This window comes from Pinus tabuliformis, chromosome 3_2, assembly GCF_031772625.1.
Source record: "Pinus tabuliformis cultivar Carrire ecotype Pingquan chromosome 3_2, CPIR1, whole genome shotgun sequence".
Taxonomy (NCBI): domain Eukaryota; kingdom Viridiplantae; phylum Streptophyta; class Pinopsida; order Pinales; family Pinaceae; genus Pinus; species Pinus tabuliformis.
In genome coordinates, this window is record NC_142302.1 from 383,822,050 (window position 1) to 383,894,138 (window position 72,089).

Here is a 72,089-nt window from a genome sequence, read left to right on the forward strand (position 1 = left end):
TATACACAATCTCTGCAACCAAATTGCATCCTTTCTTGCATGAGTGGTTGCCGTGTATTCAACCTCTGTAGTTGAAAATTCCACAATAGACTATCTCTTGCTCATCCAACTGATTTCTCCCCCAAATAGGTTAAACACATACCCACTTGTATATCTTCTTCAATCCATATCTCTAGCCTAGTCTGCATCAACAAAGCTATCAATGTCCAAAACTCTGTCTGATCCTAGTCTTCCCTGGTGGCACAAACTATAATTTCTAGTGCTATGCAAATACTTGAAAACCCGCTTCACTGTTATCCAATGATCCTTCCCTCATTTGGACATAAACCTACTCAAAACTCCCACTACATGTGCAATGTCAAGTCTAGTGCTAACCATTGCATACATCAGGATACCAACTGCACCCACATATGGAACACAAGACATGTCATCTTTCTCTTCATGTGGCTTGGGACATTGTTCATAGATAACTTTATACCTATAGGAATAGGAACCTTCACTAATTTACTATCCTGGATATTAAAACTCTATAATATTATCTTCACATACTTCCTCTATTTTAACAAGATATTCTTCTTTAGTTGATCTTGTTTACTTTCCATTCCCAGAATGTAGTTTGCAGCACCACGATCCTTCATGTTGAATTTAGAGGACAATTGGGTCTTCAAATCCTGGATAATTTCTTTTTCATTTACAATCAAAAACATATCATCCACGTATAAGACCAAATAAATAACATGGTCACCAATTAATTTAAAATACACATAATGATCTACTTTGCTCCTAGTGAAGCCAAGTCCCCATATATATATGTATCAAATTTCTGATACCACAACCATGATGATTTTGTTAACCCATACAAAGACTTTTTTAACTTGCATATCAATTATTTCTGATCCTTCACTGCAAATCCTTCAAGTTGCTTCATGTACATCTCTTCTTCTAGATCCCCATGAAGAAATGCTATCTTCGCATCCATATGTTCTACTTCAAAATCAAAAGAAACAAAAATAGATAAAATTAAACTATAGAAGCTAGCTTGGCAATAGGAGAAAAGATATCACAAAAATCAATTCTTGACACTTGGGAATAACCATTTGCTACCAATCAAGCTTTGTATTTCTCCACCTTTCCTTCTACATTCATCTTGTACTTAAACACCCATTTACTTCCAATGGGCTTCCTTCCAGCTAACAACTCCACCAGATTCCAAGTCTCATTTTTATCCAAAGATTCCATTTCTTCGACCATGGCCTCTTTCCATAGTTTTCCATCCTCTAAATCCAATGCCTCCCTAACACTTCTAGGATCATCATCAGTAATAGATAAAGCAAAATTTGGATAGAAATCAGATGGACTATACCTCTTTGGTTGCCTACTCTCTCGAATTGATCTTCTCAAAATTAGAGTTTGTGGCTCTTCCTCTTCTGATTCTTATTCTACTATAGAGTTAGATTCTTCCTCAGTTCAAACTCTATCTTCTCATGTTCCTTTGACAACAATTAGTGTTTAATATCATCCTTCATCTCTCTAAACACCATGTCTTAGTTGTACACAACCTTCCTTTTTTTTGGGTTCCAAATATAATAACCTTTTAAACCATCCTGATGCCCAATAAAGATGCACCTTTCATATTTACTATCTAAATTGGTGATTTTCTCTTTTGGAACATCTACATTTGCATCACATATGAATACCTTGAGATGTGTGAGAGATGGTTTCTTACTAGTCCATGCCTCATGTGGAAATTTAACCTCCAAACTTGATGAAGGTGATATATTAAATAGGTAACATGCAGTAGTCATTGCCTTTGCCCAAATTTCTTGTCCCAACTCGATACCACTGAGCATGCTTCATTCCTTTTATATCAATGTCCTATTCATTCTTTCTACAAATAAATTTTTATGAGGTGTGTATGGAGTATTAATTTATCATTCTATACTAGAATTCTTACATAAATATTCAAATTTCTTCTTGTAGAACTCTCCACCATTATCTATCCTCAACACCTTGATCTTCTTCTCTGTCTGATTTTCCACTAGAGCCTTAAATTATTTAAACCTATCAAATACTTCATATTTCTTTTTGAGGAAATATATCCATGTATCTCTTGAGAAGTCATATATAAATGAGACACAGTACATAGAATTAGCCAGTGATGGAACTAACACAGGTCCAAACACATCACTTTGTGCAACCTCTAATATCCCTTTCACCCTCCTAGCACCTCAGGGGAAACTCACCTGATTATGCTTTCCATATGCACAATGTTCATTGAAATCAAAATACAAAGAGAAATTGGGCATACCTTTTACCATACCATTACCATGCAGGATTCGAAAGTACTTCTCTCCAATATGTCCAAGCCTTTGATGCCACAGTATGGTGTTTTCTGCATAGACCACTAGATTTTCTACCCCACTTTCAAGAACCACATAAATATTGAACCCCTCAATAATAGTGCTACCCATAAGCCTTATAGAGTTACATTCAAAAATCCCTGCATCAATACCAGTGCTCCTCGAACCATCTTGCAGGTGTCTTTCTCGAACACTATTTTTACACCTACATCATCCATCTTTCTTACAAAAATCATATTTATGGATAATGCAAGAATATGCAGAACATTAAGAAGTGGTCTAATCCTTCCACCTTGCAACTTCATCTTGAATTTTCCTTATTCTATGATTTTTGCCTTCCTGTCATCCCCTAAGAATACATCACCACCATCATATTTCTCATACTTGCAAAACCACTCCCTATGGGGAGTGAAGTGAAAGGATGCACTTGAGTCAATCAACCATGCCTCATGATCTACATGTGTACTTGAAGAAGAAGAAAAGTACACATCCCCACCTTCATCTGAGGATGTTTTTGCCGCTGTAGAAGGAGCATCATCAAAGCCCTTTCCTTTCCAGGAAGTTTTAGATTTATAATCCTTTTTGTAGTGTCCTTATTTTTCTGCATTTCCAATATACCTTCACAAGTTTTCCTAGTGATTTAGATCTCCCTCTAGATTTAGATCTCCCACGTAAGGGATTTATTTATTTATTTTTGTTTTGGGACTGTCCTCTTACATACAAGGCATCTCCATTCTGGCTCTCCATATTTTTTCATCTCATCTCCTCTGATAACAAGGATGAGACTATTTCGTCAAACTTCAAGGTAGTTGTATTGCTGCCTATAGGAAAAACCAGATTATACCACAAATCTGGTAGAGAACACAAAAAATTGGTGCACTTATCTTCATCTGAAATTTTTATTTCAATAGATAGCAACTGGCTTACCATAGTATTAAAGGGATTCATATGCTTTGTCACCAAGTCTCCATCCATCATCCTTAGGTTACAACTTTTTCTACAGGAACAATTTGTTCACCAAAGACTTAGATTGGTACAAAGTTTCTAATTTGTCACACAAAGCCTTCACCATAGCTTCCCTTGATACATTTAATAATACTAAATCTAAGAGACACAATCATATTGTTCCCTTCACCTTCTATCTAACTTTGCCCAATCTTCTACAAACATTCTTGTTGATGCCATGCCTGGTCTACAACAATCCACTATTCTTCATCTACCAACAAATCCTCCATCTTGAGCTTCCACAACTCAATAATATGACCATTAAATTTCTTCATTCCTATCTTTCCATTATTATCCATCTTCTTTCACCATAAGAATCGACCCCGTAAATCTCCCATTAAACAAGGTCTATCATAGGCCCCAACAGAATCCATCGGCAACAAAGGAATCCCCTTGAAGTCGAAACTACTATGATACCAAATGTAGGTTTTAACCTTGAACAAAAAGTACCTGCAAATGAATTCTTAAAACATAAAAATAATGGTGAGAACATAAAACAAACATACACAAATATTTTCCCCTTGATCCCAAAACAAGGACTGCCAGAGTGATTTTCATTAGATTCCTTTCAATGTTACAATACATATATATACATGTCGAAGCATTCATAAACCCCAATCCACTAACCCTATATTAGAACATAATTTTATTTCCCTTGACTGGATCTACAAAATACCATGGGAAAAAAACCATAATGCCAAAAACCATGCGCGAAAACCATCCACAAAACTACTTAGAAAAATTTTCCTGGGGCACTACCCTAGACCCCAAATTTTTTATTCCGAGGTCAATTATGGAAAGAATATAAGACATACCCAAATCCCATTGAGTGCAATTTCCCCACCTTTCACTCAACCATCGAACTCCTTCTTGGCTTGTAGGGGCCTTGTTGGGCATGGAATCCCCACAAGGCATGTTTTGGGACTTAAAGCCCAAGTTTTGACCGAATCATTTTGTAGAAGCTCTGCAAATTGTGGGAGCTGGGCACAAAAGTATAATAGAGTCACAGGGTTGTCCACCTTAGTTTTTGTAATGCAATGTTAGCTAGATAGACCTACTCATGGTTCGCGGACCATGGGATTGTATAAATAGACTGAGGCTCTAAGTGTAAAAGATAACTAATAGAAGGGAAGCATGAGAAGTCTAAGTGATTGAGTCGAAGTGTAAAGTGTGTTTGTGGGTCGTAGAGTAGAATAAGGCTCTATAGCTGAGTGCACAAAGGCCTAGTAGTCCGCAGCTGAGTGTGTGGACCCCTACAAAAAGTGCATAGGGCAGGTCGAGTCTGTAACCATTGGGAGAATCAAAAAAGAGAAGTTTTGCTATAATTCTTTGTATATTTTCCTTGTTTAATGCATGATTGGATATAATTTACAAGTATACTATTTATTTACTGCTTGATCGAGTATGAGTGTTTCGTATTGCTAATTATAACTTAATACAGTCAAGTAGGCGAAGGTAATTAATTAACACTGAAATATAAGTAAGATCTTGGGTAATATCGCAGAGCGTGGCATAGCCCCTGGTTAGGGCTGTGCGAAGGTAGTGTATCAGGTTGCGAGGAATGGGAAGTGTGCGAAGCGACCTATGCGTAGGAACAAACAGAGAACCAGTTGTAGCTCTCAGACATCTCAAGGGTGTGGAATCCTAGTTCTAGCACCCTCCCATACTACTTTTGGTGATACCTTAGTTCATGCTCCACGGAATGTTACCAAAAGGGCCAATAGTACAGGGATTTGTTTGGCTAATTAACTCTAAACCTAGGTCAGGCCCCAACAAGCCAACAAATGGTTCTGTTGTGGGGACTGGGATCTGCATAGAGATGTCTGATGTCATATCACTGGAATCTGACAAAGAAAGGAATTGAAGATTGGTTGGATAGAAAGATTCACGAGTTTGCAGTGCAAGAAAACATGAATCCATGACTATCAAAGGAAGAATGGTTAGATTGCTACTTGTATACGAAGATCCATGAAATTTTCTTTGCATCCTTCCCCGCTGAGTTGTACGAGTGGATCACAAAGCTAGTAGATAGCCAAGGAAGGTGTAAAATCAACAAACCTATTGTGTGGACTCCAGAATTGGTGTGCAGACTGGAAGCATCGAAAGATAAGATCACGCACGTTGTCAAACACTGGCTCGATCGAATCATATGAGGATTCATCACCGAATTCACAGTAGATACTTTGGTCAGCTATAACAAGGCAGAACAATGCTTACTCAAGGGAATGCGAGGTAAGTACGTTAAATCTTTGAACAATTGGATTAAAATGCTATTGTGTGAAAAGTGGTTTATGAAAATAAATTGGTGTTTGGGGCTATGCAGAGTGGGAGAATCTACAGAAACGAAGGTAGCACAGAACTAGAAACAAGCCCCTTGATTTCACCTTCACGAAGGGGTGAAGAAGAGCTCATGAAGGTCTCACCAAGAAATGTGATAAATCAGATAAGACAGAGAATTCTGTGCACACAACCCCCACCCACACCACCACAAGTTTCACCGTCTTCACCCCTGCCTTCGCCCATACCACCTCCTCCACCACCATGAAGCAATATGGCAAGCACGATAAAGCTACCAGTGTTCAAGGGAGTAGAGAATGAAGATCCAGACCATTTTTGGTTCGTAATAAAAGCTGTATGGGAAGCATAGGGTGTCATGGACGACAATATAAATAAGGAAACGTTGGTTAGCGCTTTGCAGGATCACGCACTGACCTAGTACATTAAGAATTCCAATGACAATATGAATGTGGGGATCGTAGATATCTAAGCTGTGCTAAACAAAGAATTTAGTAGGCCAAATTTTGATGCACAGTCGATCATTAGATTCAAGTAGATCACAATGCTACTAGGTGAAACCTCATGGTAGTTGGATCAAATATTGGAGTGCACAATTCGCGAAGCGAACATGACATTAATAGATGGGCAACACAGCGAATGGTTTGTGGCATTGTTAATGCCACATCTACAAAACACGTTGTCACAAAAAAGGTTAACCACTCACACCGAGGCTTTGGAGGTCGCGATGAGATTGCATGAGACTCAAATACAAGATCCTAACTTGGGAGTTTAGTAGATTCACGCGCAATTGAAAAACTTGTGCCTGGAGATGTAGAGTTCGAAACAAGACAGGATAACCCACCCAGAGATGCACGATGACGTATGGTGTGTAAAATACAAGAGCCAGGGGTATGACAAGGACCATTTCCTGGTATTTTCGAATTACCTTACGGGAGGAGGGCCAATGCCACTAAGACTGGAGGCACAAGCTGGACCAAGTGCGGCGCCTGCACTATGGTGCGCAATTTGTTAGATAGGAGGAAAGCATGCTACAGATAACTACCATCTATTACAGAAGTATGTGCAGAATTCACAGCAGTTGTTCTGTAGGTCGGTAGGACATGAGGAGAACACCTATTGAAGTTATGAACTGATGATGGATCGAACTCCTACCTATAGAGTTCAGGCTAAAACACAGGCCCTCGATCAAAACACAAGAATGGAAAGACCAGATTTCAGGGAAGCAGATGAGGCCGAGGTGGAGGGGGACCAAGAAGAGGTCGCAGACAACTGATATGTTACAATTGTGGGAGGCCAGGGCATTATGCCCGCAATTGTACGAATCCAATGCGACCATCATGCTTGTATTGTATGCTGATTGACCATGAGATGGAGGATTATCCCATGTTGATAGTGAGTTTGTGTGATAAAGGAGCACTCCAACCTCCCTCGACTCAAAACCTACAAATGATGAGGTCTGAGTAGTGCGAGGAAGACCCTAATGTAAATATCGTGCTCAAAAGTGCAATTACGACAAGAGATGACAAAGGCAAGCAACCTAAAGAAAGTACCTGGGTTCGTAAGGCTCCAACAAAGGAACAAGATTTTGATTTGGAGCGCACTAAGGAGACCTTCATGGGAGCTAAGAGGAGCTTCGCTGATGCCTCCACTTCAGGAAGTAAAGACAATCTGGAGGTAGAAATTGACCCATTGATGCTCACTACATTCTTGGAGACATGCATGAAGCTACTGCACGACAGCAAGGCTATAAAGGGGTTGCAAGAACTCATAACTAGATGTGCTGGGACCACACCAGGAGAACCGCGCATAGTCTAGAAGCTCGGGAAGCACACGACATGAACAGGAAGGGAAATGAGATTGACTGCGCAGATCAAGGAATATGAGATGGACCAAGTGATTCTGGATCTAGGATCGGACGTGAACGTCCTACCAAAGAAGACATGGGAGCACATGGGCAAGCCTACACTGCAATGGTCTCTTATCCAATTGCGGATGGAGAGCCAACAAAAGATCCTACCTATGGGGTGACTGCAGGGAATCACAGTAGATATCGAAGGAGCAAGCATGCTAGCAGATTTCAAAGTGATATAGATTGTTGATGACAACAATCCCTACCTTGCGCTATTGGGAATAGATTGGGCCATTGACATGAACAGAGTGATAAATCTGAAGAAGCACAAGATGGTTTTTGAGAAAAAGTATCTACGCATAGGGGTACCTTTAGACCCTACAGAAGGATCATGCTACATGGAGCTAGTGTGCAACTACAATAGCGATGACGATTTGGACTGCATCTACAAGATAACCGCATGCGAGAGAGATTGTGTAAATACAATCGCAGATGGTTGAATCTCATGGAAGCGTGAAAGCTCTTGCACCTTAGATTCTGACAAAGAGATAGAGTGATGGTAGAACTAGTTACACGAGATAACCACGCTCAACTATAACATGATGACGAGATCGCTGAGTTGCATAGCGACAGAGGTAAGAGATCTACCTACGTATGATGGGTTAAGCGAGGTGGATGACTTCCTGAACAAATTTGAAAGAGAAGTACCAGAACAACAACGTTTCAACACTCTGAAATGGGTACTGCGAGCTACACCTGCAAGATGGTCGAGTACGCACCAACAAAGTTTTGAGGACTGGCACAAATGCGGAAGGATGATGAGCATGCAGTTTGGGAAGCCTCAGATGCGATTGAAAGACAAGTATGATAGACGAACCAGCCTGCACACCCACCTATCCAGGTGGATACAGGAATATGGTGCGAAACTGGCCCAAATGCACATTGTCCTTGCAGTAGGAGACATGATGAGTAAGCAAGTTTGGGTAAGGAAATGGCACGAACAACCCCTCTGGTTGGGACGACGAAGTATGGAAAGACCAAGCGCGCAGAAGAATATCCACGCAGAAGCCTTTAACAAAGTACACGAAGTGTTGAACAAGGTCCACAACGTGAAGTAGACTGACTAGGACCTGTGCGTACCAGTGGTTCTCTTGGCTTATAAGACGCGTGAAAAAACCTGACTGTGTAGGCACCACCAAGGTTAGAGTATGAAGAAACCGCAGTGAGATCTATAGTACCTGGAGAAATTAGACCGCGCATGATAGCACTAGTAGATACGACAGTTCGCGGGACCTCAGAAGTAGAAATCCAACAAGGAAATTTTAGACTCCAAGAAATTGAAAAGGAAAGGGTACGATTAAGGAAGAAAAGTTCTTTGGTGGATGTGGAAGTCAAGAAGCTGGAGGATGAGATAAATAAATATTTTCTTGGCAAAAGTATTAGGGTGATAAGGTAGGGTGCCTACGATCGAAATCACTGGTTTAAGGCTTATCATCATGAATTGATCAGCTTGACGCCTTGGCTTGGTGCACATTGCTAAGCGTATTGACTAGGGTAATGCATTGCAGAGGGTAAAGTGCGACCGTAATAATAAAATGTGGGTATTCTCCAGGAAACATGATGGATGACAGGATGAAACTTCACACAGGTGGTGCGACCACCTAACTAGCCACAGGAAGTACAGTCTTAGCACTCCAGGTAGTTGAGAGGAAGCGCGGGACTATAAATTATTCTACACAGAAGCTGCGTGATGTTGGAGCTGCACGCAAAAGCAAAGAGTCACGAGTTCCATGACTGCGCAAAGGGGGCTACGCTGTGGCATGGGTTGGCCAAAAAGTGACTGTTGAAGTCACTATTCATGATGGGATGCTCGACTTGAGACCAAATGGAGTGGGTGGAAGTCATTTAAGACGTGATATATGGGCAAGATTTGGGAAAATCTATTGCCAAGGGAGCATTAATGAACCATATTTGGGGGAAACAGTCGAATTCAAATTCAAAAGGTGATATAAATTAAAAAGGACTGCCTAGTAAACAACACTTGGTCATTTTCAAATTGAGCTATTGAGCAAATCCTTGATTGTTGTGTGCCGAGCATTGATTGAGCCCCCGAGTTCATGAGTGCTATATTTTTGGACAGACATGATGGCAACAACAGAGGATGTTATGGAAATAACAGAATTGACCACCAAAGAAGCCGCGTAGGTCCTAACTAAGGGGGATGCTCCAGAAAATGCTGGGATTGTGGTAAATCCCAAAATCATCGAGACCCAAGAAGAAAAAATAAGTAATGGTTCCCATAAGTGTGTCCCCACGGAACCCGCTGTGCACCAAGAGATCAATGGAGGAGAAAGGGAAAGCCATCACCATAGAGACCGATGAAGAAGAGGAAGACCTGGAGGACCTAATCATCACAGAAGATGAGGATGAAGGCATGGAGGAGGAAATTAAGCCTGCACACCCCCCGACAAAGATACTCGCCTATGTCCCCACATAGAAAGGAAAGGCTAGAGTGCCCAAGGACCTTGATGAGACCAAGAGCTCGCTCCAGACCCCGCTCCTCCCAGACAATATTAATTTTGAGGGCACGCACTTGGGATGGGTACCGAGCCTAAAATTCAAAGATTGGGACCTCGCTGGCCACGAGAAGTTCCCTTACCTCGAGACCTCACACCTCATGAAGCCCAAGCAGAAAACCACGGCGGGGTTATAGAATAAGTGCCAAAAAAGTGGTTGTGCAGAGTGGAAAATGATGGGCTACAGAACTTGCTTTCAGTGTCACATTTCCACCGCACCCAAATAACCATTTTCATCATCAGGCAACTGATCTGCCTAGCACATGATGGGTGTTTGTGGCTGGAGGAGCCCATCCTCATCACGACAGACTTGATTCACCACATTTCCCAGCTTCCATGCAAAGGAGAGGACCCCACAGATATCTTGGAGGGGAAGAATAGTGACTTGGCCATTGCAGAGGCCATGAAGAAAAAATACATGGTGGTGAAGAAGAAAAGGGGATACATCATATCCAACATCATTAACAAAGTAGTGAATGTGGCAACCCAAATACTGACCAGTAAGGTTACACACAAGTGCCACGCAAACGACGTACCCACACTAGTGGTAGCACTAGCTGAGCAGTGTGCAGAGGGGGACCAATTTAATTGGTCCGAGTTCCTCTGCAAGGAGGTTTTAGAGAATTGCTGTGAAGCTCATGAATAGGGCAAAACATTCCACTATGCATGGCTTTTGCTGTCCATAGTGCTTGTGGCAGGGGAATTATCGGAGGATAATCAATTCCCCATAGCTAGAGGCCATGAAGTATGCTTCACTCTGGGCCACAAAGGATGCTACTACAATCCGTGACAACAAAATATTCTAGGTGTTCATGGAGATGAACCTCATAATGGGGATCAACTTCAAGCCACGGTTGTCACCCACTGTGTACAATAGCCTTTAGAGTTTTCCAGAATTTAAAGTAGACATCCATATCATTTACATTAAAGCGTGCAAGGACTTGACCAAACAATGGAGGAAGCTACTCTTTGTAGCCACAGACGATGTCATCTTTAATGTCCTAGAGACATGGCTGCTGGAGTGGTGCGCTCCAGACATCGCGGAGATAGAGAAGTCGGTGGCATAAAGGAAGAAAGATGAGGCCAAGCTGTGCATCGCACAATTGGCAAAAAAGAGAAGGAAGGAGGTAGTGGCTGTAGAAGTGTGGGTGGCGTGGGACGCTGCATGGATAGCAGCTGAGTAGGAAAAGGTAGTACCAGTAGTAGTAATAGCACAAGAGGTAGTCACAAAGGCATGCGAGGGCCAAACGTCGCCTTCACATGGGCATGAAGCAGACGAAGAAGAGGGAGGCACAGACCCACAAACCGCATCAACACAGTTAAAGTGCCAGCACCCAACCGAGCAAACAAGGTCGCGCAAGAAGGTCAAGGGATTGAATTTGTCTATTGACCCGATCACCCTAACTGAGGGTGATCTGCATGACATCGGCGAGACAGTGTGCGATGTCACCTCTAAAACCCTCCAAAATTTCATTTAAGAGAACCAAATTGTGTTGGGGTCCCTCAGAGTGCAGTTGTAGGAATTACAGGTGCGCCCTCCTCAGGCTGGTACCCTTTTGACCAGCGTCATAGTCGGAGCAACGAAATTAGAACAGATTTTGTATGAACGGATGATGAATACCATAGTGCTACGGAAGGGACACTAGTGACAACAAATGAGGCCAACAGGCCTATGGCTAGCGCACTGAAGGGTCTCAGTATCAATATGCCTGCACTTGTGTGAGAGACCTTATATTTTTTGTAGGATGGGATAACTACAAGAACTGCGAGCTAGGGAGAGTCGCGCACTACAATTCCTTAGCGAGTAGAAAATCAATATGGAAAAATTGAGCTTGTAGCACGATGAAGTGGTGTCACAAAATCAACAGCTGGTACAGGTAATAGATGAAGCTTACCAAAGCGTCCTGGAGTTGGCCATCACAATAGACATACCAACAGAGGTGCACATCCACAGGTTAGCAACAGGGGTGCGTGACAAGTGGGAGGAAATGAAAAAGGTTCAGTTGGAGTTGAACCTTCAGATCAACGAGTTGCGATTAAAGACGCAGCTGTCCACCCCCCTGGAATTCAAAGAATAGCGCGCTAACGCTATGACGAAATTGGCAGTGTAGTGTGAGACTGCACCAACATGTTGGAAGAATCATTTGAGGTCCTCATAAATCTGTAGGAGGACCCCAACATCCAACGCTTAGAGACAGAGGTGCGAGAACTCCAAGAGTAGTATGATACCGTCAAAGGAACTGTACAGACATTGGGCCTCACTCAGAGGCTCATGCAGATGCAACAGGCTAAAGCGCTGAAAGAGCAGGTGGACGTGACACAACACAAGGAAATAGTGTTGAAGGCACGTGTTCAGCCTTGGATCAACAAGGCCTTCATCATCATAGCAGAAATTGAAGGCAAGCTCGCACACATTAGGGGATGCACGCATTGATGTAGAGAAGCAGTTCTGACACAGAGGTCTCAGAACAACGTATGCAGTAGATCCGGCAAGCAGCAGCTCAGTGCACTGTGGACCTTGCCACAGTTCGAGAACAGTTGAAGGGACTCCGTGCAAAGATCTATACACAGACAGAATGAGTCAAGGGCGAGTCACAATGTTTGTGTTAGGGGCATGTTGGGCATGGAATCCCCCCAAGGCATGTTTTGGGGCTTAAAGCCCAAGTTTTGACCAAATCTTTTTCTAAAAGCTCCGCGAATTGTGGGTGGGGTGGGGGGGGCCAAAAGTATAATAGAGTCATAGGGCTTTCCACCCTATTTTTCGTAATGCAATGTCAGCTGGATAAACCTACCCATGGTTTGTGGACCATGGGATTGTATAAATAGAGTGAGGCTCTAAGTGTAAAAGACTAATAAAAGGGAAGCATGAGAAGTCTGAGTGATTGAGTCGAAGTGTAAAATGTGTCTGTGGGTAGTAGAGTAGGAGAAGGCTCTGCAACTGAGTGCGCAGAGGCCTAGTAGTCTGTATCTAAGTGCGCGGACCCCTACAACTGAGTGTACAGGGAAGGTCAAGTCTGTAACCATTGGGAGAATCAATAAAGAGAAGTTTTTCTATAATTTTGTGTATATTTTCCTGGTTTAATGCATGATTGGATATAATTTGCAAGTATACTATTTATTTACTACGCGATCATGTATGAATGTTTCATATTGGTAATTATAAATTAAGATAGTGAAGTGGGTGACGGTAATTAATTAACACTAGAAGATAAGTAAGATCTCAGGGAATAGTGCAGAGCATGGCACAACCCCTGGTTAGGGCTATGCAAAGGCAGTGTATTAGGCTGCGAGGAATGGGAAGTGTGTGAAGCGACCTACGCGTAGGAACAAATAGAGAACCAATCATACCTCTCAGACATCTCAAGGGCACAAAAACCTGGTTCTAGCACCCTCCCATACTACTTCGAGTGAGACCTCATTCTGCTCTCCACAGACTGTTGTTGAAAGGGCCAGTAGTACATGGATTTGTTTGGCTAATTAACTCTGAACCTGGGTCAGGCCCCAACAAGCCAACATGCCTGACCTAGGTTAGGAGTTAATTAGCCAAAAAAATCTTGGTACTACTGGCCCTTTAGGAGACAGTTCGCGGAGCGTGGACTGAGGTCTCACCTGAAATAGTATGGGGGGATGCTGAAACCAATTTTTCGCACCCTTGAGATGTTTGAAGGGTTGATTCGGTCCAACTGTTAGTCCCTGCACACAGGTTACTTGGCACACTTCCTTGGCCTTCACACCCTGATATATTCACCTTCGCGTAGCCCTAACTAGGGGCTGTGGGGCTTCCACACTATTGGAGCAGCACTCTACACTATTCCCCTAAGTCACGCCTGAGCTCTTACTTATCTTCTTACACCAGTTAGTTATCTTTGTGTAAATGGATGCCTTATGTTATATTTATTTATATAGCACATTCAAATGAGTTTGCGTAACAAATAAACTTAAAAATTGCAATTCATACCCAATAATGCATGAAACAGGAAAAGATACATAGAAATATGAAAAAACTTCTCTTTATTAATACTTCCCATAGTTACAAACTCGACCTGCCCTACGCACTTAGCTACATGGGTCCATGCACTTAGCTGTGGACTACTAGGCCTCTGCGCACTCAGCTGTAGAGCATTCTCCTACTCTACGACCCAAAGGCACAACTTAAACTTTGACTCAATCACTTCCTTAGACTCATCATTCTTTGATTCCCTGTTTTCTACACTTATAGCCTCACTCTATTTATACAATCCCATGGTCCGCGGACCATGGGTAGATCTTTCAAGTCAACAATACATTACAAAAACAAGGGCAGACAACCCTGTGACTATACTATGACTTTGCGCTCTGTGCCCCTAAATCGTGGAGCCTTTACACTGGACTTGGTCAAAACTTGGGATTTAAGCCCCAAAACATGCCTTGCGGGGGATTCCATGCCCAACAGGGCCCCAACAAAAGCATCGTGACTCACCCTCGAGTCACTCTGTCGGTGCGGAGATCTTCACATGGAGTCCCTCCAACTCTGATCGAACAGCTGCAAGGTCGGTAACGCAATGAGCAGCTGCCTGTTAAATCTTCTGTACCTATTGTTCCAAGACCGCGGTGTCAGAACTGCTTCCCTGCATCTGTTCCTATGTTCCTTGCATTTGTGCAAGCTTGCCTTCAATTGTTGTTGTAATGATGAAGGCCTTATTGATCCAAGGCTAAATGCACGCCTACCTGCTCTTTTAGTGCTTTGGCCTGTTGCATTCGCGAGAGTCTCCAAGCGAGGGCCACCATCTGTATGGTCCCTTTGATGAAGTAGTACTGCTACTAGAGCTCACATGCCTCTATCTATAAGCGCTGGATGTTAGGGTCCTCCTACAGATTAGTGATGACCTCCAATGACTCCTCCAACATTCTGGTGCAACCCCTTCCTGCACTACTGATGTCTTCCATCCTCGATGTAATAGCACTGGCGCACTATTCTCTTACTTATGGAGAGGTGGATGGCTGCACCTTCAACTATAGCTCTGCTATCTGAAGGTTCAACTCTAGCTGAACCTTGGTCATTTCTTCTCATGCCTTGTGCACCCCTCTTGATAGTCTGTGGATGCGCGCCTCTACTGGGATGGCCAGCTCAGGGACAATCTAACAGGGTTCTTCCAGTACCTATACCATCTGCCTGTTCTGTGACACCACTTCATTGCACTGCAAGCTCAACTGCTCCATGTTGATCTTTTTCTCGCTTAGCACCTGCAATGTGTAGCTCTCCCTAGCTCGCAGTTCTGCAGTAATCCCATCACATAGCACATAGAGCATCTCCCGCAGGAGAACAGCCATGTTGATCCCTATCCCTTTTAGTGCCCTAATTGTAGGGCTGTCAGCCTCCTTCATTGTAACTAGTGCCCCCTCTAGCAACACTATGGTGTTGGTCATTCAAGTGCATAGATTTTGCTTGGCTGCAGCTATCCCTACTGCGAGGCTGGTCAAAAGGGTACTAGCCTGAGGAGTGAACACCTGCAACTCCTGAACCTGTGCTCTGAGGCCCCCAACACAATATGATTCTCCTCCGCAAAATTCTGGAGCTCCTCTGTGGTGACGCCACGCACTGTTTCACCTATGTCGTGCAGATCACCCTCAGTAAGGGTTATTGGGTCAATTGATAGCTTGGATGCTTTCACCTTTTTGTGCACCCCGTTCACTTTCACAGGCACTGGCACTTCAGTAATGTTGACGCTGTTTGTGGGTCTACACTGCCCTCTTCTTCCTCTGTCACCATATCTTCTGTTGTCCATGCAAAGGAGACTTCTAGCCCTCACACGCCTTCTCGGTTGCCTCTTGTGCGGCTGTTGTTGCAGCCTTTTTCTGTTCTATTGTTGTTTGCAAAGTGTCTTATGCCTCCTATGCTTTTGCTACCATGGATTCCTGCCTTCTCTTCTATGCTAACTGAGCCATGCGCAGTTTGGCCTCCTCTTTCTTCTTCTATGTAGCAGACTTCTCTACCATCGCGATGTCTGGGGTGTGCCACTCTAGTGGTCATGTTTCCAGTACATCGAAAATTACATCATTTGCGACTATGAAGGGTTGCTCGCTCCATTTCTTGGCTGGGTCTTTGTGCACTCTGATATATATGGTGTGGAATTCTGCTTTAAATTCTTAAAAACTTTGCAGGCTATTGTAGACAGTGGGTGATAACGGGGACTTGCGGTTAATCCCCATTCTGATGTTCATCTCCATGACCACCCAGAATATCTTGCTGTCAAGGATCTGGTTCATGTCTGTTGTGGCCCATAGTGAAGCGTACTTCACGGCCTCCCGCAGATCCCTGTCAATTGTGGGGAACTGGTTGTCCCCTGGCATTTCCCTTGCCACTAGCACTATGGATAGCAGAAGCCATGGATAGTGGAATGTTTTTCCTTGTTCCTGGGCCTCACAACAATTTTCCAGGAACTCTTTACATAAGAATGCAGACTAGTTAAACTGGACCCCCTTCACGCATTGCTCAGTAAGTTCCACCACCGGTGCGGGTACCCCATCTGCGCAACACTTGCGCATAACTTTACTCACCAGTATGTAGGTTGCCACTTTAACTACTTTTTTTATTGATGTTGGATATGGTGTAGCCCCTTTTGTTTTTCTCCAGCTTGTATTTCTTCTTCATGGCCTTCGCGATGGCCAAATCGTTGCTCTTCCCCTCCGAGATATATTCAGGGTCCTCTCCTTTGCACGGAAGTTGGGTAGTGCGATGGATGAAGAGGTCCATGATGGGGATGGGATCCTCTAGCTATAAACACCCACCATGCAATAGGGAGAGCAGTTGCCTAATGATGAATATCGTTACTGGGGTGTGGTGGAAATGCGGCACCCAGAGTAGGTTTAATAACCCTGCATTTTCCACTTCGCGTAAACAATTTCACAACTCTAATTCGATAACCCCCACCGTGGTGTTTTGCATGGGCTTCGTGAGATGCACAATCTCTAGATGAGGGAAATTCTCGTGGTCAGCGAGATCCCAATCTGCAAATTTAAAGCTTGCACCCGTCCCAAGTGCATGCCCTCAAAGATGTTGTCATCTGGGAGGAGCGGAGTCTGGAGAGATCTCTTGCTCTTGTCGAGGTCCTTGGGCACTTTTGGCTTCCCCTTCCATGGAGGGTATACATGGGAAACTTGGTTGGAGGGTGCGTAGGCTCAGTTTCTTCCTCCATGCCCTCGTCCTCTTCTTCTTCAATTATGAGGTCATCCAAGTCTTCCTCCTCCTCATTAGTTTCCAATTTAACCTCTTTCCCCTTCTCCTCCATCATTAATTTGGTACGTAGCAGGTTGCACAGGGACACACACACCAGAATAATTGGTTGTTTATCCTTCTTTGGCCTCGACGTGCATTTTGATTTAGGGTTTTTTGCCACAATCTCGGTGCCTTCAGGGGAATATTCCATGGTCAGGGCCTGCGTGGCCTCTTCGGCGATCATATCTGTAATTTCCTTAGCTTCTTCTAATGTGGTCATCTTGTTGGTCCAGAAATATCTGAAATGCTCAATTAGGGGCTCAATCAATGCTTTGCATAGGGAAAACAACTCTCAGCTCAGAAGACACGGGGCATATGATAACTTAATTCAAAAATGACCAAGTGTTGTTTGTTGGGTAGCCCTTTGTAATTTATAACATCTTTTGAATTTGAATTTGACCATTCCCCCCAAATTCGGTTCATTAATGCTCCCTTGGCGGCAGATTTTCCCAAATATTACCCATAAAGTGCATCTTAAATGCTTTTTTCCCACTCCCTTTCTTCTCAAGTCGAGCATCACATCGTGAATAGTGACTCCAACAGTCACTTTCCAACCAACCCGCATGACAACGCAACCCCCCTTGCGTGGTCGTGGACCTTGTGACTCTTTACTCATGCATGCAGCTCCAACATCTCACAGCTCTCGGGCAGAGTAGTTCATAGTCCCGCACCTCCTTTCAATTGCCTAAAGTGCTAAGCCTATACTTCCCACAGCTAGTCAGGTGGAAGCCCACTTGTATAGGGTTTCATTTGGTCATCCATCACTTTTCCTAGAAAATACCCACCTTTTGTTGTTACTGGGTGCATCGCGCACTTTATCATCTGCAGTGCACCACCATGGTTGATGCATTCAGTAATATGCAGTCTGATCCAAGGCATCAGGTTGATCAAATCTCGGTGGTAGTCCCCAAATTCATCAAGGGAATCGTGCACACCCTGTTTTATCACCCTGGTCTTCTTATCGAGAAAATTTGCTTTTATCTCGTCCGCAAGTTTCTTGATTTCTGCTTCTACCAGAGCACATTTCTCCCTTAATCGCACCATTTCTTTCATAAGTTCTTGGAGCCTAAGGTCACCCATCAAATTTCTTCATTAGGTCCCAAGCGTTCTACTTCGTTTAGCTGCGTGACCCCTTCTTCCAAGGTTCCGCGAGCCATCATATCTATTGGTGCTGCTATCCGTGGACTAGGAATTTTATACTCTATGGGGATTACAATGTTCACTCCATACTCTAGCCTCGTAGGCACCTGCTCCATCATTTTCTTGCACATGGTTCTATAAGCCCATAGAACCACTGGTACATGCAGGTCCCAATCAGTCTGCTACACCTTGTGTACCTTGTCCAACGCTTCGCATACTATGTTAAAGGCTTCTGCGTGGATAACCTTTTGCACACTTGGTCTCTCCATACTCCGTGGTTCCAATCAGAGGGGTCGTTCATGCCATTTCCTTGCTTGTACTTGCTTACTAACTGTGTCTCCTAATGCGAAGGTTATGTGCATCCGCGGAGGTTTTGTAACATATGCCTGTATCCATCTGGACAAGTGGGCACGTAGACTGTTTCATCTAGAAATCTTGTTTGTTAATCGCATCTGAGGCTTCCCAAACCGTATGTGCATCATTCTCCTTTATTCGTGCCAGTCCTAGAAGCTTCCTTGGTGCGCGCCCCACCACCTCACGACGTAGCGCATAGTATCCATTTCAAAGCCTCAAAACATTGCTGTTGTGCCACTTCTCTTTCAAATTTGTTTAGGAAATCATTTACCTCACTTAACCCATCATACATAGGTAGATCCCTTACCTCCATTGATATGTAGCGCAATGATCTCATCATCATGTTAAATATTAGCATGGTTACCTCGTGTAACCAGTTCTGCCATTGTTCTATCTCCTCGCCAGAGTCCAATGTACAGGAGCTTTCGTGCTCCCATGAGATTCATCCATCTACGGTTGGATTTACCTAATATTTCTCTTGCGTGGTTAACTTGTAGATGCTGTTAGAGCCTAGATTTGTCTCAGGCTGAAAAGACAAGGTTCTAGGTCCACATCAAACCACACTCAGCCTCGTAGCTAGCCCTACGAGGACAGGAGAGGGCTCTCTCCGGGTCAATCTCAGCATAAGATACTCAATGGGCTAGAGATGAATGATTTAGCAACTGATCTTAGGCTAGGTATTAAGTGTAAAGGATTTGATTTGAGTTTTGTAGGGTTTTGTTGAAAAAAATGGGAAAGGCAAATTTGGACTCGGGGATGAGGCACAGTTTCTACAGAGGTCTGATTGGGGCAAGGAAGGCAATCGTTTTGATGCTTTAAAGCAAGTGAGATGGATAGATTAGACAGGTGAGGAGCTAAGGAGAGCAAGGGAATCTCAAGAATTCTCCTTAAACTGAAGAAAACATGAAAATTTAAGCAAATTCAAAGGCAGAGCATAACAGTTAATGGATTCCACCTTAATCACTCATTTGTTTTAAATTCAGAAGAAGAAGCATGAAAATGATACACATACCACTAGATAAACTTAAAATTGCTCAGAGCACCATCAAAACATAAAGCCACATGGATCCCAAACAGTGCTGCAAAACCCTGGTCTTTCCTTAGCCAAAAATGCAGAAGTGAATGTACAATAGAGTGCTAAGCTTTTCCCAAGAGTTCAACCCTGAAAATGACATAGAAAATACATGATATAGACTAGTCCAACCCATTCCCTTGCCTCTAGGGGTCGAGTTCATCATTATAGGAACCGTTTCAACCAATTCTAAACAAAGTACTAAAATCTAGGCAATCAAAACAACTTGCCTCTATAAGGTAGGAAACTGATTCATTCATTAAATTTTCACTCTTTGGTGAATGAATCCTCTAGAACAAGTAAACAAGTGTCAAAATTACATCATGTTCACTCAATTACATCAAGATAAGTCAAAAATTACATCACAAAGCAAAACTAGTCAAACTGGCTGAATTTCTGAGCTATAAGGTGAAAAATTGGGCAAAAAACCTCTGTGCACCGCGCCAAAATCTGTATGTGTCGCGCCACTTTGGAGCTGATTCTGAGGCACTTTCTGAAGTCCAAATTGAGCCCAAGTGTTCTTTTTGGAAATCCCTACCCGTCTACTTTCCAACCCAAGTGGAATTTCTAAATTTGGCACCCAGTTGCCCCTCCAAAACCTCAAGCTCCCAAGACTTCTTCCAGTGTGTGAAATTAGGGGTAGAGAGGTCATTTTTAGGGTGTTTTTGACCTCCTGAGGACTCAAAACTTGCCCAAATTTCTTGGACATGCACCAATAGTCATGATTTTCCATGAAAAATCCAAAGCTATAAACTTTTTTACATTTGGAGCCTCCTATTGTAAGCGCGCGCCACGTGGCGCGATGCACAGGGAGAAAACCCCTGTTTTTTTCACAAAAATTTCCAAAAATACCAAAAATGACCCAAATTTCTTGAAATTTGTGCTGGAGCTTCCATATCAAGTGTTATTCTGGGTTAAAGAGGCCTCGGCCAATTTCTGAAGACAATCGAGCTCCCTTTGCCTCTTTTTCTTCTTGATTGCCTTCCTCAATTTCGCCTTCAAATTCCTGATTCGGGCCTTGCACACTTTGTTACGCGCCATGTAATGAAAAGCCATGTGTCTCAGCAGTGCATGGTATTTTTCAGACTTGTCCAATAGCCTCTCTAAGTGCATGTTCACTCTCTCAAGATTGGCCTCCCGATCCTCATTAATTTCTTGCTCCAATGATGTGAGCTCAACTCTTCTCCTTTGTGCAGCTTGGCGATGCTCACGAATGTTCTGTAGCTCCATGATCGCTTGCTGATCCTCAAGCTGTTTGTTCCTATGCTCCAAGTATTTCATGTTCCACTTAGCCCTTTCCAAGTCAAGGGATAAGGCTTCGATCTCTGATTGCTGCTCCTGGATGATCTCTCTAAGTTTGGCGCTTTGTGGACCCGTATCTGTATCATCATCATGAAGGAGAATGAACTCGGTCTCTCGTTCACCTGATGGCTCACCTGAAGGCCTCTAATCCTGCATTGGCTCTTTTCCTTTGTCCTGTACCTGTGATGCTGATGGAGGAAGCGAGGCCCCTTCCACCCTGGGTGGAGATAACACTCGCTTCGCCGCTGCAAACAAATGTCTGGTGCCTCTCTGATATGTGATGAAAACTGACACACTAGTAGTCTCATGGTGCTCATACTGATGAGAAGGTTCACTCTCATGCTTAACCTCTGATACTCCCTGTGAAGCTCTGAAGAAATCACTGGAGATGAAATCATCCCAAGTGATGCCCTGCAATCCAAGCTGATGAACTACCAAAACCTTTATAAGAGCAAAATGATATACACTGTTAAGTTGCTGCTGAGGGGTTTTACGCTGTATAAAGGTGGTCATCCTCTCAATGTTCCAGCAAATGAAATATGGAATGTTCATCATCCGTACCCTGGTGAAATGCATAAGCAACCTGATGTGATAAGCATAAAGATGAGAGAACCGTCCCTCACAGCTAAAATATTTCATGTTCAATCTCATTAGTGGAGCATATTCATCTTTCAGATACCGGAACGGGAACACTCTCTTGAGCTGCCTCAAGCAACTGGTTTTAATGTATGGCTCATAATGCTACCGATCAATCTTTTGTTTCTTGTGCCATGGTTCACCAATGTTCGGTATACCGGTTTCTAATGAGACAGATTCTGGTGTAAGTGTGAAGGTGACACTAGCCAAGATAGCTTGATCTCCATGCACAAAAAGACGAGCCAACTCATGATGAAATTGGACACTAGCCACCTTTTGACAAAACTCATAGCATGACTGATGCTAGAAACATTGCATAGCAAGAGAGCATGCCTGCAATTCTGTAAGGGTGGTCGGTTCTTCCCTAACATGCCTGCCACTTTTATGAGGCCTCCAGGGAGCCTGTTCTTCCAAGGGAGAGTCACTTTGGGTTTCCACCTCATAGTCCGATGAATGCTCAGATGCCATGACTGCTATACAAAAAACCTTGAAGACAAGATGAATGCTGTGTATGAACTTTTCTTGAACTGCTCTTTTTGGTGTTGTATTTCAATTTCTGCCACCAAGGGAAAAACAAATGCAACATGTATTGTTAGGGATTGTTAGGAAGGGGAAACAATATTGAGGACTGGGAATTATTGGGAGAAATTTAATAGGGAAATATGGGAGAGGGTTTGAGGGATTTGATGTATGGGAATAGGGTTTAGGGTTTGGGATTAGTTGTATAGGTTTTGATGTGTGAGGTTAGAGGGTTTGGGATAGAGTATGTAGGATAAGGGAGTAATGAATTTAGGTGATAGGGATTTAGGGATTAGTGAAAATAAGGGAACAATGGGAGGGAGACAAAATCTTGGTGGCAAAACAGTGCGTTTTAAACCCTGGAAGCAATTGGCTTGAGGATCTATAGAAGTAGGTTTTGAGAATTATTTTTGCAACCACTATCACCCATAAACCACCATCTCTTATCATAAAATTTGATGCAAAAACAAGATAACAAGCCTACCTGGAAAATCTAGGCAAAGTATGAGCAATTTGGTGAAGTTTCCAGCAATTTTCGGGCTTGAGGCTATATGCGCCGCGCTAAAAACCTAGTGCGCCACACTCTCTATCTGTGTTGCGCCCGTTCAAATTAACACTGGGCAGAAATCCCCAGTGCACCGCGCTGCCTGTTATATGCACCGCGCCGGTTAGCTTCAAGCCAGTTCTATCCAAAACACACACTGCTCACCCAAATTCGCCTTGAAATGCTTTTCTCCAACCTTGGCATGCAAAATGACTTTCATCTTCATGGAAAAACCATTATATAGACATCAATTTGATTTTTGCCTCTCCAAAACCCATTTTGTAATGTTTTGCAATTGACACTTTTTCACAATTAATAGAACTCTGACCTTTTTGTTTCCTCCTTGATTTTTGGTTGAAATGATGAATTTCTTGGTAATTTTTTTGCAGGGATAGCTGACATGGAATTTGGCAAAGGAGACCAGGGTTGTACCTGGAGAATTCAAGAACTCAAAATTTTGAAAAATTATTACAAAAAACAAAATGTCGACTTATCTTCAAAACAGAGTTTTGAAGAGAAGTCATAATCCATCAATATGACGATAAGAATCTTTTGAAATAACAACTTATCAAGGACCTCCCTCTGGCCTGCTGGCTTTATTAGACTTTGTTGAAGACCAAATTGACTAACCCTAGACCTAAAGACTAAAATGATTGTTATGACCTAGAAAATGCAACAGGACTGCGAATGACTTTTAAGATTCGATTTTGATGGACAGACCTGAGCCAGCAGTGCAAAGCATGAGGGGGATGAATGACAAAAGCCCTTCCATCAGATTTATGGCATGCTCCTAATGAAATGAAACTGATCAAAAGCGATGGGACACCTAAACATGAAATGCAAAAAGAGTTTTGATCTCTGATGAAGGGATGACCAGACCGACTCTAACATTGGATCCAATGGGGATGGTAGCTCCTTGGAGGTGCCAAGAACGACAGGTCTCTAGAAGAGCTAGATAGTGCCTTCGTCCATTAGGCTATGGAGTCATTATCTCAACAAACAACACACGACTTTGACTCATTTAGTGACTGAAACCTGACTCAAACTAACTCGATGCAATACTGAAATGACTGGAAAAACTTGACTCTAACAAACTAAATCAAAATACTAAGACCTGAACTTAAAACTTAAAGCTTGGTGGTAGTACATTACCACCTATGTTTCTTACAAGACAATATACCATCAAACTATATCAAAATGCCAATGCAACCGATCAAGCAGATGCCTTCTTGATTGATTTTGCCAACTAGATGTCTTGGTCAACAACAAATAATGGTAACTGGGCATCCAAAAGCAGAATTGACCATGATCTCCTTCATCACTGAGCAATGTAATAATCACCTTCACTGTTGCCTGCAACAGATCTGCCATTGGATCCTGAAAAACATGAAGATTGACTTCTTGCTAGAAAAACAAGGTATCTTTTTCTCTTGATTCTGATCTTCCTTCATAATGTACTTCAGAAAAAGTATGGTCCTGGTCCTCAAAAATTTCTGAACAAGTAGATGAGCAGATCTCCTCTTGGAAAAACATTTCAAAACATGAAGCATATGCAGAAGAATCTGAAAGGGAATCCTGAATGGTCTAATCTTCAGCAGTCTAAATATATTGTAGGTCATCTTCATATGCTATGACAGCCAAATTCTCATTACATTCATCAATCATGAGAAAAGAAACTTCAGATGGTTCTTGATACTCAAACAGACATTTCTAGCATCTACCATAAATCCATCTAAAGCAACTTTTTCACTTACTTGCACAAAGATCTCATCTTGTTGTTCACTTACTTGACCTGACCGGATTATCTCTTTATGAAGGCCTTGTTCTGATGACATGAGAACAATTGGATGTATTACTCTGTCTTCTTCATTTGAGGCAGCCTCAACAATACAAATCTCTTTTATGAGATCCAGAACAACATGTTTTTTCTCATCACAATCTGTCTCTTGATCTGATTTATCATCATCATTTTATGAGATTGGAACATCATTTTCCTACGTATCCTCTCTTATTTCAACCAGATCTGAAATAAAACTTCTTCTTTCATCATTTTCAGCCATATGGAAATTTTCAACCTGCTGATCTTGATCAGTATCCTCTAAGAGTTCTGTGTGCTACTGAAACGGATTTTCATACAGGGCTTCCATGATCTCTTCATCCATGAAATTATCATCTTCATAATATTTCTCAAGGCTTTCAATAAAACTATGAACATGGCTACAATAGTCCTGAACTAAATTTAATGATGGATAAGATTCTTTATACCTTTCAATGAACATGGCATGAAAATCCTTTAAACAGTAAATACAAGCAGGCAGAAAACTTTCATACCAAGATTGGGCTTCACCTTCCAGAGTGGCCAGGAATATCTTCATCAAGCAATCTTAAGGAAAATCAACCTTCAACTTGCTAATATGCATGTGAAATCTAATCAAATGTAAAGCAGCATCCTTCCTACCATCATCTTTAAACGTAGGCAAATTCCTTGACCAATCTACCTTCGGAATTTTATTTGGGAAGCCTAGAATGTGATCTCGGCTCATGGGAGCGTATCTTCTTGCAACCCATTCCATCTTGAAAATCTCAAAGCTACTGATTTCTCTGTAGTGGAGTCACCATGAAGCATTGATCTCTGGATTTTTCAGTGAATGAAGTTGCCAGGTGAATGATTTCAGCCTATCTTATGTCTGATTGTTGTCCACCATCAACAATCAGATCTGAACTTGATACATTTACTGGGGCAATTAACAAGTTAGATGTCACGTTTACAAGCTAGACCGGAGATTGACTGAAGCATCGTTTATCAACTTCCGCTAATGCAAAGCAAAAGCATTTCGAAGGCTACCTGGCATAACTTCAGGCTCCGTCTGTAACTTATAGAACAAATAAAATCAACAAGCAAACCATTTTCGTCCCCAGTATGGTCTCCACTATGTTAGAGCCTAGATTTGTCTCAGGTTGAAAAGACAAGGTTCTAGGTCCACATCAAACCACGCTCAGGACAGGAGAGGGCTCTCTCCGGGTCAATCTCAGTGTAAGATACTCAATGGGCTAGAGATGAATGATTTAGCAACTGATCTTAGGCTAGGTATTAAGTGCAAAGGATTTGATTTGAGTTTTGTAGGGTTTTGTTGAAAAAATGGGAAAGGCAAATTTGGACTTGGGGATCAGGCACAGTTTCTGCAGAGGTTTGATTGGGGCAAGGAAGGAAATTGTTTTGATGCTTTAAAGAAAGTGAGATGGATAGATCAGAAAGGTGAGGAGATAATGAGAGCAAGGGAATCTCAAGAATTCTCCTTAAACTGAAGAAAACATGAAAATTTAAACAAATTCAAAGGCAGAGCATAACAGTTAATGGATTCCACCTTAATCACTCATTTGTTTCAAATTCAGAAGAAGATGCATGAAAATGATACACATAACACTAGATAAACCTACAATTACTTAGAGAATCACACCATCAAAACATAAAGCCACATGGATCCCAAACAGTGCTGCAAAACCCTGGTCTTTCCTTAGCCAAAAATGTAGAAGTGAATGTACAATAGAGTGCCAAGCTTTTCCCAAGAGTCCAACCCTGAAAATGACTTAGAAAATACATGATATAGACTAGCCCAACCCATTCCCTTGCCTCTAGGGGTCGATCTCATCATTCTAGGAGCTGTTTCAACCAATTCTAAACAAAGTACTAAAATCTAGGCAATCGAAACAACTTGCCTCTATAAGGTAGGAAACTGATTCATTCATTAAATTTTCACTCTTTGGTGAATGAATCCTCTAGAACAAGTAACTAAGTGTCAAAATTACATCATGTTCACTCAATTACATCAAGATAAGTCAAAAACTACATCACAAAGAAAAACTAGTCAAACTGGCCGAATTTCTGAGCTGTAAGGTGAAAAATTGGGCAAAAAACCTCTGTGCACCGCGCCAAAATCTGTATGCGTCATGCCCTTTGGAGCTGATTTTGAGGCACTTTCTGAAGTCCAAATTGAGCCCACGTGTGCTTGTTGGAAATCCCTACCTGTCTACTTTCCAACCCAAGTGGATTTTCTAAATTTGGTGCCCATTTGCCATTCCAAAACCTCAATATCCCAAGACTGCGTCCTGTGTGTGAAATTAGGGGTAGAGAGGTCATTTTTAGGGTGTTTTTGACCTCCTGAGGACTCAAAACTTGCCCAAATTTCTTAGCCATGCACCAAAAGTCATGATTTTCCATGAAAAATCAAAAACTATAAACTTTTTTACATTTGGAGCCTCCTATTGTAAGCGCGCACCACATGGCGCAATGCACAGGGAGAAAAACCCTATTTTTTGCACAAAAATTTCCAAAAATACCAAAAATGCCCCAAATTTCTTGAAATTTGGGCTGGAGCTTCCTTATCAAGTGTTATGCTGGGCTAAAGAGGCCTCAGCCAATATCTAAAGACGATCGAGCTCCCTTTGCCTCTTTTGCTTCTTGATTGCCTTCCTCAATTTCACGTTCAAATTCCTGATTCGAGCCTTGCACACTTGTTGTGTGCCATGTAATGAAAAGCCATGTGTCTCAGTAGTGCATGGTCTTTGTTAGCATTTTCCAACAGCCTCTCTAAGTGTATGTTCACACTCTCAAGATTGGCCTCCCGATCCTGATTAATTTCTTGCTCCAATGATGTGAGCTCAACTCTTCTCCTTTGTGCAGCTTGGCGATGCTCACGAATGTTTTGTAGCTCCATGATCACTTGCTGATCCTCAAGCTATTTGTTCCTCTTCTCCAAGCATTTCATGGTCCACTTAGCCCTTTCCAAGTCAAGGGATAAGGCTTCGATCTCTGATTACTTCTCCTGGATAATCTCTGTAAGTTTGGCGCTTTGTGGATTGGTATCTGTATCATCATCATGAAGGAGAATGAACTCAGTCTCTCGTTCACCTGATGGCTCACCTGAAGGCCCCTCATCCTGCATTGGCTCTTTGCCTTTGTCCTGTACCTGTGATTCTGATGGAGGAAGCGAGGCCCCTTCCACCCTGGGTGGAGATAACACTCGCTTCGCTGCTGCAAACAAATGTCTCGTGCCTCTCTGATATCTGATGAAAACCGGCACACTAGCAGTCTCATGGCACTCATACTGATGAGAAGTTTCACCCTCATGCTTAACCTCTGATACTCCCTGTGAAGCTCTAAAGAAATCACGGGAGATGAAATCATCCCAAGTGATGCCCTGCAATCCAAGCTGATGAACCACCAAAATTTTTATAAGAGCAAAATGATATACACTGTTAAGTTGCTGCTCACGGGTTTTATGCTATATAAAGGTGGTCATCCTCTAAATGTTTTGGCAAATGAAATATGAAATGTTCATCATCCGTACCCTAGTGAAATGCATAAGCAACCTGATGTGATAAGCATAAAGACGAGAGAACCGTCCCTCATAGTTGAAATATTTCATGACCAATCTCATTAGTGGAGCATATTCATCTTTCAGATACCGGAACGGGAACACTCTCTTGAGCTGCCTCAAGCAACTGGTTTTAATGTATGGCTCATAATTCTGCCGATCAACCTTTTGTTTCTTGTGCCATGGTTCACCAATGTTCGGTATATCGGTTGCTAATGAGACAGATTCTGGTCTAAGTGTGAAGGTGACACCAGCCAAGATAGCTTGATCTCCGTGCAAGTGCAGCACAAAAAGACGAGCCAACTCATGATGAAATTGGACACTAGCCACCTTTTGACAAAACTCATAGCATGACTGATGCTGGAAACATTGCATAGGAAGAGAGCAGGCCTGCAATTCTGTAAGGGTGGTCGGTTCTTCCCTAACATGCCTTCCACTTTTATGAGGCCTCCGGGGTGCCTGTTCTTCCAAGGGAGAGTCACTTTGGGTTTCCACTTCATAGTCTGATGAATGCTCAGATGCCATGACTGTTATACAAAAAACCTTGAAGACAAGATGACTGTTGTGTATGAATTGTGCTTGAACTGCTCTTTTTGGTGTTGTATTTCAATTTCTACCACGAAGGGAAACAACAAATGCAACAGGGACTGTTAGGGATTGTTAGGAAGGGGAAACAATATTGAGGACTAGGAATTATTGGGAGAAATTTAATAGGGAAATATGGGAGAGGGTTTGAGGGATTTGATGTATGGGAATAGGGTTTAGGGTTTGCGATTAGTTGTATAGGTTTTGATGTGTGAGGTTAGAGGATTTGTGATAGAGTATGTAGGAGAAGGGAGTAATGAATTTAGGTGATAGGCATTTAGGGATCAGTGAAAACAAGGGAACAATGGGAGGGAGACAAAATCTTGGTGGCAAAACAGTGAGTTTTAAACCCTGGCAACAATTCGCTTGAGGATCTATAGAAGTAGGTTTTGAGAATTTTTGTTGCAACCACTATCACCCATAAACCACCATTTCTTATCATAAAATTTGATGCAACAACAAGATAACAAGCCTACCTGGCAAATCTAGGCAAAGTATGAGCAATTTGGTGAAGTTTCCAGCAATTTTCAGGCTTGAGGCTATATGCGTTGCGCTAAAAAACCAGTGTGCTGCGCCCTCTATGTGCGTCGCGCCCATTCAAATTAACACTCGGCGGAAATCCCCAGTGCGCCGCGCATTTCCAGTGCACCGTGCCGCCTGTTATATGCGCCGCGCCGGTTAGCTGCAAGCCAGTTCTCTCCAAAACACACACCGCTCACCCAAGTTCGCCTTGAAACGCTTTTCTCCAACCTTGGCATGCAAAATGACTTTCATCTTCATGGAAAAACCTTTATATAGACATCAATTTGATTTTTGTCTCTCCAAAACCCATTTTGTAATGTTTTGCAATTGACACTTTTTCACAATTAACAGAACTCTGACCTTTTTGTTTCCTCCTTGATTTTTGGTTGAAATGATGAATTTCTTGGTAATTTTTTTGTAGGGATAGCTGACATGGAATTTGGCAAAGGAGACCAGAGCTGCGCTTGGAGAATTCAAGAACTGAAAATTTTGAAAAATTATTACAAAAAACGAAATGTCGACTTATCTTCAAAACAAAGTTTTGAAGAGAAGTCAAAATCCATCCATATGACTATAAGAATCTTTTGAAATAACAACTTATCAAGGATCTCCCTCTGGCCTGCTGGCTTTATTAGACTTTGTCGAAGACCAAATTGACTAACCCTAGACCTAATGACTAAAATGACTGTTATGACCTAGAAACTGCAACAGGACTGCAAATGACTTTTAAGATTCGATTTTGATGGACAGACCTGAGCCAGCAGTGCAAAGCATGAGGAGGATGAATGAAAAAAGCCCTTCCCTTAGATTTATGGCATGCTCCTAACAAAATGCAACTTATTGAAAGCCATGGGACACCTAAACATGAAATGCAAAAAGAGTTTTGATCTCTGACGGAGGGATGACCAGATCGACTCTAACATTATAGATGCAATCTAAGTCATCGTCGCTTTTATAGTCGTGCACTGGCTCTGTGTAGCACGATCCTTTTGCAGGGTCGAAAGGTACAACTACGCGCAAGGACTTTTTCTAAAAAATAATCTTGCGCTTCTTCAGATTTATCACCCCATTGATGTGAGTGGCCCAATCTATGCCTAATAGCGCGGGGTGGCAATTCCTGTCGTCAACAATCTCTGTCACCTGAAATTTGCTAGCATGCTTGTTCCTTTGATATCCACTGTGATTCCCTGTAATCTTCTCGTAGGCAGGATATTTTGCTAGTTCGCCATTCGTAGCTAGATAGGAGACCATTGCAACGTAGGCCTTCCCATGCACTCTCATGTCTGCTTCAACAGAACGTTCGTGTTTGATCCTAGGTCCAGAATCACTTGGTCCATCTCATATCCCTTCCCGTCGTCGTCGCGTGCTTTTCGAGCTTTTGAACTACACGTGGTTCTCCTGGCGCAGTCCCAACACATCTATTTATAAGTTCTTGCAGTCCCTTTATAGCCTTGTTGTCATGCAACAATTTCATGAATGTTTTCAAGAATGTTGTGACCATCGATGGGTCCATTTCTAGCTTTGGTCTGTCTTTTCTTCTTGAAGTGGAGGCATCATCGAAGCTCTTCCTAACTTCCATGAAGGTTTCCTTAGAGTGCTCCTAATCAAACTCGGGTTCTTTCGTCGGAGCCTTGTGAACCCAAGTACTCTCTTCAGGCTACTTGCCTTTGTCATCCTTGTTGTAATTCCACTTCAGAGCACAATATTCACATTTGGGTCTTCCTCGCATGGCTCAGACCTTATCATTTGCAGGTTCTAAGTTGGGGGAGGTTGGAGCACTCCCTTGTCATGCAACCGTGCTATCAGTGTGGGAAAATCCTTCGTATCATGGTCAAACAATGTACAATACAAACATGATGGATGCGTTAGATTCATACAATCCTAGGCATAATCTCCTAGTCCTCAACAATTGTAACATATCAGTTTTTTGTGACCTCTTCCAGGTCCTCCTCCACCTGGGCCTCGTTTGCGCCCCTAAAATCCGATTCGCGCCATCCCCGCGTTCTAGTCAAGGGGCCACGTTTCAGCCTCAACCCTGTAGGTAGGATTCCTATCCACCATCAGCTCATAGCTTCTATAGGTGCGCTCATGATGTCCCACTGATCTACAGAAATTACAGAACAACTGTTGTGAATTATGTGTGTAATTTTGCAACAGATGGCAGTTGCCCAGCACGCTTTCCTCCTATTTGACAAATCACACACCACAATGTAGGTGTTGCGCTAGGTCCTGCTTGTGCCTCCGATATCAATGGCATTGGTCCTCCTCCCGTGAGGTAATTTGCGAACACCGGGTAGTTGTCCTTGTCATGTCCCTGACCCTTTCACTTTACGCACCATACCTCCTCGCACACTTCTGGGCAAGTTGTCCTATCTTATTTTTAGACTTTGAATCTCAAGGCACAAATTTTTCAACTGTGCGTGAATCTGCTGAACTCCCAGGTTGGGATTCTGTATTGGGGTATCATGTAGTCTCATCGCGATGTCCAAGGCCTTGCCCTAGGTTTTTATCCTCTCTTCTGATAGTGCATTCATTAGATGCAGCGTTAACGATGCTATAAACCATTCACAATGTTGTCCATTGGTCAACATCATGTTAGCTTTGAAAATTGTGCACTTCAGTGTCTGATCCAACTCCCAAGGGGTCTCACCTGTAGCATTATGATTTCATTGAACCCAATGATCGACTGTGCCTCCAACTTCGGCCTCCTAAATTTTGTGTTTAGTGCAGTTTGGATGTTTGTGATCCATGCATTCAGATTGTCATTAGAATGCTTAATGTACCAGGTTAGCGTGTGATCCTGCGGAGAACTAACCAATGTTTCTTTCCTTATATTGTCATCCGTGACTCTTTGTGCTTCCCATATAGCTTTTATCACAAACCAAAACTGGTCTGGATCTTCATTTCCTACTCCCTTGAACAGTGGAAACTTTATCCCACTTGCCATATTGGTTCGTGGTGGTGGTATGGACGAAGATGGGGGTGAAGATGGTGACACTGGCGGTGGTGTGGGTGGGGTTGGTATGCATGGAATCCTCTGCCTAATCAAATTGATCGCACTTGTTGGTGAGACTTTTGCGAGCTCTTCCTCGTCCCCTCGCGGAGGTGAAATCAAGGGGCTAGTTTCTAGTTCTGCACTACCTTTCTGCAAATTCTCCCTCTTCGCGTAGCCCCAAACATCAATTTATTCGTATAACCAACTTTTCACATACTTGCATTTTAATCCAAGTGTTCAAAGACCTAACGTACTTACCTCGCGGTCATTTGAGGAAGCGTCGCTCTGCCTCATTGCTGACTGAGGTATCTACTACGAATTCAGTAATGAATCCTCCTATAATTCGATCGAGTCAGTGATCGACATCGTGTGCAATCTTATCCTCCGATGCTTCTAATCTGAACACCAATTATGGAGTCCACACAATGGGACTGTCGAGCTTGCACCTTCCTTGGCTATCTAGTAGCTTCGTGATCCACTAGTATAGCTCAGTAGGGAAAGACGCAAAGAAAATTTTGTGGATCTCTATGTACAGGTAGCAGTATAACCACTCTTCTTTTGATAGTCGCAGATTCCTATTCTCCTGCGATGGGAACTCGTGAATCTTCCTATCCAACCAATATTCAATTCCTTTCTTAGTTGGATTCCAGTGATATGACATTAGTCATCTTTATGTAGATCCCAACCACGGAAACATAACCATTTGTTGGCTTGTAGGGACCTAACCTGGGATCAAAGTTAATTAGCCAAACAAATCCCAGTACTACTGACCCTTTCGGCAACAGTCCATGGAGAGCGGATTGAGGTCTTGCTTGAAGTAGTATGGGGGGGTGTTAGAACCAGGTTTCCGCACCCTTGAGATGTCTGAGGGGTTGATTTGGTACAACTATTAGTCCCTGTGCACAGGTTACTTTGCGCACTTCCCTGGCCTTCTCGCATTGATATATTCTCCTTTGCACAACCCTAACCAGGGGCTATGGGGCTTCTGCGTTGCTAGAGCAGTGCTTTGCACTGTTCCCCTAAGTCACACCTGAGTTCTTACTTATCTTCTTACACTAGTTACTTATCTTTGCGTAAATGGATGCCTTATGTTATATTTATTTATACAACACAGTCATATGAGTTCATGCAACAAATAAATAGTAAACTTGCAATTCATATGCAATAATACATAAAACAGGAAAAGATACATAGAAATATGATAAAACTTCTCTTTATTAATACTTCCCATTGTTACAGACTCAACCAGCCCTGCACACTCAGTTGTAGGGGTCCACGCACTCAGCTGCGAACTACTAGGCCTCTATGCACTTAGCTACAGAGCCTTCTCCTACTCTACGACCCAAAGACACAACTTACACTTCGACTTAATCACTTCCTTAGACTCATCATTCTTTGATTCCCTGTTTTCTACACTTAGAGCGTCACTCTATTTATACAATCTTTCAAGCCGACATTATATCACGAAAACAAGGGTGGGCAACCCTGTGACTTTATTATGACTTGACACTCTGCGCCCCCAAATCATGGAGCCTTTACACTGGACTTGGTTAAAACTTGGGCTTTAAGCCCAAAAACATGCCTTGAGGGGGATTCCACGCCCAACACTCCTCCCAAATACCTCACCTTTAGAGTATAGGTTAGTACTGTTATAACTGCAACATAATAAATCCCACAAAAAGAGGTCTAAATCCTCCTTTGACCGTAATTTCACGCATCATTAATTTACAAAAGGGGAGTTAGTCCTTCACTATGATGTTTTGAAATAAGCTTTATGATCAGGGAAGTTCGAAACATTATGAAAGGGACAATACATTGTTAAACATTGTCTCCTAAAGGGGGCATACATGTTAACATAACGAGATGGGACTTGCCTCAAAGATCCTGTCAACGAGCTCTACCTCGGAAAGTTCTATCCATAACATTCAAAACAAACCTAGAATGTAAATATATGGACATGACTCATTTTTCTGATTATAACCTCATCACAGATGTATACTAAAATCACTCTCTCATCATGTATCACACATGGATCCTTCGTTATCCTATCATCACAGGTTCATTGATGGTACTTCTCGATGGTTGCAAAACCTCGCTGCAGTAGCCTGGGCCATATATTCTTCTGACCTAACACCCTTTCACCATAATGGGCATTTCATCATGTTAGCCACCAACAATCAAGCCGAATATGGTGTATTCATAAGCCTTTTGTTGAATGCCTCCTATCTAGGTATCAATTACTTGCATGTGTTCCTTAATTCCTAGCTCATTGTATCGCAGTTGCATAAAACCTTCAGGATATGTGACCCTTGCCATTGTTAGAAATACCTGCATGCACAAAGGTTAGCTCATGGTTTTGATCATATACCATTTTTACATATACCAAGAAATCAAAATCAGGTAGTAGATCACATAGCTAATTAGATCCTAGACTAGCATGTATCACATATACATCATCATCGAGACACATAAATCATGAACACCATATCCATAAAATAACTTAAAAAATTACAAGAAATGTATAAAATCATATGATATAAGACACATCATGGTGAGCCAAAAAAAATAATCTCATATATATATATATATCTATATATATATATATATATATATATATATATATATATATATGTACAAAAGTACATCTGCTGGCCATCGCCAGGAAAAAATGAGTCATCAAAAGGGGATCATCCTCATAATGGGTGCTTTCCCTAGTACATGCATATAAAATAAATCTACGGTTTCAGTCCAACACCCCCATCACCCCCTGCATGAGGGCCCCTAGCCTCGCCTGGTTTTGGAGCCAAAATTAGATGGGAAGTCGACATCGCCACTGTAAGCCAATCAAGGATATGATGCCTCTCTCTATCCCAAGCTATAGTTATATCCTTCATGATCTCATCTAGACTTTCCCAACCCGCTTTAGGCATCACTTGTAGTAGGGCGGATGCATAATCCCATGCATCCTCGGCAACCCCCACCCACTCATGCCTCAGTAACCTCTACTTGAGCGTTTATAGCCTCAGCTCACTCCCGCAGTCTCTCTCTCTCCGAGCACAGTAAAGAGCTATCCTCCTCTCCAAAGGGGCCACTGGTATCTAGGCTTCAGTGATTAGTCAGCCTCTCAGGGTTATCTTGTAACCTATCATACCTCTGTCATCGTGGCATGCTTGCCACACCAGATCCACCTGGAAAATGATGATCGTTGCCCACCAAACACACTAACAAACTTTTGGTAGGTCCCACATATTCAAGAAAACATACATTGTATTAGTATAGACATAAATATATATCATAAATACATGTAAATAAGCACAATACAGAACACACAAATCACATATGTGTTGGGCCCCAAGCATCACCTAGGGGTAATCCCATCTCTAGATCTCCTTGGAAATCCCTACCAACATATGGGAATTCCAAGATAATCTGAGAGTTGGACAACCTCCAACCCTCCATTGTGGGCATCCAGTATCACCCCACCTCTCCTCCACTTTCCTAGGGCATCACTGGTTCTGATCACTTGATTTGAAGATCCCTTGGGGGCCCTATCGACATTGCAATTACTGGGCATAACATCACAACCCTCTCGTATAGAATATTGCAACTAGAGTTCTTGTAACAAAAGCTTTGTGCCTCACCATGACGAACCTATGTGAGGTGTGTCATCATCCTCATATGGAGGAAGCCTACCTAATTGTAAAAATATCCTCCTAGAGCCTTTGGAGAACAACTAGTTGAGGCCCAGAAAGGTGATTTGGGGATATTATCCACACCATTCGTAAAATCATAGCCAAGGTAGCTGACTTAGCTATTTCCAAGAATGCATCAGCACAAATACACCCATCCTAAAATGGATTGGGCCTGTAGTAGTACTTTGTCCATTTAGCTAGGTCCACTTAACCTTGAGGTAGGGGTATCGGTAACACCTCTCCCCGAACCAGCCCAATCACAAAATAGACATCCGCCTCTATGGTGAATGTCACATCTTGACCCCAGATGTTGCATTCCTCTCACTCTAGCTCCCATCTCCTAATGACAAAGTGGAGGAAGTCCTCCTGCGATCTGAATAAGGGGTTCGAACAAACTTCAGAAACCCCCATCTGGTTAGCAAGGCCCTGATTGGATCATCTCCTGCCACTGCTATCTAGATGTGATCCCAATCATGCTCTCTCCATGTCATACCCATATTTCCAAAAACCATGAAGAAACCAAAAAAATAGCCTCATAGGCTTAAAATTTTCTTTCTATCAGTTCACATGCTTCTTTCACCAATAGGTACATGACCGCATGCCACATATCCTTGATGAGAAAATAATTGGTAAGCACTACCAATTGTGATGAAGAAGGAGGGAGATGAGGTAGCACAATGGATTAAGGTCCTCTAGAAGTAGCAGCTTGAGCTTCCCATGCTTGACATATTTGAGGTAACAGGGGACTATCCTGAGTATAATGGCAAGAAACCTCGCAACAAGCATAAGGTTTATTATTTCTAAGAGTCTTTTTCTACTTGGGTTGTCCACCAAATTGATAGTTTGAGGGATTAGGATGGTAACCCTTAGGGGCATTAGGTTTTTGACCTTGATTTCCTTGGTTACCTAGGTTGTTGGTTCTAGCTATGTTTTCCCTTGTTCCTTCTCTTGGGGTTAGGGATATTGGTAGTACTTTGTTGAGCATACACTTGATTCTATGGAGGTGGTTGTTGTTGGGGTGGAGGAGGAAGAGGCAATAGTGCCAGTGGGACTGTAGCATTAGGTGGTTCATAAGGATAGTAAGGATTCATAGAAAAAAATTGATAACTCGGTTGAGAAACAACTAGCCCTTACATCGATTGATGTGGATGGGGATATGCATGTGACTTTCTTGTACCTTGGTAAGAGTTGACACGTGAAGGATTAAGAGGGGGATAGGTGTAAAAGGAACCTATCCCTCCCTGAGGTTGATCATAACTCATATAAGATTGATGATATTTTAATGGTTAAGGGTGGGAAATAGATCCAATGATACTGTTAGTGGAATGTGATGCACCTAGTGCATTAGCAACGCTACGTTGAGGCAGATCATGGAGGACAGTATAAACATAACTCGATTTGGCATATACCAGATCATATTTTAAGGCTATCTAAATAGCTTCTTACTTGGTATAAGGGATGTGAGACACACCATATTTACCTATGGGGGCCAAAATCATTCTTAGAATTGAATCCACATATACACAATATTCAAACTTAGGGGTTCTACACATTCTCCTCCTTCTGCACCATTATTGAACATGGTTAGAAAGGCGGGTGGTAGAATTTTGATGAAAAGAGGTCAAGAGTTTGGTACCTGTGTTGTATCGGAGAGGTATATAGAAATAGGAAAGAAAAGCTTTGGTGAGAATTGAAAAGGTGGAATGGGAGGCATGCGGTTGGTCCACATACCATTTGGAAGCAACTCTAGTTAGGGTGTGTTGGAAAAGATGAAGACAAGTGGATTCTTTGGTAATGGATTTTCATGAACACCACATGAGAAAAGAGAAAACATGATTTGTGGGGTCTTCTCTAGGATTACCTTCGAACTTGGGAATTTCGGAAGGAATCTTGGTAGGCATAAGAGGCGAATTTCGGGTATGGAGAAAAGGACAATTGATGAGCTGGCCGAAATCAGGGAGGCTCAAACCAACCATATAAGGAAGCAATGGAGCTAACATGTGCCAAATAGTGTGATTACATGTCAAAAATGCTAAGATGTGCCAAGTGCTAAGGCATGCCAAGATGTGCAAGGATGTGAAAATGTGTGTGAGGGAATTTCAAGGAAACAAAATGGAGAAACAAGTTAAACTACAAGGAAATGAACACAAAATAGGGTTAATAAGTCATCAATTTACCTTTTCCAAGAGAAACATGCTATCCGTGCCAACACTAGGTGAAAATATGTGTTAATTTCTATATCTTATTGCAATCCAAGTGCAAAATCTTCCTTTGTTGCTTCTCATATATTTTCCAATAATTGATCTCAAATAAATTTAATATTAAACCATTCCAAAGCATACCAAGGCATCTAAACGCATGTTAGACATGCTAAGAATTTCCAAGCACCAACACATGTCAATTGTAAATGTGTGTCAGGGAGTGTTATGCATGCTAAGAAGTGGCAAGGAACGTTGAAGAGTGCTAAGGTGTGCTAGAGAGTGCCTTTGCATGTTGAGTACTGTTAAGGAGTACTAGGACAAAACAAGGGAGCACTATGTCAATATGCATGGAAGTGAATGAGCATGAGGGTGTGCTATGAAGTGTCAATGAGTGATAGTTGTCATGATAAGGAGGGAGTGACAAGGTATGCTAAGCACTGGTAAGGCATGCTAGGGAATATTAGGGCATGTCAAGAATTGACATAGTGTGCTAGAGAGTTCTGGGGTGTGCTAACATGTGCCAAATAGTTCCAATACATGCTAGGTGCTAAGGCATGCTAGAATGTATAGGGTGTCAGGGTATGCCAATGTTTGTGAAGGAGTGTCAAGGAAAAAAAGGAAAAACCAAGCTAAAATGCAAGGAAATGAAGACATAAGAGGGTTAATAAGTCAGGGCTTTATCTTTTTCAAAAAGGGCATGCTAGACACACTAATAATTGGTTCTAATACATGCGAATTTCTAATGTGTGCCAAGTGCTAATGTATGTCAATGCCTGCTAAGGTGTTCCAGGGCATGCTAAGGACTACATGGCATGCCAACACATGCTAGGAGAGTTTTATGTTGTGCTAGGGCATGCCAAGATGTGCTAGGGCATCCTAGTCATGGAAATATGTTCTAGGTACAAATATGTTCCAAGACATGTGAGGTGCTAAGAAATGTTAGTGTGTGCCAAATAATGTTAAGGTGTGTTAGGAATGTTGACGAGTGCTAAATATCTCTCATTAATATAATTTATGGAGCTTGATTATGTATTAAATAATATAGTTCCTACACACACTAGTGTAACTTTATCTAAAGAGAATTTTCTAGATAATAAACCTAATAGAGATGAATCATGTGTTGACTCATAAGAAAACTATATTCTCATTACTTGAGGGAAATGATACACACTAATTACTTCTTAACAAATGTATTGACTCTAACCACTATGGACTTGAACACATAATGAAAAAGAGTCCAAAACAATGGTATTAAACCATTACCTTTTGACAAAAAATATAGTAACAGGCACATAGCATCATAAAAAACTCATGGAATGATCAATGATGACGAACATTTTTTGACCATCACCAAAAGTAACCAAAAATATCATTGGTGAGGGTCAATGAAAGATCGTCATTAGAAGTGTCACCAAAAAGAGAATTAGTGATGGGAATTTAACGACCCTCACCAAAAGTGTTATTGAAAATGGTTTTGGTGACAAACCTTAAAGGACCATCACTATATACACTTACAAAAATGCTTTTTGAAGGACCATCACTATATACACTTACAACAATGTTTTTTGAAGGACCATCACCATATGCGACATTGATGATGGACCTTAAAGGTTCATCACATGCATGACCTTCACAATTGACCTTTTTTCTTGTAGTGGAAGAGCGAAGTGATCATTACCACAAAGTCCTTGGTTGCACATTGTTTTTTTCTAATGGTTAGGGATTTGGTTTCTAGGGTATTGGACCAAACCACATAGCGTAAAAACTCCTTCCCCTTCTTCCCCATGAACCTTCAGGGCTTAAACACTTCCGAATAATCAACAAAGACCTTAGGATCATGGGTAGAAAAGGGCTGGTAATTTCCCAAGAGCTCTCCCTTCAGACTTTGAAGAACATGTTGTAGGACCTGAGAAGGAAAATTTCTTTGGCTCTCCCATATTGGAAGGGAATCAAGGGTTTGAGTCTCATGACCTCATAGATGGTGGGATATATGAAATTCATGTTATCTAATTCCCACATGGTGATCCATCCCCTAACGCGAGTGTCACAGATGGATGCACACACTTCCTCGGCTAGGTCCTTATGAAGCTATGCACCTTCCTGGGGAATGGGGCAGATCATCATAGGGAAAATAATTGTCATCCCTCCACATGTATTTAAAAAAATTAAACATTATATTATGGCAGTATTCATCGTTGGTGCTCCATAGGGCATTTCATTCTATAGAGGAGGAGTTAGCCCAATGACTCGTGGTGAGTGGGAAGTGGATCAAGCCACCGAGGAGCCTTGTTGCGTGGGTCGTTGGATGGGTGTGGTTAGAGATGGAGCCATCAAATATTGATTAGAAAGTAGCAGAGGAAGCTTGGGAAACCTCTTGGCTGTCAAGGAGGCCTTTGGAAAACCTGCCTGATTCTTGCGATTTTGCAGATGTAAAGGGGTCGACAATGGGGTCGAGAGTGTCAATCACATTGTTGGCATTGGAAATTCCTTCCCACTAGCCTTGCATTACATTCTCTCCTTCGTGTGAGGACAATGATCCCACTCCTAACCTATAGATAACGCTACCTCCTCGTACTGCCATCACCATTTTAGGATGTTTGCAGTAGTACAAAAGGAAGCAATATGGTCGAGAAGAGTGTGATTTGTTTTATGTAGCTAGAAAAGATGACAAATAAAGTTGCATTGAGAAGCAAGGACTTCTCCAACGAGAAGGATGGGAGCCTCACATTTAGCAATATGTCATTCCATAACTGTAATAGTGAAGCCTTGATTGCAAATGGATGGATTATCTCAGCTTCCATGGAAAATCAAGATAAAAGAAACCCAAACAATAGTAGTGCCAATATATTCTCATTGAGCCTCTTATCATTTACCGTGTCTATGCTAAGAATATTTCTTATTACTAGTTAATTTTGCAATTGTGGGGTTTTCCAAGTGTGCATAGATGCAGTTCCATATCTATGGTTGAACCCTTAGATTATCTGGAATGAACTATAATATTTTCCAAATTAATTATTAACGATTTCCATGGAGTCATAACCTCTCTGATACTAGTGATCTAGATCTTGGGTGGACCCAAGTTCTGAAAATTTGAAATGCCACAAAAGGAGGAGAACATGCAGTACACAAAGCCACAAAGAAACTTAACCACAAAGAAACCTTTTATTAAAAGATACAAGAATTGTAACAACTACATTGTGGTGGACAATCTATCCTTTTAGAAAATTAGGATTATTACTTATAACCTTTTTTGGTTACAATATCATGGGTAAGTTCCATGGGTGGACGAATATCATGGGTGGATGCCACTTTCCATTCAGACCATTCAATTTTTCATCCAATAATATTTCTAATGGGTTGGAAGTGCGTCATTTTCCCATATTGTCAGAACAAAACGTTACGATCGAGTAGGGCTTTCTAGTAGGCGTAAGTCTTCTCTTTAGAGCATCCTGTTGAAATTGGAGAATATAAGCTCTTCTTCGTTGTAGTCATTCCTTTAGCATTTGTCTAAATTAATAACATGGATTTATCTATTCCTGGTGTGAATGTTGTGCTAATTTCCTTGTTGAAATTGTAGACTGTTCTATTTTATTGATCCATTGGTTGTTTTGTTGGTTTCATTCCATTGGCTAATGTTTTTATAGCTCTGGTTGATTCACATGATTTTCCATTTGTGATAGATGATTCTTACACTAGCTTTATCATTAGTATTTGGTGATCCACATTAATACACTTATGTGTGGGAAATGCATGAGATATTTTTTAATTCAGCTGGAAAAGGAAAGCATACACATCCCACCTCTGAAAATTATACCAATTCTTTCCAGCGTAAGGATTTTTAGTTATATCGTTTTGATACACAATAAGTCATAATGGTCAGTTGTGTGCTTCTTTTTTTTTTTTTTTTTTTTTTTGGAGAGAGTAGCCTCACAAGCGGTTAGGGCTGTCAAACTTTAGGATTTGTTTCCACTTAAGGTTATTATTTCATATTTGGATAAAGTTTGCATTAGATTGATTACCGTCACATCTGTTGGTTGTATGTCATCAATATTGCATGAAAGGAATTGGGGTGATTAAAAATATAGTCTAGATAACAGTGTATCTAGATAGGGATGAGAACAATTAAGTTGTGATTTGGGAATAACCTCAGTGATTTCCTTTCAATTTAATTGTCATTATTATAGTCATTATGGTAATATCTTTGTAGTTGGATACGTTCTGTGTCAAATTGCTTACTATCACTTCCCATGGCTATATGTCGTCAATATTGCATCGAAGGCTTTGGGATGATTAACAATGTAGATAACAATTTATCTAGATAACGATCAAGATGATTAAAAATATAGCCGTCAATCTCTAATTCTAATGCTTTGCCTACTAATGTATCAGTTCATCATTCTACATTTTGAACACTACAATTATCCTTTTTCTTATGCTAAATTGTGCAAGTGAAAAAGTAAATGTATTGCATCAAATTACTCACTGTGGCTTCTACACCTTTGTTCTCCCATACATGCTTCATCTTTGACACATTCTTCATTGTGAATAATAAAAGAAAAATCTCAATTTCTGAAATTGTTCTACTGTATCGTTATATCTATAAAAGTTATAAATGAAAAAGAGTTTAGAAATTAAGCAAAGAAACACTTTTTCCTAGTGCGTAAAGGAGTTGCGTCTATGCACAACTATTAGAAATATGTTGTGTGAATACCTTTCACTTTGTAAAAAGTAAAAACCATGGTTGATTGATATATTGTAAAATACATCTTCAGTTCTCAATTAAGCCTAAACAGTATCTCCAATTTGTATTACCTTTGGTTTATATATGTTCATCATTTGGTTTTTTTTCATACAATATTTAGAGATTCCATTCAGGCACAATTTAAAGCCAAAGGTGTGTTCATCTATGCTTCACCATCCTACGGAAATTCTCTATTTTGTATAAATTCAGAGCTCTATGCAATTGATTTTATGGATAGGTGCTATAAGGTTGTTGTGCTGCTAAATAGAGCAACGATGGCTTAATGAAGAAAAAAACAATAGTGATTCAAAGGGGGGAACCTCATTCTAGTTGTATTATGTGGGAGCTTGAAGCATGCTTTTGGAATCACTCAAAAGTCCTCTTGATCACCATCTTTCACAGTTCTCTAACACATTTTCCTTTTGCATAACACTGATTTTTAAGTAATGTAAGGCACTTAATATCAATAACTTTGTATAATGTATCTCATGTTTTCATATTTTTTTAATTTCCTATGTTTTTGTGATTCATAGAGGATGCAAAATAGTTACACGTGGTCATTATACATGGAAATGAGAGATATATAGATAGACGACATTGAGAATGTCATTGATTAAGAAAACACTTTTAACTGCAAAACATAAATGGCTAGCAAATTTCTTTTTGCATAATGCATTTAGCAAATTCATGTATAATATCTAAAGAGAAATATTGAACATAAAACAATAGAGCATAATGTTTCCGGAATTTTTAGATGTTGTTCAAGCTCTATTGCAAATCGACAACGTATTTTGAAACACATCATAGATATGAAAGACAACCAACTCTTCAAGGATTATAATATAAGAGAGGAATAGTTGTAATGCAGCATTGTCCATACCTCTACCGCTAATAAAGTGTGGTATGTATTTCGATCTCCACGCATGATTATTCCACACAACTTCCCATGTACAACCACCTGTGCACAACTTCCTCCACATTGCTACTTCTGCACATGCTTCCTCTGCACAACTTCTTACAACCAGCTCGACACTAATCTAGACTAGATAAAAGTGTATCTAGATAATTATTTGTCTAGGGATGTGTGATAAATTTGTCATTATGTTTCTTTGCCTACTAGTGTATCAATTTTACGTTCTACATTTTCGACACTCCGGTTATCTTTTTTTATTATGCTAGAATGTGAAAATAAAAAAATAAATGTATTGTGTCATATTTCTTATTGTCACTTCTGCATGTCCATTCTCCCAAACATACTCAATAACATAGTAGTGGGGATAAACATTGTTTATAGGTGTCGACATGAACAAAAGTAATTTTTGTACATTTTGTGATTAAAAAACTTGTTTATGAGTGGAAATGTTCATGAATTATGCAAAATGTTTTTGATTATGTGGAGTGCAAAGGTATGCATAATGAAAGCTTGAAATTTTCCTCTACACAATGGATTTCCTCTACAGTTCTGCACATATGTTTATTTACAAAAGGATAACCATAAATAAATCTTTCACTATGCAGGGAGCATAACCTTTAATCAATTTATTAGCAAAGTCTTTAGTGTGGATGAATTTGATTTCGTTGGAGTACGGAAAGTTCATTCGGTCTACAATAGGTTTTTGTTGACATTTTTTCTTAAGCGAAACGTTTCCTGCAGATATATTTTCGCATATAGAGTGGTTAGTTGGGGATATAGAAAACCTAATAAACATTAAATAACATAGAAAATATTCATAATTAATGTTTTCTAGTGTAATGATTCTCCCGGACTATTATTTTAGCATCTCATGGATAAATTACCTTCATTGGATCATATTCCTCTTTCAAAGAGGCCCAAAATTGCCTCTTGAAGCACTCGATTTAGATAAGGAAAAATCTATTTTTTGATGGAAAACCCACATTGGTAGAATTGTTCAAGTCATCTTGAAGCCTAATTAGCCCTCCTCCAACACTTATAAATACAAGTCAAGGCACCTCATTTGGAGATGCTACATCATGCATCTCTTCTCTTCTCTTATTGGTTTGTACAATTTGAATTTGTGGGGGTTCTCTTCACACATGCAAGTAGTAGAAGGACAAATTATAGGTGGCCGAAAATCTGATCTGACCAACACTTTGACTTGCATTGACCTTCATGTTTTAATTTCATTTTGACTTTGACCTTTTAGGGATATTTCGATCTTTCTAGGCCACAGTCCTTGGCATAACAACAAGGCATTCTGGACACTTGGACCTGCATTGACCATAGGCTTGATTGCAAACTTTGATCATAGGTGATCTCTCTCCATTGACAAGGTTTAACCACTCAGATTGGGACTATTTTGAACTCTATTTGACTAATAAGGAAGGCTAAATTTGTGTATTGTTTACAAATCTCTTGGATGACTTCCTTTACCATGACTTGTTGACTAGTTAGGACACACTTTGACAACTTTTGACTGTCACTGACTTGGACAGAATTGTAGATGTACCAGAGTTGAATTTTATTGACTCTCTCTCTTGTCTCTCATTTGGATATTAGCTTGGAATATTGATTTGTTTGTATACTTGATATTGGTTGTAGATATTGGCTAGTCAAAGAGTTTCCTTTAACAGTTGGATGATGTACTCTCTTTGTTGAACATTTGAAGACAACCTAATAGAAGAAGAATTGCAAAGGGTTCCCCCTTGTGGGGCTTTTCCTTGGTCATTGACCAAACTTTGTGTCTCTTGTCTCTTGGCTATATTTCATTTTTCATGTTGTATTATTGTTATATATACTATTTCTTTACTATTATTGGCTAAATGAAGAATTGGAAATTGGAAATTGGATGTTATTGGAAATTGATGAGTAATTGTTGTAGCATAGAATAATCTTGAAAATTTAACATGGTAACAGAGCCAAGGCGAAGAAAAGCCCAAGTGACATAGAGAAATAACATCCATTTTTGCTAGAATTTGTTTTGAAGAAGCCTGATTGATTCGGTCATTATGTCTACCTCATATTTCAATGATGGGGAAAATTTGGTTGATGCATCTAACTTTGTAGCTTGGAAGAATAGAATTTTTGTCACCCTATATCAGCATGATGTCTTGTAATATGTCGAAGGAAGGATTCCAACACCACCAAAAAATACTCCCCATGTTGTCAAGTCTAAGTACAAGAAAGGTGAGATTAAATCTAGAAAGATTATTTTTTATTCACTAAGATATCATCAACTTTTTTATATTTCATCATTTAGGACATGCAAGGAAATGTATGATAAGATTATTGGAATGTATGAAGTAAACAATTTGAGCCACATTGTGGATTTGAAAAATAAACTCAAGGAATATAAGATGCACAAATCATTCTTCATAAGGATAACTCAAATCAGGGATCAACTTCAGTTTGCCCAAGAAATTGTGCCTAATGGAAAATTAGTGATGACTACCCTTAGTGGCCTTCCTTCATCATGGGATATGTTTAATACTTATATCAAAAATAGGTAAATGATCCCTTCTATTAATGAGTTTCTTTCTTTATGAAATCAAGAGGAAACGATGGTGATCTCCAGGGGAAGAATTCAAAGGCCCAATGAAGGAGAGCCTACTACCTTCATTGCCGAACATAAGAAGAAGAAGAACAAGAAGAAAGGAAAAGGGAAGCCATCTAATGTAAGAAGATCTCCTCCATCCAACATGATTTTAAGGATTCAAGAAGAAGGGATATAAATGTGGAATTTTATGGTTTTCATAAGAAAGGAGACTATGATCAAGATTATCTTGAAAGAAGAGATGCTTCCGATGATCATGATGAAAGCCCCCATCCACAAAAGAGATCAAGGAATTCTAGGTAGTGGGACTTCTACACATTTCTATGGATACCATGAAATCCTTACAACCCCATTTAAGAGGGAGTTGTGAGCCTTCCCCAATCTACAGTAAATATACGTACTTCCAAAACTTATGTCATTTCTTTGTGTCACTATTATTGTGAATTTATTCTTTTCGATTATTAGTGATTCTTTCGGCACGAGTACTTTATTTTTGCTGACTTGTTGGATGAGGATGTGATCCATATTGAGGATAATGAAGATAATAAATGGTACAGAAATAGCAACTTCCTACAGGGACTTGGAGATGGAACAAAATAATGCAAAATCCACTTTTACACATAGAGAATGTTCATAATCATGCCTCATCTCTAGGTGCACTTTTATTATTATTACTTGACTATTATTGCTTTTGCTAATTTTCTAGGAATGCATATGCATATAATTATATGCAGGTCAAAGCCATCCATATCAAAGTTTTAGGAATATGTGGAACCATCCCCTAATTAGAATGGCAATTGAAAAAAACAAGAACTCTAGACCTCGAAAGAGGGATTTTTCTCAACCTAGATTGATAACTATGAAGAAGCTTCCTATTCATCGGGAGTAGATTGAGTGCAATAGTGTAATATGATGCTAAGAGGAATATGTCCTTCATGTAATGAATATTCTTGACATCTGAAATGTAGTGGTGTCTAATGCTTCTGCCATATGGTTCAAACTACGACAAGAAACATGAAACAAGGACATTGTTGATGATCCCATGAAGCCTATAAGTAATCACCGTACTAGGAAGAAAACATTGTGGCTTCGTGTTACATTGTAGGATATTGAGACACATGTCACTTTCAAAGATACCTTTAGGGAAAGAAATAATCCAACCCTCTATCAGGATACATTGTAACTATGAGCTCTATCATACAAGTTGAAGCTCCCACTTTCAAAGAAGTCATGAAGGAACAAGTTTGGAAATATGTGATGGCTGAAGAGTTTGAATTTATTATGAAGAATGATATAGTGAATGTTATTCTAATACCTAAAGGAAAATATGTTGTGACTTCAAAAATGGCTACACAAAATCAAACATGGGGTTGATGGAAGCATTGATAAATATAAAGTTCATGGCTCGAGGTTTCTCCTAGAGAGAGGTAGAAGACTATGATATATTTTCTCCTGTTGCACACTACAATAATTTTTTATCTATTGTTTCCCTTATTGCTAGTCAAGGATGGAACCTTCATCGAATGGATGTGACGACATCATTTATTCATGGCATGCTACATGAAGAGGTTTATGTTGAACATCCTCAAGGATTTAAAGTAAAGGACATGAAGACACATTGAGGAAAGATTTATATGGCTTGAAGCAAGCCCCTAGAGCTTGGTATGCCTTCATTGATAGTTACCTGGAGAAGCTTGGATTCACAAGAAGAAGTGTTGACATGAACCTCTACTTCAAGTGAGCCACTCATATTCAAGTGCAAGAAGGAGTTGACCTTTGAATTCAAGATGAAGGAGCTTAGAATCATGCACTATTTCCTAGGCCTTGGAGGTGTAGTAAAGGCCTGGTGAAATTTTCCTCTCACAAGGAAAATATGTTGCAAAGATACTGGAAATATTTGGCATAGTTGAGTGCAAGTCCCTAGACACACCCATGGAGATGGACTTCAATAAGTTCTTTGGAGTAATTGCAATATTGATCTAACGAATCCTTCCAAGTATAAATAGTTCAATGGGGCTCTAATGTTCCTTTTGAACACTCGTTTGAACATATGCTTTGCAATGAATGCTTTGAGTCAATTCATGACTAAGCCTTTACATGTGCATAGGGTTGATGAGAAACATATGCTAACATATCTTCATGGCATGATCAATCTTATTTTGAGGTACTATGTCAGTGATGTGAGACTTCATAGATATACTGATGTTGACTAAGACAAAAATATTGTTGATAAGAAGAGCACATCAGAGTGCTACTTTATTTTTTCCTTTGCCATGATATATTTAATTAGAGGGGAGCATAAGTTCGTAGCTTTGAGTACAACTGAGGCATCGTACATTACTGCCAGCATGGATAGCTACAAGGAAGTATGGTTGAGGAAGCTCCTTAGAGAGCTTCTTGAGTAGGTCCTGGACACGACTGTGAGATATTATGACAAGTGTGGGATCCCATTGGTAGAGAATTCTATATTTTATGACAAATCCAAGCATAATGAGATCATTTATCATTACATTCAAGACTTGTGCAAAGAGGAATTGTGAGACTCCATCATATATCGACTGATGAACATATAGAAAATATACTCACCAAGGCTTTGTTGAAAGGGAAGTTTTTGGCCTTTAGAGAGAAGATTGGACTAATGTATGTGACCCTCCTAGGTAAGTGTCCTAGCTGATCGAGAACATCAAGCTATGCTATTCTCTCCTGTCTGAGCTCCCAGAGAGAGGAATGGAGCTAGAGAGAGCTCCTGGGGTTGATGATACTATGGTGTGTCTAATCCTTGTCACTTATGACAAGTGGTATCTATCCCCTACTCCTATATTATCATCTGAGAGATGTATGATCCTTTCCATGCATGGAAACTGGTATTTGTTCCCAAGGCATGTTTGATCCTTTCCACCTATTGCAAGTGGTATTTGTTGCCTGTTATCAAGTCTGAGACCTAAACAAGTATGCCCTAGTTAGCATCCTTCCCACTTTGTGGGATTACCTCCCCATCTATCCAATGGGATGAGGGACTTGGGATAGAGTGTGATCCCTACTCCTTGCAATAGGTGGATCTCACCCAATTTGGTGGATGTAAGTGTTCTACCATCTGAATCTCTAGTGTTAAGATTGGATGATCAAGGACAATAGAGTAGAGTGTGATCATTACCTTAGGTAAGTTGATCTCACCTATTGTCAAGTACTTTGGGATAGAATGCGATCTATACAAATTGGGTTAGGTTTTATCTTTCCCATTGAGTTTAGGTTTTAGGTGGTAGTTGAGGCTCCCCGATGGTGATTATTTTGAGTGGTAGTAGAGGATCCCTGATGGTGGATATTCTAGGTGGTAAAAGAGGATCCATGATGGATTCAAGGTGGTAGCAAGAGCTTCCCTATAGTGATTCTTCTTTCTTTATATTTAATATTGGTCATCATAAGATGAGCAGAGACAAGAAGAGATGATGAGAGATGACATCGAGATGTTTGAGATTGGATACATGAGGTAGTTGGTAATTTCTCCCTATTTGTGAGAGAGTATTATTTTGGAATATCATGTATAAAATCCCTTCATTGAAATATATTCCTCACTCAAAGAGGGCAAAAATTTCTCCTAGAACCACTCAATTTGTATAAGGAAAAATGTATTTTTGATGGAAAACCCACATTGGCAAAATTGTTCAAGTCGTCTTAAAAGTCTAATTATCCCTCCTCTAATGCCTATAAAAACAAGTCAAGGCACCTCATTTGGAGACATCACATCAAGCATCTCTTCTCATCTCTTATTGGTTTATACAATCTAAAATTTTAGAGTTTTTCTTCACACATGCGAGTAGGAGGAAGGACAAATTATAGGTGGCTAAAAATATGATCTCACTAGCAATTTGACTAGCATTTACCTTGATGTTTTGAACTAATTTTGACTTCAATATTTTGGGGATATTTCTATCCTTCTAGGTTTCATTCCTTGGCATAATAATTGAGGCATTCTAGGTAGTTTTCAAGATTTAACCAGAGGCTTCATTGTAGACTTTGACCATGGGATATCTCTATTCATTGGCCAGGTTTGACCACTCATATTGGGCTATTTTGACCTCTGTTTGGTCTGGATTGAGGGTTGAATTTGTGGACTATTGACCAAGAACTTGGAGGATTATTTTGACCATGGACTATTGACTAGTTAGGGTACACTTTGATAGATTTTGGCTTTCATTGACTTGGACAGAATTGCAGATGTACCAAAGTTGACTTTTTTCGACTCTCTCTCTCTCTCTCTCTTGTCTCTCATTTCGATATTAGCTTAGCATATTGAATGTTTTGGATAATTTTTGTTGGTTTTAGATGTTGGCTAATCAAAGAGTTGAATTTGACTCGTGGATGATGTACTCTCTTTGTTGAACATTTGAAGACAATCTAATAGAAGATGAATTGCAAAGGGTTTTCAACATTGTGGGGTTTTTCCCTAGTCATTGACCAAAATTTGTGTATCTTGTCTCTTAGTTGTCTTTCATTGTGCATATTATATTATTATTATATCTACTATTTCTCTACTGTCATTAGATAATTGACGAATTAGAAATTGGAAATTGATGAGTAATGGTTGCAGCATAGCACAATCTTGAAAATTTAGCATGAACCATCTAGCTTTGATTTTCCTCATTTGATTCAGATTTGGTAGTTATCTTTTTTTCTTATCTAGATCAGATTACAATTCAATCCTTTGACTAAATAAGAAACATTAATTTATTGCAATAAGGACTTTAATAACATTAAATAAGAAACATCACTATGTTGTTTTAAATTATATAGAAACTTTTCATTATTAATAAGGTTGAATTTCGTTAAACTTACTTCCATTACATGTTGATGGATCATTGATCAAATTTTTTATTTTATCAATTATAATGTTATGTGTAGAGAATATGGGAATATGATATCACCATTAATAACAATTGCATCATTTTCCCATATTGCCAACACTAAACATTACGATCGATTAGGGCCTCTTGGTAATCGTAGGGATTCTCTTTGGAGCATCCTAGTGCAATTGGATCATAGAACATCGGTAAACAATATAATATTTTCTTATAATTGTTCGTTAAACTTTTATTTGACTCTAATAGCATGGCTTTATCTTTTCCTATTGTGATTGTTGCTCTACTTTTCCTGTTGAAATTGCGACTGTTCTATTTTGTTGATTTTATGTAAGGAAACAGAAGCTCAGATAATACTCCAAGCTCTTATATGCAATTTTCAAAGATAAAATGTTGCACAATATATATACAATGCCTTTTTACTTTTTATATTTTTATATTTCTATTGTTGTCAAAATGTGATTAGGGAATAAAGCATATTGTTTTCTTTCAATTCTATTGTGATTGTTATAGAAATCATAGTAATTATTTCATATTTATATACATATTACATCAAATTTCTTACTATCACTTCCGTTGGTTGTGCATCGTTAATATTACATCGAACGTGTTGCAATGGTTAAAAATATAGGCTAGGTAAAAGTGTATCTAAATAGCGATGAGGGCAATTAAATTGTGATACATGAATAACTTTGACTGTTGTCTTTCAATTCAATTTTCATTATTATAGAAATTATGATAGTTTCTTCATATTTGGGTACAAATTTCTTACTGTCACTTCCCCTAGTTGTATGTCATTAATACTTTATTGAAGGCATTGGAGAAATTAAAAATATATATAATAGTGTATCTAGATATCAATAAGGATGATTAAAATCTAGATAATAGCTTATCTATACAATGATGTACCTAAGGATGTGTGGTGGTACAACTAGAATTATTTTTCCTATTTCAAATCACTCGAGTTTTTGTCTCGTTGAGCCATGGTTGCTCTATTTAGTGGTAGAGAAACATTACATTACCTATGCAAAAAAAACTTAATAGAGCTATGAATCTGCACAAAATAGAGGATTTGTGTAGGATGTTGAAGCATATATGAACACACTTTTAACTTTCAATTGTTTCTTAACATAAACTCTAGATATCGTATGAAAATCACCAAATTCTAAACATAAAGTAATGAAAGCCATTGCATATTGGAGATGTCATTCAAGAATCAATTTAAAATTGAAGATGTATTTTTCAATAGATCATAAATTTGGAAAATAGCTAATGCTCAAACAACCACAGTTTTTTCTCTTCACAAAGTGAAATTTCTTCGCACAAACATTTGCTAATAGTTCTATGGAGACACATATCCTTTACGCACCAGGAAATGTGTTTCTTTGGTTAATTTTTTAATTCTTCCTCATTCCTAAATTTTGCAAGCATAAATATACTAAAGAACAATTGCACATAACTAATTAATTGATGAAAGATTATGCCTTCAACTAATAAGGAACTAATAAAGAAAAAATTATTATTCACAATGAAGAATGTGCCAAAGGCAGATTATGTTTAGGAGAATGGAGGTGCATAAGCAACATTAAGCAAATGACATAATACATTTATCTTTTCATTTGCATAGCCATCATAAGAAAAAAGGTAACTGGAGTGTGGAGAATGAAGAATGAAAAACCAATATGTTAGTAGCAAAAGAAACTGAATGATAGATTTATGGCAGACCCCAAGATATATTTTTATCTAGATAAACTATCATCTATATTTTTAATCGTCCTCATCATTATCTATATTTTTAATCTCCTCAATTACTTTGATGCAATATTGATGACGTACAACCAGGGGAAGTGACAATAACCAATTTGACGCAAACAGTACTAAATATGAAGGAATTACCATAATGACTATAATAATGACAATCAAATTGAATGAAAAAAATAACATTATTCCCAAATCAAATTTTAATAATCTTGATCATTCTCTAGTTACATTGTTATCTAGTCTAGATTTTTAATCGTCCCAATGCCTTCAATGTAATATTGACAACATACAATGATCGAAAGTGGTAGTGAGAAATCTCACATAATCCATATCTAAATACGAAACAATTACCATCATTTCTATAATAATCTCAATTGAATTGAAAGAAAAAAACTAACATTATTCCTAAATCACATGTTGACAAAAAAATGGTGTCTACCAAGACCGCAAATTATCCCTAAAAGTCATTCTTCACCGGAATCCAGCTATCTTTTTTTCAAACAAAAACAAACCGTAGGAGTGCTTAAATCATTATTTTGATGGTTGAAATGAATTCAACACTATGAAAAACTTATAAGGCACCCGACTCCTGAATTTTGATTGTTGTAACTGATATTTCTCAAAATCTTTATCGAATTTTGATCAAAATTTTGCTGGAATTTCCGCTATTTTTTTGGCAAATTTGTGGCCTTGACAATTTATTCTCCAAAAAAAAAAAATTAAGACAAATAACCATTATGACTTACTAGGTATCATAATGATACAACTGAAAGCATTATGATGGTAGCAATTGCTATAGATTTCAGAGGTGGCATGTGTATGTTATCCTTTTTGGACTAAACTAAAAAATATTTTACATACTTTCCACACATAAGTGTATCGATTTGCATCTACAAATAATCATTCTAGTGTAATAATATTCTATTGAAAATGGCAAGTCATGTGAATATGCTAAAGCTATAAAACAACAACCAATAGAATGAACCTAACAAAAGGACCAAGTAGCGTAAAAATCATACCAGGAATAAATAAAGCCACATTATTAATTCATATAAGAGTTAAAGGAGTAGATAATACAAACAAGAGCTCATATTATTTTTCAATATGTTATGATCCAAATGTACTAGGACGCTCCTAAAAGAAGCCTTACAATTACCAGGAGGCCCTACTGAATCATAATGTTCTATGCTGGCAATGTGGGTGAATGATGCGCTGCCAATACAACAAAAATGATGACTTGTCATTAATGGTGATATCATAGTTTCCTTCTTCTCAGCACATAACCATTTATAATCGAAAAAGACAAGAAAATGGTCAATGATCCATTATATTGATTAATTAAACCTTATTAAAATGAAATAGTAATGTCTCTTATTTAATATTTATTTAAGACCTTATTGTAATAAATCAATGTTTCTTATTTAAAAGAAATAGTAATGATTCTTATTTAATGTTTATTATATTTCTTGTATCCCCAATGAAACCTCTCCATACACTAAAATCTATCTACAGGAAACTTATGGCCTAAGCACAAATGTCAACAAACATGTCTTGCAGACTAAGTGTACTTTTTTCACTCAAGTAGAATCAACTTATTCTGCACTAAAGACTTGCTAATCAATTGATTAATGGTTGTTCTCTCTCCTCACTACTATGTTATTAGCCCACATTAGGAGGACCTACAAAAGTACAAACAAGAATAATTTTTCTACAAATTCTCACATTCAACTTATTTTTCCCTAAAGACTTTGCTAATTAACTAATTAAAGGGTGTGATGTGATGTAATAATGACAGCTCTACACTTTCGTAATATTTTTCTTTCTACATAGTTCTTTGGAAATATTATTATTACTTTATATCATTGGTAATATTTTAATTCTAAATAAGGTCGTGGAGGCGGCGTAGTGGTAAAGTCGACCTCGTAATGACGGACCGGTCTTGTGTTCGATCCTGAGCAAGGTCGTGGCTCGTCATGCAAGTAGTAACCGAATCGGGCCAAGCCCACTACCTTTAAGGTTGTGGGGGCGGCGTAGTGGTAAAGTCGACTCGTACGAGTAGTAACCGAACCGGGCCAAGCCCACTACCTTTTGAGATTCGCGCTCATTCTGATTTGGAGCTCCCGCGTCCCTGCTCCCTCGGCCCTAGCAGCCCTCTGCAGGCCTCTGCCTGGTAGGCCCGCTGCTGGGCTCTCAACCTCCCCTCCCAGCATCCCTGCAATCGGGCTCTTCCCCCCTTCTCTGGCCTGTGCTACTGCTGGCACAGCGATAGCGTTTTGTGATCGCAGAGGAGCATAGCCGCCACCATGAGTGTGCCAGGGGGTGGGGAGCCTTCTCCCACCCTGCCTATCTCTTCAAAAGAATCTTTCAGAAGATTTCTTTCGCATGCAGGGAAGAAACGTTTGACTCCAGAAGTCCCGAAATTTATAAAAAAAACTGGAGGAAATTCCTGAGATCACCCTCCCAAAATACCAACCGATAAAAATTGCCCTAGCCTTGGCTGACAGAGGGTTGGTAGGACAATTTATTAGACGCTGGCCATCAAAAAAAACAATAGATGACTGGATCCAATGCAACTGGAGGCCCCAGCTGGAAAACAATGTAATCTGCTATGCTATCGGAAGAGGGTATTTCATTTTTGAGTTCACCTCCAAAGAAGATCAAGATTTGGTTTTCAGAAACGGTGTGTATTTTATGGGAAATCAGGGTCTGTATCTTAATAAGTGTACCCTTGACTTCGATCCCTCAATCGATTCCCCTAAAGAGGTCCCAGTCTGGTTCTGGCTTCCCAATCTTCCGATCCATTCCTGGAGCTATCACACATTGCAGAAGATTGGAAATGGTCTCAGCCGTTTCATTGACAAAGCAGATAACAAGGGCCAATATACTTGCGTAAGAATCTGTGTGGAAGTCGATCTAGAAGCTGGACTGCCCAAAACAGTAAAACTTACAGTCGGAGAATGGCATCGCTATCAAAAACTGGATTATGAGCAATTGCCATTAAAATGCAGAACCTGTCACAAACATGGACACTGTTATCGCTCCAGGAAACTCCCTGAGGTTGTAAATCGAAGATGCCTGGTAACATATGATCTTTAATACTGTTCTTCGAACTATTGGAATAAATGATGGTTTGGATCAAGCCAGATAAACATTTCAGCTATGCTTTTACCCAAGACATGCATGAACATCCCCAATAACACAAGGCTTTAGACTGCTAATGCTCAATAGTTTTTAGATTTAATGGATAGATGAAGAACACTGACTATGCCAGCAGATTTCATACATGGATCTATATGAATGGCTAGCTACAGGCAGCAAATGGAGTGGGCTTATCTTTTCTAAGGGTGAAGGCGGATTTCCGGCTTGCTTGAGTTTGCCATCCTCTTAGGTTGACTATAATGACAGATGCACATATAATCACACATATAAATGGCTAACCATAGGTAGTAGAGAAGCTTGCAAATCTAATGTATTAAAGCAAAGATAAGATGATAGTTATCTGGCCTTGAACACACAGAAACTCTGAACAAATTGTTCAAGTGCAAGCATAGAACAGGAGATGAATGGAAATTAAACACATAACAGCAAGAGAAGCTTGTATTACTAAAAATGAAGATGAGAAGCTTGAGGAGGAAAGTCTCATGAGTCTCCAGAAGTTGAACCCTTGTTACATTTAGTTTTCTGCCTTTTATAGGCCCTTTACAATGCTCCTGAGCTCTCTAGAAGGCTCGGAGTCTTAAACTTGTCTGATCTGTCCCATAACCGTTTGATTCCCTCAATAGGCAGGCATGGCTCAGAGGTTTTCCTCTTCTGACAGAGGAATAACCATACTCAGATATTTTGGGCGGCCTGCTATGATGTATGGGAGCTCCCTCGTGCCAAAGATGCCCCATCATGTTTGTTAGGATGACTGCTGCACTGGCCGGGTCGTTAAGCTCCATGATTTTATTTGATTTGGTTTGAGGCGTGTAGTGGCCCTTCTCCTTCCCTTTCCAGGTTTTGTTTGTCGGCCGCTATCCCTCTGCCAAATCCTTCTTCTGGTATGTAATCATAACTGCACGATTTTTTAAGGATGGCTTGCCGCTTGAACCTGCAATGGAGTGGCTATCGTTCCTATGAAATCCCTGCACTGGTCACTTTCAGACAATAGTTGCAAATGTTTCTTTCCTGTTATTGTGTCTGTTTGGGTCATAAATAGCGAAAACGCTGCAATACTGCTAAATCCTGCCCATTTCAACTTCATTTGGATTTTAAAAGTCCTCAAACCTAGTTCAATCATCTATCGGGCCTGCCTTTCGGGTCGCAATGCATATCTTAACCGGCAATCCTCTATTTCTTTATATTTGAAAATACACATAAAACTGCTGCAAAATCATGAGAAATGGCTTTGGCAGACTTGAACAATATATATATTTTACTTTCGAACCCTTTTATATCCGAGGCGCATCGCAATCGGCACCTGCCCAAGTTTCCTTTATATTTTCTTATATTTCCTTATACACAGAAAATGTGCCCAAAACCATTGAAAATGCTTAAGCGTGGATTTGAAATTTTATAAGAAATGATTCATAAAATATCGGGTCTGACCCATCGCGTCGCAAACATATATGTGCGAAAGGCCCTACCCCCTTTGAAAGCACCGATGCGATACGCCGTTGCGATATTGCTGCAGACCCGATAATCTATGAGAAATAACTTATAATGCCATCAGGTCCGGCTTATCGGGTCGGAAGCATATCCTATGTGAAGGCCCTGTCCCTTTGCTTTTGCCGATAGCGAAAAGCCGACGCAGCGTGAGCCGTTGATCCATGCATGCGATCAACGGTCCTCGCTTAATCATTGATGTCCATTGATATCGCTGCGGATCCGATAATCTATCAAAAGGAATTAACATCACCGTCGAGTCCGGCCCATCAGCGATTGCTCATATATATGCAAAAGGCCATGCTCCACTGGAAACGACGATAGTGATACATCGATGCGATATCGGTGATCGCTCATCGCACAATAATAAAGCCCCTTTGTAAATCCTCCATTGTGATATGCCGATGCGATATCGACGATCGCTCATCGGCGATGTCTCATGTCGCTGCCGCTGCCTCCCCCGACTTGCGATATGCCGACGCGATCTGGACCGTTGATCGGCCAGATCCAACGGCTGAGATTAATGCGGATCCTTAAGCCTGTAATTTGATTTTTACATGGTTTTTTGGGGTATTTTCGCCTCCCGATAGTGTATTTCTGCCCTCCAAAGGGCTTTCCTCTTGCAAATTTTTTGATCGGTGGAAGACTTTTAGCCAAAATTTGAGGATTTCGACAGCATCAATGGTTCCTTTGGCATGATTATAAGTGTGTTTGCAGCCTTTGAGAGTGTTTGAATCCATTTTTGATGCTTTTGCACAGCAAAGCTAACACTGGCTCCTTCTGGGGATGAGATCCTCCCTGTGAGGTCTCAAGAACCTGCAGATCAATGCCTTTCCAGCAACAAACAAATTAGCCAAAATTCCTAGTGTTCCATTGGGCATGGAGTCTACTACATCTATACTAAAAACTAATAAAAACAGAATATTTGCAACTTTTAAGGCCAAAAGACCTTAAATCACATAATTTTTCAAAAACCGCCCATTAACAGGGCCATCAAAAACTGGTTCTTCTTCCATACTTTTCAGTATGAAGGTGTTGTTTCCTTGAATCTATGAAATGATGAAAGGGCCTGTCCAGAGAGAATCAAACTTCCCATGCTTTCCTTTCTTTTCTTTAAATGCATCCCCTTTTAGAACCAAATCTCCAACTTGCAAATTATTTCTTTTTGCCTTCTTGCCAAAGACTTCCTTGATCTTTTGTTGATGTGCTTTAGCTTTTTCAATCAACTGCTCTCTGATCTGATATAATTATGTTAAATCAGTGATTCTATTTGCCATAACATCTTATTCATTCTGCGCTGTTTGGAGCAATTTTGCCACAGGGAGGGTAAGTTGAATTGGAAAAATAGCATCAGTACCATATACCAGCTTGAAAGGAGAGCAGCCTGTGGATCTTTTGATGAACACTCTATCTGCCCAAAGTGCATATTTGAGCTTGGCGTCCCAATTCTTCTTATTATCCTCTAAAAGCTTCTTAATAATCCTGATCAGACTTTTATTGGAGGATTCTGCTAGACCATTCCCTTGGGGGTAATAGGAGGTGGAATGAACAAGTTTAATGCCCATTGAATCACACATTTCCATCAACTCTATTGCCTTGAAGGCTACTGCATTATCTGTTATAAGCTTATGTGGGCAACCAAATCTACTGAAAATGTTTTCTGATAAAAATTTCATTACCACATTATGATCAGCTTTCCTTGTTAGGATTGCTCCAATCCATTTTGTAAAATAATCAGTGGCAACTAATATCCACCTGTGCTGGCCACTGGAGTGTGGGTTGATTTCACCAATGAAATCCAAGCCCCCCTGCTGAAAAGGTCCTTTTGCAATTATTGGCTTTAGGGGCAGGGATTTTAACTGCTGCTTACCTTCAAATCTTTGGCACCTATCACAAGATTTAACAAAAGCAAATGCATCAGAAAATAAAGAGGGCCAATAGTACCCAGCTCTGAGAATCTTTTGGGCTGTAGTCCTCCAATAATGATGTCCTCCGTACATGCTGTTATGAAATTGCTGCATAACTTCTATTGACTGTTCTTTGTTTAGGCATCTTAAAAGCACTCCAGATGGATCCCTCCAATAAAGCAAGCTATCATTTATGCAATATTTCGTTGCCTTGAGCTTTAACGTTCTTGCTTGACTTTGAGATAATTCTGAAGGAACTTCTAGCTTTAGCAAGAAATTAATTATTGCAGCATACCAGCTACATGAAGCTAGGTTCTCAGCCACTGACTGTCCTCTCTGCGTTTCAGCAGTTTCATGCTCTTCTATTTGACCATTTTCTGCTACATTGAACAAGAAATCCATGTCCAAAGACCTGCAATTTTATTCAGCCAACAGTTTAGCAAGCGCCTGACCTCTTACCAGCTTGGTGGGCTTCAGCTCTATGTTGAATTCTATCATTTTTGCAATCTATTTCGCTCTTTTTCCATCAGCATCAGGCTGTGTTAAGACATCCTTTATTGTAGCAGAAGGCACATATGCAACTATTTTGGAATGCAAGATGTACACTCTGAAAGCTTTCAAAGATTTGATAAGAGCATAAGCTTAATTTTCAATAATATCATACCTTAGTTCAGCATCCCTCAGATTCTTGCTGAAAAAGGCCACTGGATGCTCTTGACCTGCTTCATCTTGCTGCAACAGGACAGCTGCAAGGGTGTCGTCAGAGGCAAAAGAAAATATGTGGAACTCCTTGCTATAATCTGGACTGATTAAAGTGGGAGCCTCCATAATTGCCTTTTTAATGGACTCAAATGACTTTCTCGCTACACCATTCCACTTGATATCTGACCCATTCTTCAACATAGAGGTAATATGCTTCACAAGTTCTGCAAAATTTGGGATAAACCTCCTTACAGAATTAATCTTGCCTAGAAAAGACTGGATGTCCTTCTTCGATCTCGGGACAGACAAGGTCTGTATCGCTTTTACTCTTTCTGGGTCAATTCACATTTCGGAAAATTCATCAATGACTTGTAGAAACCTATTTATCTCATTTTCATCATCAAAATCTTTCCAATGGTGGACATTATCAGGCATGGATGGCCTATATTTCATTTGGACTTCGTAAACCAGCCTGGGCGGCATGGGAGGGATAAATAGACTAGCAGACACAGCAAGGGAATCAGCAAGCTAATTCTGGGCTCTAGGAATATATGAAATATGGAAATAATCAAAAGAGTCTCTGATCCTCCATACCTCATCTATGTATGCTTCCAGCCTTAGGTGCTTTGCTTGAAACGTTTTATTTACTTACTGAATGATCAAATCAGCAACTGCAAATACTTTCAGATACTGGATTCCTCTGTCTTTTTCTACATTAAGGCCCAGTATCAGAGCCTCATACTCTGCTATATTATTGGTGACTTGGAAGGCCAGCTTAAAAGACAGCTGTGTGCTTTCTTGTTTTGGAGATATCAGCACGACCCCTGCTCCTGCAGTCTCCTTGGAACATGCTCCATCAAAGAACATCTCCCAAACCTGATTTGTTTGCTTCCCCTCAGCTTGAACAATTGGTTTCTTGAGCTGCAATGAGGCCTTCTGAGATTCTTCAATTTGGAGGATACATGCTCCAAAATCAGTGTCCACCGCGTAAATGGAATGATTAGAAGGATTCTTTTCATCACTGATGATGTACGCCAACTGTGCTTCTCTATACAATCTCCTGCTTTCTCCTCCAAAAACTAGGACAGTGGCATAAGATAGGTCATTCTGCAATGTCCCACCTAGTCTCTTAATCCACCCTTTAGACAACAACATGCCAAACTTAGGAGGGACATCTGCCATCACAATATCCATCATTATGCTCTTCATGGGCAGCTGGGTTAGGGAAATGGCTAAATCTTTAATCAATCCCAGACATTTCAACTTCCTCGAATCAAATGAGAATAGGTCATGATATGGTCTAGTGATGTCAAGGCCTAACTCTTCCATGACAGTTTTAGGCATCAGATTGTGACTGGCACCTGTATCTGGGAGGTAGTTGTGGAGAATTTTGTCATGGATGGTCAAGGAGACATAAAAAGATGGGGAATTATCATTGGCAGGTTTAGTCATTGCGCTTAGCACAACTGCAGGCCTATCGTCTTGCAAATTGACAAAGTCAGTGGAGGTTCGTGTGATCTTCAGCTCGAGAGCCTGAAGGATAGGCTTTCTAAACATTTCACTCTTCACCAGTTCTATCAAAGGCACAATTAATTTTAACTTCTGAACTTCTGATTCGAAGCTGAAAGAGAGAGGTAGCTTTTCAGGACCTTTTACCTCTCGAACTAGTGCTTTGAGGGTGACTGGATCAGCTGCTGATCTTCTCTGTCTGCTATTCTGGGTCTCTGTTTGGACGGCAGCTTTTTGGGCAGGATTCTCCTTGGTATTATTTGCATTTGACCTTAGATTATATCTTTGCTGCTCCCCAGTTTGTAGAATAGCCTCTCTATCCCACCTTTGACTGTCTTGCTCCTGCAGCAAAGACTCTTCGTATGTAGCCAATGTCAAAAAGGCATCACTGCCTTTATCTTCCCTACAGAGAATTTCATCCTCATCTTCAATCTGTTCCTCTTCCAAGACCACATTTTGGAAAGGAGCCTTAAATTTTTTATTTTCGTTAGTTTCTTTACCCCTCTGAATGATTTGCAATTGTTTGTTGGTTCTTCTAATTGGATTCGGATTTCTTGGTGCAAATGTGCCTGGGAGCCTTGTCTTCCCAGAGTTCTGCTCGACCTCCAGCTTAGAAATTTTAGCAGACAGTGACTCGATCATTCTAGTCATTTTATCAAGTTTGGTATCTGAGGATGGAGCATAGGAAGAAGAAGCCCCGCCTCTCTGCCTCCTCCTATCAGTGTGGCTTTTGAGCTTTTCTGCAGCCATAATGTTAGATTCGACCTCTAGTGCCGTATCCTGCATTTCAGCTAGGGTAGCACATCTTCCTTCTCTTAACAACAAACATAAATCAGAGTCAAAGGCACTAGCGTAGGAAAGTTTGGCAGAGGTGGGGGTAGGCTTTACCTCAGTTGGTATCTTACTATACATACGGTTGAATCTTTTATTAAAATCAGACAAGGATTCCCCATTTTCCATCTTCAGGTTTCCAAACTCCGTATGATAGTATAGCAGGTCTTTTTTATCTCCCCAATGTTTTAGGAACGTATCATCTAAAGCTTCGATATCTGCTATAGATCTCGGGGCTTGTTCTCTAAACCATTTCCTAGCCTCCCCATCTAGACTTTGGATAAAAACTCTCATCCACACATCATCTTCGCTAATATCCAGATTATCAGCATAGCTATAAAATGACTCAAGGTGTTCTTTAGCAGTGACACCTTCAGTCCCAATGAACTTAGGCATATACTTCTGATATTCTCCAGTGGGCATAGCATTCAAAGGAGTGGGCATTATTAGAGGTCCATACCTAGCGGCTATGATTCTTTCCATTTTGGTGGGTGCTTGCGGACCTGCCATGACTGTGGTGGCTAAAAGGGTACCAGGAGTCTGAAAGACGGAAGGCGGAGGAGTGATCAGTAAGACCAAAGTAATATGGTGAATATGAGGTGGGGTTCCCTTTGGGCCAACCACAAAAGGAGAAACTAAAGAACAAGGAACTTTATGAATTTCTGAGAGCTTTTCTTCACTGCTAGTATTTGAATCTGTACTCTCAACCTGTATTTTTTCTATTGCAGGATCTTGCTGAAGAGATATAGAGTATTGTTTAGGTTTACCTGAACCCGATGTTCCTTTCTGCAATACTTTCTTCTCCTTGACGGTCTTTCCCGGGTCAGGTGACCTGGGTTCGATCCCCGACAACGGCGCCAATTATGTTATCGCTCCAGGAAACTCCCCGAGGTTGTAAATCGGAGATGCCTGGTAACATATGATCTTTAATATTGTTCTTCAAACTATTGGAATAAATGATGGTTTGGATCAATCCAGATAAACATTTCAGCTATGCTTTTACCCAAGACATGCATGAACATCCCCAATAACACAAGGCTTTAGACTGCTAATGCTCAATAGCTTTTAGATTTAATGGATAGATGGAGAACACTGACTATGCCAGCAGATTGCATACATGGATCTATATGAATGGCTAGCTACAGGCAGCAAATGGACTGACTGACTATACTGGCAGATGCACATATAATCACACATATAAATGGCTAACCATAGGCAGCAGAGAAGCTTGCAAATCTAATGTATTAAAGCAAAGATACGATGACAGTTATCTGGCCCTGAACACACAAAAAATCTGAACAAATTGTTCAAGTGCAAGCATAGAACAGGAGAGGAATGGAAATTAAACACATAACAACAAGAGAAGCTTGTATTACTAAAAATGAAGATGAGAAGCTTGAGGAGCAAAGTCTCATGAGTCTCCAGAAGTTGAACCCTTGTTACATTTAGTTTTCTACCTTTTATATGCCCTTTACAATGCTCCTGAGCTCTCTAGAAGGCTCAGAGTCTTAAAATTGTCAGATCTGTTCCATAACCGTTTGATTCCCTCAATAGGCAGGCATGGCTCGGAGGTTTTCCTCTTCTGACAGAGGAATAACCATACTCAGATATTTTGGGCAGCCTGCTGTGATGTATGGGAGCTCCCTCGTGCCAAAGATGCCCCATCATGTTTGTTAGGATGACTGCTGCACTGGCAGGGTCGTTAAGCTCCATGATTTTATTTGATTTGGTTTGAGGCGTGTAGTGGCCCTTCTCCTTCCCTTTCCGGGTTCTGTTTGTCGGCCGTTGTCCCTCTGCCGAATCCTTCTTCTGGTATGTAATCATAACTACACGATTTCTTTAAGGATGGCTTGCCGCTTGAACCTGCAATGGAGTGGCTATCGTTCCTATGAAATCCCTGCACCGGTCCCTTTCAGACAATAGCTGCAAATGTTTCTTTTATGTTATTGTGTCTGTTTGGGTCATAAACAACGAAAACGCTGCAATACTGCTAAATCCCACCCATTTCTACTTCATTTGGACTTTAAAAGTCCTCAAGCCTAGTTCAATCATCTATCGGGTCCGCCTTTCGGGTCGCAATGCATATCTTAACCGGCCAATCCTCTGTTTCTTTATATTTGAAAATACACATAAAACTGCTGCAAAATCATGAAAAATGGCTTTGGCGGACTTGAACAATATATATATATATATATATATATATATATATATATATATATATATATATATATATATATATATATATATATATTTTACTTCTGAACCCTTTCGGATCTGAGACTCATCGCAATCGGCACCTGCCCAGGCTTCCTTTATATTTTCTTATATTTCCTTATACACAGAAAATGCGCCCAAAACCATTGAAAATGGCTTAAGCGTGGATTTGAAATTTTATAAGAAATGATTCATAAAATATCGGGTCCGACCCATCGGGTCGCAAACATATATGTGCGAAAGGCCCTGCCCCCTTTGAAAGCGCCGATGCGATACACCGATGCGATATTGCCGCGGACCCGATAATCTATGAGAAATAACTTATAACGCCATCGGGTCCGGCTTATCGGGTCGGAAGCATATCCTATGTGAAGGCCCTGTCCCTTTGGTTTTGTCGATAGCGAAAAGCTGACGCAGCGTGAGCCGTTGATCCGTGCACGCGATCAACGGTCCTCGCTTAATCATTGATCTCCATTGCCACTGCCCCTTTGAAATCGCCGATAGCGATATCGCTGCGGACCCGATAATCTATCAAAAGGAATTAACACCGCCGTCGGGTCCGGCCCATCGGCGATCGCTCATATATATGCAAAAGGCCATGCTCCATTGGAAACGCCGATAGCGATACGCCGATGCGATATCGATGATCGCTCATCGCACAATAATAAAGCCCCTTTGTAAATCCTCCATTGCGATACGCCGATGTGATATCGGCGATCGCTCATCGGTGATGTCTCATGTCACTGCCGCTGCCTCCCCCGACTTGCGATATGCCGACGCGATCTGGACCGTTGATCGGCCAGATCCAACGGCTGAGATTAATGTGGATCCTTAAGCCTGTAATTTGATTTTTACATGGTTTTTTGGGGTATTTTCGCCTCCCAATAGTGTATTTCTGCCCTCCAAAGGGCTTTCCTCTTGCAAATGTTTTGATCAGTGGAATACTTTCAACCATAATTTTAGGATTTCAATAGCATCAATGGTTCCTTTGGCATGATTATAAGTGTGTTTGCAGCCTTTGAGAGTGTTTGAATCCATTTTTGATGCTTTTGCACAGCAAAGCTAACAGACACTTCCAAAGAAATTTCCCAAAAGGTCCAACCGGGGAAAAGGTTGACGAAGAAGGATGGAAAGAAATAAAAAAGGGCAAAGCAGTCCCAAAACTAACTGAGAAGAAAAATTCAGGGCCATTGGTGAAGCCCAGCCCAAACCAAAAGCCAAAGAAGTTCCTAAAGAGGGTTCTTCCTCTGGGAAGAAGATAGATGCCATTGGGATCCAAGAGGAACCAGAAGACCCATCGAAGAAAGTGAAAGAAGCTGAAGCAAAGTCATCTCTTCCTCCATTAGAGGATGAAAAAGGGGGAAAATAAGAAAACGAGGAGCACATCAATCTGGGCTCCAATTCTGAGGGAGATTCAGAAGATGGAGTCTCAGATTCAGATAGCTCGCAAGTCACTCCTATCAAGTGAGCCAAGGGTCAAAAGTCCAAGAAGAAACAAAGAGAGGAGAAAATTTATCTGGATGTTCTCCAAGGTTCTCAGAAAACTCTCAAAGGAATGATGAATACCAGATCTAGGTGCAAGCATGGTAAGGCTCCAAAAGGAGCCACAACCTCCCAAGCTAGTAAATAATGAAATACGTCTCCTGGAATTGTAGAGGATTAGGTAGCAAGTTGAAAGAAGAAGCTTTGAAAGACATTGTGAGGATGTACTCGCCTGAAATCCTTCTCATACAGGAGACAAAACTGGAGGACCTTCTACTCCTCCAAGCAAGCAAAGTTTCTGACATAAAGGCCAAGGGAGAGCAGTTAGTGCTAGAGGCACCTCTAGAGGGATTGCCTCCTTTTGGGACAACTACAAATATGATCTGATTCATAAAAAATGTTGCCCCCAATGGTTACTCACTAAGCTCCTCCATAAAGAATCTAGCCACCAAGTAAGTATGTTCAATATTTATGCTCCGGTTTTACCCTCTGAGAAAATTTTTTTTTGGGACTCGCTCCATTCCTATCTTTTCTTGCACAATCCAAAAAATATTATTATTGTAGGTGATCTGAATGTTACGCTAGCTACAGAAGAGAAAAAGGGGGGTTCGCTGGTCAGGGACCCAGCTAGAGAATGGGTTGAAGACCTCATTCTAGATTGGGATTTGGAGGATATCAAGCCCACTTCTGGGAAATTCACCTGGTCAAACAAAAGGTTAGGCCCAGGCCGCATTGCTGCTCGTTTGGATAGATTTCTTGTCCAATCCTCCTTCTTGACTTGTGGTCTAATGGCCACCTCTAAAATTCTACCAAACTATACCTCTGACCATAAACCCATTCTGCTTGAGCTCCCGTAAATCTCAGACCTATACCAAGATTGGAGGCAGCACCAATTCGGCCTTCCTTGCATTGATTCCGAAAGACAAAGGCGCCACCGATTTCAATAGATTCAGGTCCATCTCTCTGTGTAATACAAGTTATAAGCTGATTACAAAAATAATAGCTAACCGTCCTAAGAAAATTTTGCCGGTCATCATCCTTGAAAACCAAGGAGGATTCATAAAAGGGAGAAAGATTCTTGACAATATTGTGTTGGTGCAAGAAGCAATTCATTCAAGCTGTCACTAAAAAGAGAAAGGCATGGTGATTAAGCTAGATTTGACAAATGCCTTTGACAGGGTGAGTCATGATTTCCTGTTCTCTATGATGGGGAAATTTGGCTTCTCAAAATCTCTCATAACTTGGGTGAAAGCCTGCATTGCCTCCATTTGGATAGCGCCTTTGGTTAATGGTCATTCAACGGAATTCTTCCAGGCCTCAAGGGGGCTAAGACAAGGTTTCCCTTTTTCCCCGCTTCTTTACGCCATCCAAGCTTCTGTGCTCAGCTTCCAGCTAGACTACTGTCAACAGATCCAAACTCTGCCAGGCCTGAGATTGGCTCAAAATGTTAAAGACATAAATCATGCCTAGTTTGCTGATGATACTTTGTTACTAGGAGGAGCTAGCATAAATTATACTAGAACCTTCAAGAAAGAGCTAGACATTTATAGGGATGTTTCAGGTAGCAGGATTAACTATCTAAAAAGCACGATCAATGGCTAGAACTGCTCGACCAAGGATTTGACAGACATAGCAAGGCTTTAGAAATGGAAAGAACATTGACATAGAAGTCATTTAAGTATCTTGGGATCCCAATCTTCAAATCAAATCCTAAGATATCCCACTGGATGCCCTTGCTAGACAAGCTAAAACTCAGAATACAAGCTTGGGGAGCCTCATGGTTGAATAATGTTGGGAAGGTAATCCTAATGAAATCTGTTCTCATAAGTCTCCCGGTTTATCAGAATTCCATTCTTCTAGCTCCTAAAACCTTTATCAGTAAAGTGGACGGTCTCCTTAGAAGATTTCTGTGGGAGGGAGGGAAAAATAACGAAAGAAGGCTCCATTTAGTAAATTGGGACACAATTAAGAAGCCATTCTTGGAAGGAGGTCTTCAAATGCGGGATCTGGCAGCCCAAAATCTTGCTCTGGGCTCCAAGCTCCTTTGGAACATTGTCTCTGGGAATCCTAGTTGGAGCAAGAGAGTTCTGTGGAAAAAATATTTTCATGGGCAGCGTTTGAGGTGTTTGGACCAGCCTCCTAGAATATCCAAAGGATCCCCAGTTTTCAAACTCTGTCTCATAGCTATGAAACATTTCAGTCATAAGCTTTATTGGATCCCAAGTAATGGGAAAAAAATAAAAATATGGGAAGACTCGATTCTTGGAGATCAGCCCCTGAATCAGATGGCAGATCTGGAAAATATCAGAGTTTGGCTTCAGGCCAGCAATCTGGAAACCCTTTGGGACATCTCCAATTGGACAAATGATGCAGAAAGTCTATGGGATGGTTGGAATTTGGGGGAGGTCCCTCATTGGCTGGATGGTGAAGCCAAGTTATTGATGGATCTGCTCCAAGGAAAATCTCCCTTAAAGGCCTCTTCTAAGGACAAAAGAGGGTGGGGTTCTCTTTCAAGCTCTTACTCAGCAGCAGAAGGTTACAAAAGTTTGATGGCTGTCCCTAGTGTCCCCCCAGAGCCAACTCAATGGAAATTTATCTGGTCTTTTCCTGCTCTCCCCAAAATTGACTTCTTTTGCTGGACTATGGTGCATAAAAGTATCCTCACTGGAGACAACCTGAGGAAGCGTGGAATGGCAGGTCCCTCCAGATTCCCTCTCTGTGTTTTGGACGAAGAAACGACTAACCACTTGTTCTTATTGTTCCCCTTTGCTCAAGAAGTTTGGAGGGGTGTCCTGATGTTAGGACCTGACAATATGGAGCTTCCAGGAAATATTCAGGACCTTCTTCGAAACTGGGCCAAGTTATCCCCGTTCTGCCTCTCCAAAAAAAACCTTTTCAAGATTGGCTGGATGTGGATTCCCAAATTCACATGCTGGAAACTGTGCCTGGAGAGGAACAACTGAATTTGTAGGGAGGAGAGTTGCAACCCAGTTAGAATTATCACTAAGATGAAAGCCCTGTTGGGGGAGGCTTTAGAAACCAAACCCACCATAAGAAATGGCACGACTCTGGACAATGAGGAAGATCAATGGTTAAAAGAGCTTGTTCCTAATCATCAGAATAGACCCATTCCTCCTGCTAAAGCCTCTTCTCACTGGGAAATTGTTCTGGAATAACAGGAATTCATCAAATGGAGATCTGCTTTGAATGACCACTGCCTTTTCTTTGATGGGGCCTCTAAGGGCAACCCAGGAAAGGCGGGTGGTGGTGGATTTATCTTAAGCCCAGGTGGCTCAACTAAGCTATGATTTGCTTGGGGTCTGGGGCATGAAACTAACAACAGAGCGAAGGCTCTAGCTCTGTGGCATGAAACTAACAACAGAGCGGAGGCTCTAGCTCTGTGGCAAGGTCTAAATCTGGCTTTAAAGAGGAATCTCCTCTCCAACTCAATCTTTGGAGACTCTAGACTAATTATTTAGGCTATGAACTCCCAAAAGATCCCTTCTCAGGTGCAGTTAGCCCCCATCCTCAAAAAAATCAGACTAGTGCTGCCCAAGTTTCACAAAATCTCCTTCTATCATGTGATGAGAAAGTTAAACTCACAGGCGGATGAGGCAGCCAAACTTGCCTCTATCCGGAGCAGGAGATCCCCGTTAGTCAATGAGGTTGATTTGGACTACAGCATTACTTAATTCTAGGCCTCTGTATTTTTCTAGTTCAGCTTCTCCAAAGCTTCGAGTTCGAAACTTTTAAGCTGCCTGTTGTTAAGTGGCTCGGTGGGTTGATGATGGGGAGTTCAAGAGGGCCACCTCAAGGCCTTTTTACCAAACTTGGTATTCTAGATCACAATTTCAAAAAGAAAATGCAGTGATTCACGAGTTGATCCAGCATGCCGACGCGGTGGGTCTCCTATCTGCAAGCTAAGCAAAAGCAGTGGAACTACAAGGAACAACAGAAAAGGAACAGCTAAAAAAATGGAACAGCAGAAAAGGAACAATAGAACATACAACAGAAAAGGAATAGTAGAAAAGGAACAGCAAAAAAAATGGAACAACACAAAAGGAACAACACAAAAAACGAAACTGCACAAAAGGAACAACAGAAAAGGAATAGCAGAAAAGGAACAATAGAAAAGAAAAAAGCTGCCACAGTAATATAGATTGATATGCTTTGTAAATGCTATTTTTTATTACTGAAGTTTGTTAGGATTTACCTTTGGTCTTTGGTTTTTAGAAGCCCAAAAGGCAGGATTAAGGAGGAATTTTGCTATAACTCCTTCTTCAATCCTCTTTTCTGCAATCACAGTGTAAATCTTTCAGCGGGCTTTTCAAAAACCAATTCTTCTGTCCCTGCCGACTGTAACAAGGATCTACAGAGTATCAGTGTTTAAGCCCTCGGTAGCTGTTTTGCCGATTTTCAAATAAAATCTAACCGTTTTTGTCAAAAAAAAATATTTTAATTCTAAATATTACTAAATAATTTACTAAACGTTGTATGAAATCTCTCTGAAACACAAAATATGAATCAAATCTTTTATTATAGAAAAAAAAATTAATTTCCATTCATGAAATTTACCTATATTACTTATTTAGCTATTTTTTTCTCTCGATAGCTTAAATTCAAAATGTTTTCACAATTATATATTATTATTATTATTTTAATTCTAAATAATTTCCTAAACATTGTACGAAATCTATCTGAAGCATGAAATCTAAATCAAATCCCTTATTATAGAAAACGTAAAATTAATTTCCATGCATGACTTCTATCTATATCACTTATTTAGCTATTATTTTTCTCTCGATGGCTTAAATTCAATTTTTTTTTACAATTATATATTATTGGTATTATTTAATTCTGAATATTGCTAAATAGTTTATTAAATGTTGTGTCAAGTGCAGAAAATGAAATATGTTTGAAACATGAAAATTGAATCAAACCTTCTATTGTAGAAAACACAAACTGTAGCAACCTTACATTAATCAATCTTTATGACCCATTATCTAGTATTTTTTTTATTTCCCTTGAATACTGTATCTGCACCATGATGATATTATAGGAGCTTTCATTACCTTAATAATTAAAGTTATAGAGTTTCCTCTACACCTTTATTCTGTTGCACATATCCCGCTCCGCACACATCCTTGATTTCACATAGATAAATATGTAAAAGTTTTAAATGAAAAATATTTTAAAACTAATCTTCTATCTACACCCCCTTTATTACGCACCTTACCCCTCCTCTGCATATTAAAATGTCCACACAAGGAAAGCATTACAAAAGGAAGCATAGTAATACTAATTTGAAATTTGTTTATAGTTAAACTAATTACGAGTGGATGACATAAATTTCCTTCTACACCCCTGTTTTATCATCCATGCATCATCCTCCGTACATCCTTCAGAAAATGAGTGCTCATAGTGTGTGAACTCAAAGAAATCATTAAGGGAAAATAAAGAGGCTTAAAATAAGGGAAACTTAGATTGGATCATATATTTATGTTGCTAGAGATATTATGCAAACATAGAGGCAAGGATTAGAATCATAATTTGCCAAGTTTATTAGCAAGTGTAATGTAGATTGAATTTTATATAGACTTTGGAGTTGTAAAACAAGAGCTCAGTACTTTTTTCATTAGAATAGTTGGTG